Source organism: Anolis sagrei, chromosome 1 (assembly GCF_037176765.1).
Source record: "Anolis sagrei isolate rAnoSag1 chromosome 1, rAnoSag1.mat, whole genome shotgun sequence".
Taxonomy (NCBI): domain Eukaryota; kingdom Metazoa; phylum Chordata; class Lepidosauria; order Squamata; family Dactyloidae; genus Anolis; species Anolis sagrei.
This window is the reverse complement of record NC_090021.1, coordinates 183,599,631-183,671,719: the sequence shown is the minus strand read 5'-3', so window position 1 is coordinate 183,671,719 and position 72,089 is coordinate 183,599,631. Positions and strand designations below refer to the sequence as shown.

Genomic DNA, 72,089 nt, shown 5'->3' with positions numbered 1-72,089 from the left:
ACCAAAAATTGAGGACTGGAAAAGAAAAATAATGGATGTCAGAAACATGGACAGTTTAAACTATTTAATACAAAGAAGTAGAGGAATAATGGAGACAGGAACGGACTGGACAAAATTTAAGGAATATTTAAAGATAAAAAACTAAGGGTAAAGAAACGAAGAATACATAGATAGACTGGAACAGAACTCAATATAAACAACAAATACTAGTCAAAATCAAGTTTAAAATCAATGAGACGAAGAGAGGAGGAACGAAAGAAAAGGAAGAAGCCAACCTTGAAGAGCCCTGGAAGTCACGCAGATGGAAAAAAGAATTTTCTTGAATCTTTTCTTTTTAATCTATACTATAGCTTCAACTTTGAACCTATCTCTTTGTATCTCACCCCATACCTTACCCATCCTCCTTCACCTGTAACCCTGGCCCAACTGCCCCTCGTCCCCCCCTCCTTCGCTATCCCTTTCTATTCTTTCCCCCTTTTTCTGTTTTTATCTTTCCCTTTTTATTGATTGTGTAATATGAAAATGCTAATAAAGATATTTATATGAAAAAAAATTTTACTTATCCTGTGGGATGAAGTCCTCAATGTCTTTTTCCATATAAAAGAAAGATTCTATCCTTCTCAGCCATGGCGTGCCTCCTTAAACTTATTCATTCACAAGTAAACTCAGAGTTGAAGAGCCTGAGAGGATATGGTACATGCTCAGTGTGACTGTAAACATTTCATATAGTTAAATTTTATTCGTTTGTTATATTCCCTACAGTAACATGAACCACGCAAATATCCCTGTGTATATTAGGGTCTGGAATGGTTCAGGAACACTCTGAAAACCAAAAGCAACTGAACAAGTGACCTGCGCCTACAAAACCTTATAATTATTCTTTAACATGCCATAAATTGTTTTATTAAAAGAAAAGTAGCTTTATTAGCCATTAGAAAAATTCTAAAATAATGTATAATATATTCATGTATAAGTCTAGACATTTTAGTCATGAAACCAGCCCCCCAAAACTGAGTTTACTTATCCATTAGGCCTGGGTAACAACGCAAAAATTTGTTTCTAAAATCGATTTGTATTTGGGGGGTTTTTTTGTTTCGATATTTAAAATAATTACAAAATTTTCCTTTTAAAAAGTTCGATATTTACGAAATTTCGTAAATGGTAAAAAAATTAACGAATCGATTTCCGAAACAATAACGAATCGATTCGTTAATGGTGGACGCGACCGCGAAATACGCTAAAAAACCTCCAAAACCTTCTGAAGCTTCCCTCTCCCTCTGTTCTTGACTGTTGGTGTGATATTATAATTTTTTTTCACTAATTAAACCATAAAACTGGCCCAGACATGCGGAAATAATAACAAAACGACCTCAGAACAATAACGAAACGAATACAATAACGAAATACGAAGCATTTACAAAACGTGTTTAAAAATTCGTTTTTTTTAATGATTGCTCCAGAATGGTTCGTTATCATTTTGTAATTGGAAAAATTAACGAATTATTAACGAATTACGAATTAACGAAACGAAACCGCCCAGGCCTATTATCCATAGGTCAATGTGTCTTAATGCTTTTCACAAAAAAGGGAAATATCCTTTTCTCTGATTAAAGTGGCAAAAGGCAAGATCTTTCTCCATTCCAGGAAAATGAAAAAAGAGTGCCGACTCCCTCTACTCTCTGCCACAACACCATTCTAGCCAGGCCCGTAGCCAGGATCATGATTTGGGGGGGGGGGCTGAGTCTGACTGAAAGAGGGTCTACCCTACCAAACCTTTTGTATCGTTACCCCAATACCCCCATGCATATGGGATATATGGAGCATGGTGATCAGATCATGATATGAATAAACATAACAGTTTATTACATAACATAATGTACCAGTAAGGCCTACTCACGGACCACCATGAGAATTGGGGGGGGGGCTGAAGCCCCTCAAGCCCTCCCCCCCCCCCCAGCTACATGCCTGATTCTAGCCTATTTGAAGGCTTGGATAGGAAAATAGCATTTGACCCATTGGAGTGGCACTGTTTCTTTCCAAAGAATGGCCTTTGATATATCCAGGAGTCATATCAAAATCCATAATTATGACCCCAAGACCTGTTCTCAACTTATACATTAGATGGACTTTTATACAAATATACAGTACCTATTTAAGCAGCACCTTAAAATATGGGATATTCCGGTGCTGCTTAAATAGGTACTATATATTTGTGTAAAAGTCCATCTAATGTATAAGTTGAGAGCAGGTCTTAGGGTCAAAATTATGGATTTTGATATTTAGACCCCTTTAACACCAAAGAGATAATATGTTAATAGTCAAGACATGCAAAGGCAGCAACCCAACAACAACAAAAACTAGAGTATTTATAAAGAATTCCAGTGGGATTTCCTCTCAATTAAATCTTCAGCTTTTCTATAAAGAGGTTCTTTAGAGAAGCAGAAAAAAATTCTGATCTGACCACACTAGTTCACTCCCAAGGAAATAACATATGTTTGTTATACAAAGACTTTCTTACATTTTCTGGAGCAGTAGCAAAATTAGCAATTGCCAAGAACTGGAAGAGTGAACAGCAATTTTCTTTCCAAAAATGGCAAACAAGAATGTGGTCAATTGCATTACTGGAAAATTGACAAACCAGCTGGGGTAAAAATCCTCCAGGACAAGTCATATTTTATGATAAATGACTTAAATTTCCAACCAGAACAAAGACTCTTTGTCTCCTCCATAGTCCCACACAAACTCATTAGAAGGCACAGTTTCATTATTTAATTATGTCTATGTGTGTGTTTTCTCACACACACATGCACATATGTGTGTGTGTATGTACATATACATAGACTGAATATATGTCATTATGAAACCTTGGTATATACATACATGGTATCTTTTGTGGTTTAGCATCCCCCATGTGTTTTAATATTTTTCAAATATTTGATTTTGAATATTAACAAGAGCAATAAAAATATTTTTACGAGGAGAGGGAGAGAATTACCTTTTGTTGTGCTGGCCCAGTAAAGCTGTTTTATGAAAATCTTTTTTAGTTATGGGTGGTCTCTGATACTTGCTGTTTTGATAAACAGAAAATCAACTAAGAACATATGCTTTGAAATAATAATAGCTCTGATATGTAGTCTACATTTCTGGACAGATTGCTCACTGGTTCCATCCACAAAAGGTACTTTGCAAGTATCATCTTCTCCACATAAGCATTTGTTTCCCCAGAATATTTCCAAGTGTGGTCCAGATTAAACAACAAGCAAGTCAAAGATTTTTATTTTTAAAAAAATCACAGATGGAATTTAACTTAACTTTGCTGTTCCTCAGTTGCAACCTTACAGCTAAATGTCTTTTGTAATAGTACAAACTGGGAAACTGGGACACAAAATTGCTATGCCAGATGCTAAGCTGTTATAGAGGAATCCCGGAGATCTATTACTCTGCAATTTTAAACCACAATTCTAAACAGCTAGATAACCTAAAAAACATACATGTGTTATAGGTTTTATGGCACAAAATAAGACTTCTAGGCCATTTGTGTGCATCTGAAAATGTGAATGTTTCATATATTGCAGTGGTATTTAAAACAACAATTTAGTCACCAAGACAACTTCTTTTGTCAGAAGGAACCTGGGCTGAGAAGCAATGCTGGACAAAATCAGGATGAAGTTGATCAAATCTGGTGGTTGCAGTATGGAGGGAAGGGTGTATTGTTTTTGTGATATGTTCTGGGGAAAGTATTTAATTTTGTTGTATAATGTACAATGACAATAAAGTTATTCTATTCTATACTACACTATACTATATTATTCAGGTCAGTTCCATTAACAAAAACTTTCATGCTACTGATTAGCTTTCAATACTACCTGGTCATCTCTAGTAAGAACGATTGTGATGGGCAGGCCTGCAGCCGGGGGGGGGGGGGTTAGGGGTTCAAACCCCCCCCCACCCCCCCACCCGAAATTTTTCAGGTTAAAAAAAAACCTGGTTTACTCATGAATTTTAACTGGTTAACTAAATCCCCATGCTAAGTCTATGAGACGCAAAAAATTAAGAGTCCCTCCAGAACAGCAAGCACTATGTCAAGCAAATATTGACAATTTATTCACACTGTCATTACTTGCAGCAATAGCCAATGTAGCGAAGCAACCAAGTTGGGGGGGGGGGGGGGTGTTGAATGCTCTCATTAAGGAGGCCAGACTGGTGGAGGTGGTTGACAGGGACGGAGCTGCAGGCTATTGAAGGGTGCTCTGCCCCCTGCTGTGTTCTTTGCTTCAGCATGATCCTAACCCCCCCCCCCCCCAAAAAAAATTTCAAAAAGCCCCCTTTGAAATTTCCAACCCTCCCCGAAGTTTTCAACCCTCCCCGAAATTTTCAACTCTCCCCAAAAAATGTTTCTGGCTACGGCCCTGGTGATGGGACACTCATCTACACCCACACAAAAACACAGAAGCCAATCTGGGATAGAAATGCTCCAGCCTAGCCTCAGATGCTTCACTCTTGATCTGTGGCAGAAGATCCTGTTAGGTTGAAACCAATTCAGACCAGCTGGACAGTCATCCCTACCTGTCCTGGTACATGTGTCACTGTGGCAGCCAGTCAGAGACTTTGGGGGGTTGTATTTCTGGGAGCTTGGGTTAATGCAACTGTGGATATCAATACATACTGTAATTTAATAGAGTCACAATTTTACATTAATTTAATTTAATCTACTTTCAATCATTCCAAAATTATTTTAATTGCAGTAATTCTAAACATAAGTAAACCAAACTGAACATAACGAGTCAGCTGGGAGTTAGACCCCAAATTGAAGAATAACCACCTAATGCAGTGTCACTTTGACAGAAAATCAAAAACTACAATCTCATGTTTGTGGGGGTTTTTTTTAAAAAAAACTGTTTTCCTCTTTTTTCCTTTACAGGAATGCAGTTTAGGACGGGGAGTGACAGTCCACTGCAACATGGGATCACAGAAGCATTTCCATGAACATAACAACCTTATTAGATCTTAGTCATAATTTTAAGTAATCACTTTGTGACATTTGCCTGAAAAGCGATAAAACCCTTAAAAGAAGTCAATTTTAACCTGTAGCTTCCTAAGGATCACAATATCCTCAAAAGAAAATTGTGAAATCTTAAATAAATGTTGTGAGCTTTTACAGTTACTATAGGAAGGAAGGAAGGAAGGAAGGAAGGAAGGAAGGAAGGAAGGAAGGAAGGGGTACGTTGATCTCAAAGAGCAGAGTTTTTTGCCGATGACATACATCATTTATAAAAATGTGTGCATTTACCTATTTCAAAATTTGAAGATGAGTAACTTTAAATAAATATTTGATCTACTTTAGGGTTTCAGTTCTTAAATCTTGGTGGCACACAACAACAAAAATATTTAAAGGAGGTCCATGATATGTGTGCTGGTACGGCTGTACCAGGAGCTCCAACTTTATTTGCTTTCTATTAAATGTTTGTGTGCAGTTCAGGGTTTCAGGGTTTCTGCAGATAGGTGGCTTCCTTTGGTTGCAGTCGTAGGGCAAGTCACCTGTCCATCATCGTTACGTTTTGGTTCTGCCCCTTGTTCAGGGCTATTGGGAAGGGAAGGGAGCTATTTTTAGTTAGTCTCAGTAAGGAAAGCTAATGTAGAGGATGTGTACAAGCTTCTCCTATACAAAAGCTTCAACCCTTAAGACTTTCCGGGGGAGAACAGTCTTAAGAGCATACAAAGATCTCCAAAGATTTCCAGGGAAGCAGTCCTAAAGCTTTGAGGAATTTCGGAGGGTAAACAGTTTTGGAAGACCAAAGAACTCCAGCTGGAGAATCTACTGCCCTTACTGGTAGGTCCACTCAGCGCTCGAGACGCAGTTCAACCCGGTAGCGGAGCCCACATCAGTAAAACTTATAGTCAGCCTGGGAGAAGTTAAAAAGGGTTTTTCCTACAGAGAAAGTTTAATTAATCAAAGTCAGTTGCCAGTCCATTGAGGACTAGACTGAGAAAGCCTTGAAGTGTTGTTTGAACCATTGAAGATTTGTTGTTTGTTCCATAATAAAGACTTTGTTGAATTATCAAAGACTCTAAAGACCATCACTTCTGGAAAATCCCTGAGAACTTCTTTTCGGGGGGCCCTGGCTTCCCGCTGGGCTCAAGTTGCACGTCCTATTTGAAGGCAATTCTTTACAGGCCCAGCGCGTGACAGAACAATATGTCTATGTCTATGTCTATGTCTATATATCTATATCATTATATAGGTTAAGAGCTACTGCCTTAAACCAATAAATAACAGAAATCAATTCAGAAACATCAGATATGGCAACATTTAGAAGGGGAAGATTTCATGCTTCTCCTGAACCCAAACGTGTCATTCTCCAACAAGAAAATTTCAAAGAAAAATAAATACATTGCTGAATTTGAAAGATGTTGCTGCATTTATTATATCTGTTGAGCTTTAGAAGAGGCAATGGTTTCCTGTCCCACGACAGAAATTCATGCATACAGTAAAACTGAGATCATTGTGTTGTCTGCAACTACTGATACCGATCGTACTGTTTATTCTGGTTTTATGAAGAATTATCATTTATTAACTTTACAAAGAAATATCTCTAATCTGCTGAATGTACTGCATATCCCCATTTGGCCCCATTGCCTCCTCTATAGTGGACTCCATTAAAACCTATCCCACAATAAATCTTCTGGTCTTCAAGGTGTCAGGTTAACATCGCTAGCTCTTCTGGAAGTTAGCACTGTGTTAACATTCCACAGCATGACTAATGTCAAAACCAGGCCCAATGCATCTTTTCCAGTTTATTTTTCATCAGATGTTTTCCTGACTTTTTAATCCTGGAGCTAATAAATTAAACAGTGACAAGGAAAATGCATTTTCTTCTCTACTCTAGGAGCTGCAAACAGGCAGCCACAGCTGGATGTAAGTACTTGTTGAGCTTCTACAGGCTCCAGCTATGTTCCCTGGGTCAGCAAACATTTCCCTGTGTTTTTAATTATTTGTTTACCGATAAATTGTTGATCTACTTATTTCCATATAATTATAACTGAGTATAAACAGGAGGCTATCAAAAGTCCAACAGCATCATTCTATCAAGCTTTTCCAAATCCAGCTGTGCCATGTAACAGTTTTTCTCCACACTTCATTCACCATTATGAATGTTGTAGTTCAGCCTGTGATTGTGTCTGATGTCAATGGGGATTAAGGGCTTTCTGAGCCTGTTCTCGATGTCAATGGGGATGTCTGGGCCTAAGTCAAGTCAAGGCCTTGCTAAGAGGCCCGAGGTGTCTCATGAATGGAGTGCTTCTCCTACAGATTCACAAGGTCAAATTCCTGGGAGAAACCCACAGCAGTCTTTCTCTGAGAAACTGTCTTCTGAAGATGATTTGTCAATGCAAAATTCAATGAGGGTAAAAATAAAAAGCAAGACTTTTGTAAACTGAGACAGAGTTTTCATGATCAGCAAAGGTCAATCTGTCTGCTGGAAAAAAGATAAGAAATCCTTATCTGGTTGTACGGACAAGTAGAATGCTTTCCTTTCTGTTCTAGAGCCAGGAAAAGCTTTATATTGTTGCAAAGGAAAGGTTTTAGCTCCATCCCATCAATGTTGGAACTTCAGTCAACTTGTTTCCAAGTTGATTTCCAGTTTCATGTTTCAGGTTTTGCCAGGTTCCTGTTTCATGTATTGGATTTCCCATGTTGTCTTGTTCTCTGGATTTTGCATCCTTGGATCTTGTGTTTTTACCTTTGTACCTTGAAGTTCATGGACAATACTGTTTTGGACTCTAATGTTTTTGCCATTATACTGCTTTGTTTACATATATTCTTCAATAAACTGCTTGTTGATTTTACTATACTGGTATGTTGTTTAAGGACAGAGGTGTTCCTGCTATGGGATACAACAACGAAATAGTTCACATTTCTATTTGTCTGTGCTTTATTGAGTTGTTGTACAGGTTGTGTGTCCCTTATCCTGAATTCCGAAATCCTAAATAGTCTAAAATCCAAAATTGTCCACAGGGGTGGCTGAGATACTGACACCCTTGTTTTCTGATGGCTCAATGTACACAGACATTGTTTCAAGCAAAGATTGCAAATTATATACAACAAAACTACTTTCGTTTTCTGTGTATAAAGTACATATGAAATATAAATGCATTTTGAGTTTAGACGGGTTATTGTTATTTTCACTTATATTCTGCATTTTTCCTAATACTGGGATTCAAGGAGACACATAAATTATTACAAGAGATACAGACTGAAAATATGCAGAAATCATCAAAAATATATACAGTTGTTACAAAAAACAACTTATAGAGCTATTTAAATTTCAATAGGAGATCTTTAAAATTTGACATAGTCAATAGTTAATACCTCACAGTAATGATTTAGAGTTTGACCTTTTTTAAAAAAAAAAATGGAACAGCTTGGACATTCATAATATATCCCCTTGATCCATTTACAGTGATTAAATTCAACATCAAACACCTTCTGGAGAGCACACCAATCTGAAAATTCATTTTATGAAGACATGTGTGGAGATATTCTTCTTGACTGCTCCATATTTTTTTAATGTCTTACAGACCTGCAATGACCTGAAAAATCAGCAGACACCCTAGCTATTACTCTGGGGAGGAAGGGAAGCTCAGGCCCCTTCTACATTACCATATAAAATCCAAATTATCTATCATAAACTTAGTTATATGGCAGTGTAGATTCATATAATCCAGTTCAAAGGAGATAATGTTGATTATCAGTTTTGATAATCTGGATCATATGGCAGCATAGAAGGGGCCTCAGATAAAATCCTCCAACTCAGATTAAAATCCATGACAGAGAAGAATTTTGGAGCATTGTTCGCCTTCATATTGAAACAAGGAAGCCAACAAGATTTATGTGATCAAGACAAAACAAAGCAAACCATAGTTACATCACTGGGGAACATAAGATATTGTTTTATCACTTAGACAGAAAAATTCAGACCAAATATCTAGAACACGTTCTACAATCTGACAAAATAAAAGCTGAAAACAATGTTATGCTTTTGCTTCAGTGACAGGGCTAAGAGGGAAACACTGGACCACTCACATTTTCTTTTAATTTCAATTACAATGTTCTTCAATTTTACTTAAACTTTGAATATAAGCTTTAAAATTATTACCACATTCAGATCTTAGTTTCCCCTATTTATGACTTCATTTGGGCATGAGAAATCAATATACATTTCCAATGGATGCACTAGGCTTTTTGGGGTGGAGGGGGAGAGAAGCAATGTAGGTGTTGAGCAGTTCTCGTTTTTTGCCTTTATTTGCTAGCATTTCATCATCCTTATCAACGATCCCTCTATTTCATTCCCATGCATCAAACATATTGTAAAATTACTCTTCTGTTGCTCCCTGCTTTCCAAGCCAGTTTCAGCATTTTTGGATATTTGGGGCTTTATCAGAAAGGCCTGGCAAAATGTTCCATCACATGAGAAAAGTGTCACCCTCACAGAGAGGCCTCCCGTATTCTGGGGGAAGCGTCCAATGGTGTTTCTACCCCTGTTGGGGGTGAAGCCTCTCCCAGAAATCACACAACATTGTGTGTTGTTCAGCCTGAGGCTCCATTCTGAAGATGGCGTGGAAGCATCCTAGAATGCCGATTTAGATAAGTAAATCAGGTCATTTGTTTTCCTTACACTATTCCTCCAAGCTTGGGATAGACATCTGTACTCTTCCTTAGTGGTTCACCTCCATACATGCTTTTTCTTTTCTTTTCAACTCTTCCATGGTTTTACTATGCGGCCACTTTAACCTTTTCATTTGTTCTCCACTTTTTAATGGGATTATTCCTGACTATGACAGTCAACATTACCATAATCCTTTGGTGTTTCCTTGTCTGGTTCTAACTATTACGCCAGAAAGCAAAGTTGGAAGACACATGTTAACATTTTATGTTCCACTTTCCCAAACCAAAGCAGCCTCTGGTTTCATCAAGTGTTTTCTTACAGTCGGGTTTTAAATGACTCAAATAACAAAGAATGTTCCATTTCCCTGAAGGAATTGTCCCACAGTCTGAATGATCTCACAATGAGGATTTTTATCCCACAGTCTTCAGACTTATATTTTCTTTCATTCCGTTTACAACTAAGGGCTCTTCCAGACAGGCCCTATATCCCAGGATCTGATCCCAGGTTTTCTGTTTATCCCAGATTATCTGGCAGTGGGGACTCATATAATCCAGTTTAAAGTAGAAAACCTGGGATCATATCCTGGGATATGGGGCCTGCCTGGAAGGGCCTTAAGATGTTGTAAACTTATGTTACACTGTCTGTGCTCCTTAAAATAATTTTTCTCATGTATAACCATTCAGAGATATGTCAGTGAAGGTCAATGTAATTGTACACCATTTCATAAAAAACTTACGTAAATATCATTTAAGCATACAATCCGCATTTACATATCTTTGCAAGTCTGTTCATTGGGGATCAAGAATCACAGAGAGCAAAAACAGCAACATGAGACAGAAGGGAATCATTAATATCACAATGACTATTTAATCAGATGTCTGAGTCACTTCAAAGAAAATTCCAGACAAATCTCAAATGCACAGTCAATTTATTTTTCAGCAGCCTAAACATATTCAGAGGACTAAGTGTACACACTTATCATCCAGGCTCGTCTATTTGGGATAACATAACTTGAGAAGCCTTTCCAATTCTGTTTATCCCATTTTGAAAATAGTTCAAAAGAGAAGCTAATCTAATCTAAATTAGATTTCTCCACCTGAAATGTTTGTGAGAGAAGGGCTCACCTTATAGAAATGCTCAAACTCTCTTCCCTCTAGCCATCACACTATGTTGTGTGACTTCTGGTGGAGACCCCGCCACCAACCACAGTGAAAGAGTAACCAAATTCTTTCTCCACAGCACAGGAGGCTTCCCATGTTGTCCTCTCCTGGAGGGCATCACATCCCCCATGAGATGAGGAAAGCATCACTGAGAGGGAGCTGTGCACAGGGCAACAGATTCCTCCCACTGCCCCTCTCCTTACTCCCTGATGCCTTTGTGATGAGGCCCCTACTCTGCAGTTTAATGGGAAACAGAAAAAAGGAAAGCAAGCAGGCAACACTTAACAGTTTTCCAGCTTTATAAACCTTCACCAAATAATGACGGTGTTGAAGATTTGGATGGTTTATTCAAAAAAAATTTAAAAATTGTTTCGGTTTTGCTGCAGACTCTTAGCAAGCAAAAGTTGGAACATTCTACTTTGTAAAGGCCTGTAAGACCTGGGGGAGATTAAACCCTAAACCCTGAGCATGAGATATCTCTGAACCACATTTCTCAATGGGATTGACACTCCCAAAACTATTGATAAAATCCATCAAATAGAAATAGAAAAAGGTTTTTTTTAAAAAAAAATTGAGATATTTTACAACCTTTAGGAGATGTAATTATGTTTTTTGACCAAACAGAGCCTTTATATAAAGCGGTCATGTCATCAGCCCACAAAGGACATTTCTGAGGTAGTAGAATTACTCTGAAATAATGACTCAATTTTGAAGGAACATTTTGTAACATTTAAACAGAATATTTCTTCTGAAGGGAGATTGGTTTCATACTTAATTCCAAATGGGTTCATTCATCCTCTGGGAAATTACATGAAATAAAGAAACAGTGGCAGACTATTTTAAAATACTTGTAGATTCTTTCAGATAGTATTCCTGATGTTTCACACCTTGATCAAATGTGTGGTGTCAAATGTGTGGTGGTTTTGTCGGATGGTAAAGTTGACATAAAGAAACCATTCTTGTGGTTGTTGCCCATTTTTGAGAAGACTGCTATAGAACTCACAAATGACAGCTTGAATAAAGGGTTGGTGTAACCTATGATTTGTCAATGAAACTGAATTCTAGTATTGTGAAATGATGCATGTTTAAAAAGTGTATGATAGAATCGGTCCCTAAGAAAAAGAGATATACACAACATAATGATATTTCTGAAATGTATTGTGAAGGGGCATATTTTTTACAAACCTATATTTTAGAGACATTTCCTAACTAATGATATATCTGTTGCTTGAATTGAAAATAAAGGACTTCAAAATGAAAATCAAGAAAAAGGATTATTTGACCAACTACAGATTGAGGCAGTATAACTTCCTTTTTTCAAAACTTAATAAAAACCATTGTATGAATCAGAATTTTTTTTATAATGTATGTGCATACCTAAAGTTTTGTTTTACATAGTTTTAAAGATCAAATTAGGTAGGTGATGTCCCCCATTCTCCATTCCCCATACACTGAGTAAACCGATTTCTGGCGTTTGTCCTGACTCTTGCCAGCATAGCAGGCGTTATGTTGGCAATTTCTTCCTCAATGTTGGTCTTCAAATCTTGTAGGGTCCTTGGATGGTTCACATAAACACGGGATTTCATAAAACCTCATAGAAAAAAATCACAAGGGGCCAAATCTGGAGAGCGGGCCGGCCACTCCAAATCCGCTCAAAAAGTAGGCCTCAACGGCAAAAGCATGCTCCTCACTGTTCCAATGCATGATGGCGACTGAACTGTGTCAGGACAAAAATTTATACTCCCGCCTCTCGAACGAGACCACTAGTGCTCCGCTACGCCTTCAACCGACTGAATGGCGCCCATTTTAAAAAAAAGGAAGTTATGCTGCCTCACCCTGTATAAGCAATGATAGACGGATAAATTTGGTATACTGTGTACTGAACAAATGTGTAGAAAATATTTATTTTATTGATTTATTATTTTTGGTATTTCTACCCCATTCCTTCTCAACCCCCGAAGGGGAACTCAGGATGGCTTACATTTGGCAACAATTCGATGCCGCTACATATAACAAAGCAATATAATAATAATTAAAACAATAAATAGAACATTAATTAAAAACAATAAAATAGTAAAAACAGTAAATATGGTATTACTGGAACAGACCAAAATGTATATGTATATGTTAGGGATGTGTGATGCATTAAAAAATGTCAAAACTCATTACAAAATGTCAAAAGTCATTACAAAACTGGGGGGCACTGACATTTCATTTCTAAAGTATAGTTAGTGGAAAATGTGTTACTCTAATGAGAGTAACAAAATTTCATTACTATTTCCTTATAGTAATTGAGCATAATTAAACCTACTTTAAACCTACTTTAGCAGTTTTCAGAAGGAACCTAAAAACCTGGCTGTTCCGATGTGCCTTCGCAGATTAGGAATCCCCATCCCAAGTCCTAGAAGCACTTTAGCACAACCGATGTTACTGCACACAGCACCTTTACTCCTACGTTCCTCCTGCCATTTCAGCGGTGCTTGGCCGCTGTGACGGTCTGGATGGGGGCGAACAAATTGAAATTGAATCCAGACAAGACAGAGGTACTCCTGGTCAGTCGCAGGGCCGAACAGGGTATAGGGTTACAGCCTGTGTTAGACGGGGTCGCACTCCCCCTGAAGACACAGGTTCGCAGTTTGGGTGTGATCCTGGACTCATCGCTGAGCCTGGATCCCCAGGTTTCGGCGGTGACCAGGGGAGCATTCGCACAGTTAAGACTCGTGCGCCAACTGCGACCGTACCTTGGGAAGTCTGACTTGGCCACGGTAGTCCATGCTCTGGTTACATCCCGCCTTGACTACTGCAACGCTCTCTACGTGGGGTTGCCTTTGAAGACGGCCCGGAAGCTCCAACTAGTCCAACGGGCGGCAGCCATGGTATTAACAGGAGCAGGGCGCAGGGAGCATACAACTCCTCTGCTGTACCAGCTCCACTGGCTACCGATTAGCTACCGGGCCCAATTCAAAGTGCTGGCTTTGGCCTTTAAAGCCCTAAACGGTTCTGGCCCTACATATCTATCCGAACGTATCTTGGCCTATCAGCCCACCAGGACCCTAAGATCTTCGGGAGAGGCCCTTCTCTCCATCCCGCCTGCTTCACAGGTGCGGCTCGCGGGAACGAGAGACAGGGCCTTTTCTGTGGTGGCCCCACGGCTTTGGAATGCCCTCCCTATAGAGATAAGATCAGCCACCTTGCTGATGGCATTTCGGAAAAAACTGAAAACATGGATGTTTGAGCAAGCATTCGGCTAATCCGATGCGATGAAGTTTTTGATCAAGGACTGGTAATTATAGACAACGAAATTGGATTATGATTTTAATTAAGAGATGCATTGGTCTGTATTGGTGGCCCAATACTGTGTATTGTATATGTATGTGTTTTGTATTTTTAATCGGAATTATTGTTGTTTTTAAATGTTGTAAACCGCAATGAGTCGCCGTTTTAGGCTGAGATATTAGCGGTATACAAGTGTACTAAATAAATAAATAAATAAATAAATAATTTTAACCTCTGTACCCCATCGTGCCGGCCGAACCAGTTTTAATAGTGTCTCGATGTAGTTATTGTTGTTATTTTGCTTAATTGTTTTGATTTGCTTGTTTATTATTGTGTTATGTTTTATTGTATTGTGTTTGAGGCTTCGGCCTGTGTAAGCCGCATCGAGTCCTGCGGGAGATGCTAGCGGGGTACAAATAAAGTTAATAATAATAATTATTATTATTATTATTTGAAATATGCTAGATATACCTCTGCTGCAAAAGAAGAAACGCATAATAGCTGCTTAGCAGAATCGGTTACACACATTTGCAAAATATGTCAGCAGACCCTCGAAACACAACTTCCTCACAATGCTACCCTCCTCCTTCCTTAGATTTCCTGCTGCAGCAATGACGACGGCCTCTTGGCAACACAATTGTTTTTCCAATATTAAACACTGCCAATGCAGCTGCTCAGATTTCATCCTCTTTCACTGTTGCTGGAAAAACCATTCTGCCAAATCTTGAAGTCTCATCTTCTACAATTCAGGGTCAGAAATCAATTGCCTATTTTTTAAAAAACAAATAGGAAGGCCATCCCTAAATGTTAATATACACACTCAAAGTTCAAGTGATGCATTTCATTCAAAAGAAGAACACTGAACATTGAGTTCAGCCAACAAGATAGAAGAATGAAAATATAGTATCTGTTCCTTTTTTCTTTTCTTTTTTTCTTTTTTTTGGAAGGACCATCTCTGAATACCAGGTTCTGTAGGAATATTTGTGGAAAGAGCTAGCAAAACCATTTCTGAGTATTTCTTACCGAAGAAAGTCCCATGAAATTCCTGAGGTTGCCATAAGTCAAGAAGTGAATGAAGGGTGAAGGGGGTTGCACCAGATTAATGGCATTTAGCACTTGATTATGGGAATTTAGTGCTTAATTAATGATGTTTAGACTCTTTGGGGGTTTTTATTCCACATTAAGGGTATTTAGTGCCTGATTAAGGATGTTTAAAGTCTGTTTAGGGATTCCTGTCAAGAGGAGCAGTGGTAACTGAAGAAGAAGCATGAGGAGGAGCCCAGTCAGCTCGGATGCGCCTGCTCTTCCCCTTCTTCTTTCTGTATCTTTCCTTCCTCAGCTTTCTTTCTCCTCTTCAGCACCTCCTCCCACCTCTCCCCCCCCCCCCCCACCACCACCACCACCACCACTCATTCCATCTGTGATGCCCTCAAGCATCTTCACAGTGTGGACCTCAACCTCGAGTCCCTCAAGTCTTCTGAACAGGAGTACTGACAGCAAAACAAACACCACCCTTCCTATGCTATCAAAAATTGGCTGGAGTTATACTTTAAAAATGTACCTGTTCTGACTTACATACAAATTCAGGTTAAGAACAATCCTACAAAACTTATCTTGCTCACAATCCAAGTGCTACATGCTTACTGAATCAAGTATAGTGCCAAGTTGGCAACAGTCACCACGAGGTTGGACGATTGCAACGCCTTATATGCCAGCCTTCCGAAGTCAACAACCCAGAAGATTCGGATGGTCCAAAATGCAGCGGCCAGGCTGCTAGCGGGATCATCTTTAAGATCCCATATTACACCGATTCTGCAACAACTGCATTGGCTACCAATAGAACATCGGATCTCTTACAAGATACTGATCCTGACATTTAGAGCTCAAAATGGCCAAGGACCTTTATATCTTAGGGACCGCCTCATTCCTTTTCTCCATCAGTGGCCACCTCGATACTCCCAGGAAAATCTCCTATACATACCGGGCCCTAGGGAGGTACATCTGGAAGCTACAAGGCATAGAGCTTTTTTGACCTATGCTCCAATTCTGTGGAACTCATTGCCTCCATACATTAGAGCAATGTCAGAGTTGCGACCTTTTGTAAAGGCACTCAAGACTTGGCTGTTTGGTTGTGCATTTAAGTAATCAGATCTAATTTGCCAAACAGTCACTGTTGAATGTTTTATGTTGAATGTTTTTATATTGTGTAAATGCTATTTTAGACTGTAAGACGCTCAGAGCACCTTGGTGGAGAGCAACTAATTAAGAAATAAAGTGAAGTGAAGTGAAGAAGTTAAATGTAGATGTTGCTTGCCCTTTTATCTTCCAAGTGAACTGTTAGCTGGCAAAATATCAACTGCATAACACAGTTGGCTGTAAGGGTCCTAGTGCACATGAACATACAAACAGAATTTAGAATTCATTTGGGATAGCATTGCTTAGTAATGAGCATTTTCAGTAGAAAAGCTGATGAACAAACCTGAACTTCCCTGAGAACGTTTTAGTACCACTCCTAATGGGAAAAGTCCCATATTGTCAATGGGAGTCCTTGGAAATAGTCCCACAGCCCTTCCCTCCTCACATTCCTTTTCCATTTTTATCAGCAAATAATTCTCATGTCAACTTCAGATTACCAGATTCTGAGGCAACACAAGAATCCACGAAGAGTGGCTTGTTGCCAACAGAAATAGCAGCAGCATCAGGTCTCTCCAATCCTTAACTGTCACACACAGATAGGGCATTCTTCATTATAAACTTGGCATCTGTCAATAAGAATGAAAAGATCAGCAGAATCAGCAAAAAAGGAAACCAGAGAGCTTCCAACTTCACTTAGCAGCAAACAAGAACTGTCAAAGTGTTGTGATTGCTCAGCTCTAGGGAAGATAGCACTCAGAAAAAGAAAGGAAAAGTACAGAGACTGTAAAGTGAAATAAAATGAAGTTCGGCATCTCAAAAAAGGGTCTAGAAGATACTTAGTAGAAGTGTAGCTGTGGTGCAATTTATGATTTCACGTAGTACAAGAATGAGAAAATAACAATCAAGTCATTACCTTGTTAACTGGATGGAATCAAGGAGATGCCCCAAGACTTCATTTAATTGATAATTGATAGTAAGGGTGCATCTACACTGTAGAATGAATGCAGTTTGATACCACTTTCACTGCCATGGTTCAATGTGCAGAATTCTGGGAGATGTATTTTTCCAAGGCTTTAGCCTTCTCTGCCCAAGAGTCCTGGTGCATCACCAAACTACAAATCCCATGACTCGACAGCATTGGGACATGGTAGTTGAACGACTTCATGAGCATCTACACTTTGTAATTAATGCGGTTTGAGAGCAGTTTAACTGCCATGGCTCAATGCTATTAAATCATGGCCATTGTACCCGAAGGCCTGGTCTCACATCAACATTTTAAATTTCTTTCTAAAGGAAAGGAGGGACGTCGATAATCTAATTTCACCAGGGAGTGAATTCTACAGGTGGGGGGCCACCACCGAGAACAGGTATGCTGGGCCAGAACCGTATAGGGTTTTATAGGTCCAGAGCAGCATTTTGAGAAGACAATGATGCCGGGGAAAATGGAAGGGGAAAGTAAGAGAGGCCAACCAAGGGCAAGAGGGATGGATGGTATCCTTGAAGGGACTGGCTTGACCTTGAAGGAGCTGGGGGTGGCGCTCTGGCATGGGCTGGTCCTTGAGATCACGAAGAGTCGGAAGCGACTAAATGAAAGAACAACAAAGCATTCATAAACCAGAATCTCATTAAGCTTGAAGTGCAGAGACGGCAATGTTCCAATTCAAACTCAAAAGACTGCGCAGAAGTCAGGGAAGCAAAAGGGACAATACTGTTTACAAAAAGTCTGATTTTGGGTCTGCAGCATGGAAGCATTCAAGATTTATCAAAGGAAAGGGAGAGATCTATCTCATTATGTTAGCAGACTCACAATAGGTCTTATAAACCAAATGTTCCTTGAAGCATTTAGTAGAGAAAGAGCACTAGTGACATCATGTGGCCTTTTGGCCTAAGCGTTTAAAGAGCAGCTCATCCAAACACCTATTAATGGATTGAAAGCTTTAAAAAGAATACTGGGGGGGGGGGGGATCTTTGGAGGGCGGGCAAGTGGGACATCACTACCTCTGAGGATGCTTGCCATAGATGCAGGCGAAACGTCAGGAAAAAAATGCCTCTAGACCATGGCCATATAGCCCGGAAAAACCTACAACAACCCATGGATAATGTCGTTCTGCTAAACTGTTTTTTTTCTTTAATTTTGCTTTTGTCGCTCCAGCTTTTGCAAAAGAGTGGATTTCAAGATTATAGAGCTTTCAAAGGGGAACCAGAAACCAACCAATAACACTATATAACACGATTTTTGTTCCTGGGTTATCAATGTCATTTCATAATTTGTCCTATCATAAAAATATGAGAAAAGTTTATAAAACAGAAAAAAAATTATTTTTGCAGGACACCCTGTAGTTCGTTTTGCTATAATGTTTCAGTGAATATCTCATCAACCAATTCAACATAGTTTTGTGACAGCCAAAAAAATGAAAATTCTGGAGTATACAACGACTTTCAAAGTACCACACAATTAAACAGGAAATAACACTTTCAAACCAGGAACAGAAAATGTTTCAAATTTTGCTACATAGTGTAATTTATAACAGAGCTGTCAAATCCATTTTCATTGAGGGCCACATCACCCTTATAGTTGCCTTCAAAGGGGCTGTTTAATTTATGAGCAGAGAATCCGTGGATACAGAGAGCTAACTATAGTGTGTAGTTTTTATACAGTGGTTGGTGCTATTTAGTTTTTACACACTTTGTGTCCCCAGATGTTATGGAATGACAACTCCCAGCACATTTGATTATCTGCCTTGGGGATGATGGAAATTGCAGCTCAACAGCACTTGTGCCTCTGATATTAGGGAAGGGTTAAAGGACATTTTAACGTCAGGCATCATATTCACAAACCTTGGATCAAAATTCAAATCCCATTCTTCCAACTAAGCAGAACAAACTGTAGCCTTCCAGGTGTTTCTGGATCCCAACTCCCATCTGCTCTAGTCATGATGTCTAATCCTGAGGAAGCCAGGAGTTGCAGTCCAGCATCAGAAGGACCACATAAAATGGCATGGAGGGCTGGAGTTGGCCCACGGGCCTTGGGTCTGAGTCATGTGATTGATAGGATGCCTAGCTAGAAGGGGTTTGCATTTTGTAGCATGGGGTTTGCATTTTTGTAATGCCATGGCAGGATGATGGCGTCTCAGGCTGGATCTACACTGCAGTATAATCCAGATTATCAAAGTATATAATTCACATTATATGCTTGAGTTTTAAACTCGAGTTGTATTTAATCTCTGTTCTGTGCCTTTTAATATGTGTTTTATAGAAATACGTTTTAATGTGTATATTTCAGAGAAATACATTCTAATCTGTATAGTTATGGAATTTTTACAATTGTCGAAGGCTTTCTTGGCTGGAATCACTGGGTTGTTGTGAGTTTTTCAGGCTATATAGCCATTTTCTAGAAGCATTCTCTCACTTCTGAAGAACATGGCCATATAGCCCAAATAACCTACAACAACCCAATTTTTACATTGTTTATGTATGGCCACGAGGACTGACGGGTAAGAAAATTATTATTATTATTATTATTATTATTATTATTATTATTAACACAAGATGAGTCCACAGCAGACACTCTGCTGGCTGTTGAATTGGATCACACGTCAGACACTTCCCAAGTGTCTAAGACTGTGTGATGTATTGGTGAATAATGTGTGCAGATCCCAGAAAGGTGGCCTTTTGCAGCTGGCAGATGGTAATTTTGTCAGTGCCGATTGTGTTTAAGTGCAGGCCAAGGTCTTGAGGCACTGCACCCAGTGTGCTAATCACCACTGGGACCACCTTGACTGACTTGTGTCAGAGTCTTTGCAGTTCGATCTTTAAATCCTCATATTGTGTCAGTTTTTCCAGCTGTTTCTCTGCAATTCTGTTGTCACCCGGGATTGCATCGACAATCCATACTTTGTTTTTTAACCCGATCGTGAGGTCAAGAGCAGGCCCGTAGCCAGGATTTCATTTCGGGGGGGCTAAAAAAATTTTCAGGGGGGGTTTCGGGGGGGCTGAGTTTCGGGGGGGGGGCTGAGTCTGAGTGAAAGAGGGTCTAGCCTAGCAAACCTTTTGTATCATTACCCCAATACCCCCATGCATATGGGATATATTGAGTATGGTGATCAGATCATGATATGAATAAACATAACAGTTTAAATAATGCACCAATAAGGCCTTTTCGCGAACCACCATGAGAATTTCGGGGGGGGGGGGGGGCTGAAGCCCCCCGAGCGCCCCCCCCCCCCCCCCCCGGCTACATGCCTGGTCAAGAGTATTGTGCTCCAAAACTCTATCTGTCTGAATTCAAAAGTCCCAGAGTAGCTTGACATGTTCATTCTTTTCCGGCTTGTGATCCCACCAGTTCTTTGCCGCAGGCAGATGGTATTTGTGGCACAAGATCCAATGAATCATCTAAGCAACTGTGTTGTTGTTGTTGTTGTTGTTTGCTTTGAAGTGGATTGTGTGAGCCTCCTTCTACACTGCCATAAAAATCCAGATTATTTAATTGAACATGACAGTGTAGACTCATATAATCCAGTTCAAAGCAGATAATCTGGATTATATGTCAGTGTAGAAGGGATCTGTGGCCCCTTCTACACTGCCTTATCAAATCCAGATTGTCTTCTTTGAACTGGATCACCTGGCAGTGTAGACTCTTATAATCCAGTTCAAAGCAGATAATCTGGATTTTATATGGTAGTGTAGATAAGTCTGAGTACCCTTCTACACTGCCATATAAAATCCAGACAATCAGCTTTGAACTACGTCACCTGGCAGTGTAGACGCAAATAATCCAGTTCAAAGCAAATAATGTGCATTTTCTGCTTCTGGAATCTGGATTATATGGCAGTGTAGATCCAACCTGAGTCCACACTGCCAGGTGACGTAGTTTATCAGAACAGATAATCTGGATTTTATAGGGGGCTTGGTTAATTATAGTGCGCCCTCTACAGTGTAGACTCAATGCAATTGAGTCTACACTGTTGTAAAGCGCTTTCTCTGCCTAAATGTGATGGTGTGTGACACCAAACTACAACTCCCAGGATGCCATAGAACTGAGCGACACCAGTTACTTGCGTCAAACTGTATAGCGTGCAAATGTAGGGGAATTAATAGGCTAAGGCAGCTGAAGCTTCTGGGAGTTGAAGTCTACGTGAGAAATCCTCCACTTCCTGCTGGGCTGGCTCTCTAGCCGGGGCAGGGCTGTCCCTCTATGGCATGTGAGGGCTCTCTCGGCTCAGGCAACGTCAGCGGGGGCGGGCTGCGTGCCGTAGAGTTCGCGGAAGTGTTTGGCTAGAGCGGGCGCGGAGGCTTGGAGCGGGAGGAAGATGGTGGCGTGCGAGCAGCTCCGCGTGGTGCGCTGCGGAGGGAGCTGGCTGAGCGGCAGCCGCGCCGCCTTCTCGGCGGACTCCAAGTGAGTGGGAGAGAGAGAGAGAGGGGGGCCGCTTTCTAGTCTTCCTTTGAAACCATGGCTGCCCCTGCACTCTGGAATGGCTGCAACCCTACACTACTTTGATTCAAGTGCTATTTAGCCCTGGGACTTGTAGTTTTCACAAGCTTTCCCTGGCCAAGAGGGCTGGGGCCTCACCGAACTGCATCTCCCATGATTCCATAGCTTTGAGTTCACCAGAGTTGCCAAACTGTATTAATTCTACAGTGTAGATGCACCCTATTATTGTTATTATTATTATTATTATTATTATTCAAGGTTATCATAGAATCCTAGAGTTGGAAGAGACCTCATGGGCCTTCCAGTCCAACCCCATTCTGCCAAGAAGCAGGAAAATTGCATTCAAAGCACCCCTGACAGATGGCCATCCAGCCTCTGTTTAAAAGCTTCCAAAGAAGGAGCCTCCACCACACTCCAGGGCAGAGAGTTCCACCTCTGAACAGCTCTCACATTAGAAAGTTCTTCCTAATGTTCAGATGGAATCTCCTTTCCTGTAGTTCGAAGAAATTGTTCCACATCCTGGTCTCCAGAGCAGCAAAAACAAGCCTCCTCCCTATGACTTCCTCTCACATACTTATACATGGCTATCATGTTTCCTCTCGGCCTTCTCTTCTTCAGGCTAAACTTTCCCAGCTCTTTAAGCCGCTCTTCATAGGGCTTGTTCTCCAGACCCTTGATCATTTTGGTCACCCTTCTCTGGATACATTCCAGCTTGTCAACATATCCCTTCAGTTGTGATGCCCAGAATGGGACACAGTATTCCAAGTGTAGTCTAACCAAGGCAGAATAGGGTAGCAGGACTTCCCTGGATCTAGACCTAGACTCCTATTGATGCAGGCCAAAACCCCATTGGCTTTTTTATCCTATCATATTTTCTTAAGGTGCATCTACATTGTAGAGTTACAATAGTTTGACACGACTAACTCACTGGTATGGGATCCTGAGAGTCGCAGTATGGGGAGGCACCCGTGTTATTTTGACAGAGAAGGCTAAAGACCTTGTAAAAACTACAACTCCCATGATCTCATAGCAGTGAGCCATTGGAGTTAAAGCGGTGTCGAACTGTGTTAATTCCACAGTGCAGATGCACTCTTAGACACGCATTCCTCAGGGTTCTCTAGATTTACTCCCAGTTTGAGGATTATAGTATAGGATTACAAACTGAGATGGACTTTCTCTTAGTTAGTTGTACTTTGGGCCCCTTCTACACTACCATATAGTCCAGGTTTTTCATGTCAGGAGCGACTTGAGAAACTGCAAGTTGCTTCTGGTGTGAGAAAATTGGCTGTCTGCAAGGACGTTGCCCAGGGGACACCTGGATTTTTCCCCCCGATATTTTTACCATCCTTTTGGGAGGCTTCATGGAGTTGGAGTTGATAGAGGGAGCTCATCCTCATTCTCCTCGGGTTGGATTCGAACTGGCAACCTTCAGGTCAGCAACCCAACCTTCAAGTCATCAGTTTAACCCATTGCGCCACCAGGGGCTCCCATCAAAGCAGATAATCTGCATTTTATATGGCAGTGTAGAAGGAGCCTTAGTGCCTTTTTAAGAACCAAAGATGACCCATAATCAAGAGATGCTGTTTTCTGTAGGAAAAGAGTAGGTTCACTCATCAGATGTCGAATAGGACAGGCTTATCCGCCTTTAACAGCAAAGTAGAAGAAGAGATTTCTGAACTATTCACATCTGCTTAATATCTTCACAGTTGTTAATGGTGCAGGAATCGGGTTGTCTTATGATATTTGACATAATCCTAATAATGCATTAAGATTTTAATGACAATAGACATAAGTACAGGCAGTCCCAAAGTCACAGACACCCAACTCCTAGTTAAGAATGGGGGTGAGACAACAGGAAGTGAGAGAAATCTACCCCTCAAAAGGAAAATGCACTCCTGAAAGAGTTGTGTTGGGGAAAAGGTGTCTCCACTGATGCTTTGTCACCAATCCTTGTTTCCACAACAAGTCAAATTTTTCAAAATCCAATAATCACAGGGACAGAAAGTGGGGTTACATCTTCTGAACAGGGACACAGACAGCCAAACAAACATCATAGATGGCGTTAACCCTTCCCTGTGCTATCCAAGCACATACACATGGTTGAAGTTATATTTTAAAAAGTATACCTGTTCCAACTTAAACAAATTCAGGTAAAGAACAAACCTACAGAGTCTATGTTGCCCATAATTCGATCGCTGCAAGTATACTGAATCAAGAATGCTGCCCAGTGTTGCGCAAAGCATGTTTTAGCCAAAGCCCATGCAAAAGATACACAAACAAGAGGAAAAAGGAATAGAAAACTTTACTCTTATCAGCAAAGGCATAAACTTGCAATGTTGCATACAAAATCAAACAGTGCAACAAACTTACATAATCTTTGTAAGTAACACAGAATAAGACTTCTTCATCTTCATTCAAATGAGAGAGCAAAACATAAAGCTTGAGTAAATAGCTATTCCACCATAGTAAAGAGCATCACTGTTAGAGCATAGCAGCATTATAGCGTATTGCTTCTCCAAACTGTATTCTAAAATCCATACAGTTATACCCCACCGGGTGTGGCCCAAACATGCTGGCTGACCTACATTACCAGCTGTACATAATAATTAACATCATAAGGTTTTTCTTTAACACACACTTGATCCTGCTACAACTTACTGTAATACCCAGGTATACATGTAGATATTGCTGGCCCTTTTATCTTCCAAGTGAACTGGTAGCTAGCAAAATACCAACTGTCTAATACGCTTGACCATAAGCGCCCCAGTGAACATGAACATACAAACCTAGCTGTTGATTGGATGAGTTAAGTAAGAAAAGGTACATTTTTAAGTGTCATGACAGCCAAAAAAACACATTGACCATATGAGAGTATCCCCATTAGGGGTGATACTAAAACGTTCTCAGGGGAATTCAGGTTTATACACCAGCTTTTCTACCAAAAAGACTCATTAGTGAGCAATGGTACCCCACTTGAATTCTGTTTGATGCCTTACAGGATTGCCTATACTGTTTTAATTTTTTAAAAACATCACCATCGTAAGATCTTAGATTTATTCAATAAGCTTCTGGCAATTGTAAACATTCCATAAATATACAGACTAGAATGTATCTTAGTTAACTTGTTTCTATTGTTTCTTATGTCCTTGTTTTACAGGTACCTGTTGTGTTCTTCAGGCGACTATATAAAAGTCTACAGCACAGCTACAGAGGAATGCCTCCATGTTCTCCAGGGTCACAAAAACCTAGTCACAGGAATACAGTTGAATCCCACGAACCACCTGCAGGTTATTACTTTATACAGATTAAGGAAATCTTGAATCTAATCCAATGCACATGGGAACACTATGACACATTATTATTATTATTATTATTATTATTATTATTATTATTGGCTACAAGGAGACTCAAGTGACTGGTGGTTTACTTTTTACAAAATTTGACTTGGGTAGAAATACAAAATAACGGTTGAATAAACTGAGACAACATCTGTTCTAAAAGTAGTAGAGAGCTACAAATGTTTTTCTGTTAACATTGAAAGAATGCTAGTTATCTGTCTGCAAGAACTGTGTTTCCTGCTAAGTTAAATGGCTGTTTGTATCCAAGTCTGATCATAGCAAAAGAGATTACACTATTTGAAAAAAAATCTGTTCCTGGTTTGAAAGTGTTATTTCCTGTTTAATTGTTTCCCCTTGACATTAAGTCTAGTTGTGTATAACCTTGGGGGGTAATACTCATCTCCATGTCTAAGCCGAAGAGCCGGCGTTGTCTTTGGACACTTCCAAGGTCATGTGGCCAGCATGACTGCATCAAGCACCGTTACCTTTCCATCGAAGCGTTACCTATTGATATACTCGCATTTACATGCTGGGTTGGCAGAAGCTGGGGCTAGCAATGGGAACTCACCCCGCCTCCCAGATTTGAAGTGCTGACCTTCTGGTCAGCAAGTTCTGCAGCTTAGTAGTTTAATCCGCTGCACCACTGAAAGTAGTTGTTTTACTCCATAAACTTAGTTTTTGTGGCTGCCACAAACTCTGTTGGATTGGTTGATACTTGATGAGATATTTGTTGAAAAACTGTAGCAAAATCTGCTGCAAGATGTTCCGCAAAAACAAGTTTTTGCAGTTTAATAAACATTTTCCCATGTTTTTATGACAGAACCAATTAGGAAATGACATTTATAACCCAGGAAAAATGTGTTACATGGTGTTATTATTCTGCATTGGAATCGTGTGCTCTTTGTTTTAAATATTTGCGTGAGTTCAGCAATTATTTCTTGTTACAATATAAACCAGCTATTTTATAAAACCTTGTGTGTCTTCCTGTTGTAAATAGTAAACAAGTGCACTTCTGCTTTTGTCAGAAAAGTAGCCACACCTGGAGAAAGGTTCAATATGCATTTAATTAAAATTCTTTTGAACTTGCTTAAGTATGGCCATATTACAGATTTATGCAGTATTGGGTTATCTAGGGTACTTTCATTGCAACCAGAGCATAGATTTCTGCGGGAAGTCTGATTCCCACATTATGTCTAGTATTAAAGGATAACATAATGCTGCTTGATCTTGCAGCTTTTATAAAAGACTTCTAGGCCACTGATAATTCTACAAAATCGCTAATATTCCAATAAAAGTTATCTATATCAGCAAGAATGGAGATTGTGGAGCTCTCCAGATGTTGTCAGACTGCAAATTCCAGCAGCCCTTGCCAGCATAGCTAATGAAGAGGAATGGTATGACATACTGTAAAGAAACACAGGGATCAAAAACTTTGAATAGCTGACTTTTTCTTCTTCTCAACAGCTCTATTCCTGGTCTCTAGATGGCACTATTAAGCTATGGGATTTTATGGATGGCATTCTCATTAAGGTTTGTTCTGCTTTCTTTGACCTTCTCTCTTTTCCCTGCAAAACAAACATTTTTATTAGCTGACAACCCTGTCACCCAAGTGTCTGATGGCTGACATGCCTGAATGGGTTCTGAAACTCCCAAACTGGCCAGTGCAACTTATTCTCTTTGCACCTCTCTTACTGACGAAAATCTCATGTAGTTTGCCGAGGCCCCTTCTACACTGCCCTATATCCCAGGATCTGATCCCAGATTATCTGCCTTAAACTGGAATATATGAGTCTACACTGCCAGATAATCGGGGTTAAACAGATAATCTGGGATCAGATCCTGGAATATAGGTGCAGTGTGAAAGGGTCCTGAGGCTTATTGCCTGTAAGAGACGTGGGGGTTGTTGAATGAACCCCTTTCAAACTATATTTGTTTGTTTGTTGATAGTTGCACTCATCCTGATATCTAAAGGATGTCACAAATACTGTTTTCAATTTAGATTAAAGTTTTATATCCTGTCTTTATTTATTTATTTTTTTGAAGAAATGAGCCCAAGAATATGCATAAAACAGAGCCGTATAAACGGACCGCTCGGGTTATAAACAATGTTAAATAATGAAGAAGAGCCTTGTCTTAACATAATTGATCCTGGAAAGATTTTGCCATGTTGTCTTTGAAGCACCATGTACGGCCAGATACAGGCTTCCAAGGTCATTAACTTGGCCCTTGCTCAGGGTCAACCTAAATCTGAAACGACTTGAAAGCACACAACAACAACACCAATCCCATCTCATCAGCCAAAAGCAGGCCCACACTTCCTATTGAAATGCTAATAAGTTTATATTTATTAAAATTGTTCTTCATTTTAATTATTGTATTGTTTAAAAGTGTTTTTTGCACTACAAAGATATGTGCAGTGTGCATAGAAATTCATTCATATTTTTTTCAAATTATAATCTGGCCCTCCAACAGTTTGAAGGACTGTGACCTGGCCCTTGGTTTAAAATGTTTGTGGACCCCTGATATACGGCATGCCTCAAAATAATGGACCCAGATTCAAAGCAATATATTTCATGATGACAACATGTTATAATTACACAAAAAGTTCCAAACAGTTTAAGGCAGGGGTCCTCAAACATGGCTGTCTGGCCATGTTCCAGAAGCATTCTCTCCTAATGTTTGCCCACATCTATGGCAGGCATTCTCAAGAGTTCTTTCTCTCACCCTGGACATTCCACAGATAGAGAAACTTCACTTGCCTAGTTTCCATCAGACCTCACAACCTCTGAGGATGCCTGTCATAGATGTGGGTGAAACATCAGGATAGATTGCTTCTGGAACATGGCCAGACAGCTTGGAAAACTCACAGCAACCTAGTAGGGCTGGGCGGTTTCGTTTCGTTAATTCGTAATTCGTTAATAATTCGTTAATTTTTTAAATTACAAAACGATAATGAACCATTCTGGAGCAATTTTTTAAAAAAACGAATTTTTAAACACGTTTTGTAAATGCTTCGTATTTTGTTATTGTATTCGTTTCGTTATTGTTCTGAGGTCGTTTCGTTATTATTTCCGCATGTCTGGGGCAAGTTTTTTGTTTAATTAGTGAAAAAAAATTATAATATCACACCAACAGTCAACAACAGAGGGAGAGGGAAGCTTCAGAAGTTTTTGGAGGTTTTTTAGCGTATTTCGCGGTCGCGTCCGCCATTAACGAATCGATTCGTTATTGTTCCGGAAATCGATTCGTTAATGTTTTGTAATTTTTTTCACATTTACGAAATTTCGTAAATATCGAACTTTTTAAAAGGAAAATTTTGTAATTATTTTAAATAACGAAACGCAAAAACCCCCAAAAAACGAATCGATTTTAGAAACAAATTTTTTTGTTGTTACCCAGGCCTACAACCTAGTGATTCTAGCCATGAAGGCCCTCGACAACACATACATACACAAAACACTTTCCCATAATCTTGGGATTAGCTATGTGAGTTGAACCCATTTTTCAGCAGTCTCCATTTTCAGGGAAGTTATTAACTTGAGCTGTAACATGTTGCTTTGTTTCTTGGTTCTCTTGCAGACATTTGTTATTGGGTTTAATCTGTATGCATTTTATGCACTTGCAAATTTTGAAAATTCGGGATTTCTTATCATTCCAAAGGATGGCGATAAAAAAACAGGTATAGCATGCTTGTCTATATTATAGCATCTCTTTTTTTAAAATTGCAAAGCTCTTTAGGGTTTTGGTTAAAGAATGGAAAAGTGGGGTGAATAAATTAAACGTTAAAAATGGAAACATTGTAACTTTGTTAAAATGCAGGGAGTAGTTATCTCAGTTTATATATTTGAGGCATTTCTATCCTAGCCTTCCCTCATGTTCCCCAGATTGTGCCACAATTTCCACTACCCATCCTGTGAAACCTTAACACATGTCCAATGTATGTATGTACTTCGAATGTCACAAGGTAGTGGTTGTTCTTCTTTCTGCAGAAAAACACACAATGCAATAATAGGAATAGGTTTCTTAATTTCTGTAAAACTTACCAGAAGAAGCCCGAAAGACCTTTTGTGAAAGAACACATTAAAATGGTTCTTGATGATCTGGTTGACAATTGTTTGTAAATTATAGCTACTAGTCATGGGCCTGGTTGCAATTTAATCAATTTGTTTCATGTTTTTGTACATTTTGTACGTTTTGTTTCATTTGGATGGCACAAAACAGTACAGCCCCTCCGGTATGGAAATATCAGTGAAACAGTAACCATTTGGTCGGCTGATTTTCAGCGCTCAGCTGCAGGCGTGTGTGGCGCTGGCACTTTGGGCCTGCACGCCACACACACTCTTCTTAGAAATAGAGTGTGTGTGTAGCGTGCAGGCCCACAGTGCCCGCACCTGTCAGGGTCTGCAGCCAAGGAACAAAAATCCAGGAACAAAAATAGTGTTACAAGGAAAAATACTCAGCAATATGCCCTCAAAATGCACTTTATCACTTATCTAGGACTGACTGTGTTCCCTCGTCTATCTTTAAAAACCCTGTTATGCCCAGCGTTATTTTTAAATTTTAATCTATTACATTTGACCCGGCCATAGGTTTTTAAATGCTTTTGTGTAACTGTTTATGGTTTATTGTTATGTGATTTATTTTAATTGCATTGATTGTTTTGTTATTGCTTTTGTTTATTGATGTGCTGTGGGCTTGGCCTCATGTAAGCCGCACAGGGTCCCTTTTCTCTGGTAGCCCCCCCGACTTTGGAACACCCTCCCCAAAGACATCAGACAGGCCCCTACGTTGGCAGTATTTAGGAAGAGCTTGAAGACCTGGCTGTTTCCAGAATAGGAAAACTCCAGCAATATGTCCCAGAAGCACTTTATCAGAGTTTTAAGATTGCCTGCACACTGCACTTACCCTAAAATCCGACATACCACCTGTCACACCCAGCACTTTTTAATCTGTACCCATTACATTTGGCCCGGCCCTAGTTTTATTGTATTATGGTGTATTGTTTTTGTTGTTCTGTTATTGCTTTAATGTTTTGATTTGCTTTAAGTTGTGCATTTGTTATGCTATTGTTTTATTGAGGTCTTGGCCTTTGTAAGCTGCATCCAGTCCTTCGGGAGATGTTAGCAGGGCACAAATAATGTTAATAATAATAATAATAATAATAATAATAATAATAATAATAATTGAGAGATGGTAGCGGGGTATAAATAAAGTATTATTATTATTATTATTATTATTATTAATCCGATCTCACTTTAGTAAACTGCATGGTAGAGATCCGTGTTTGCACCCACACAAGCCGGGAAACAAGCTAGAGAACTGTGATTATCCACAGCTTCCAACACATCTCAGCCAGAAAACTATGGTTAATAGCTTCCGAAGAAACTGGAGTGTGAAAGTCACCTTTTGCCTTCATAAAAGACTTTTGCAAGAATTGGGATGAATATCAGTTAGATGAGAAAGCGTTGAGTTTGCATAGCTTAGATCAAAGCCTTAGAGTGATGTTCCACTTATGGTTAGTTGTTGTTACTTGTGACCTGAGATCTCTAGCCAGTTTCTCCCCAAACAAGCCAAATTTGTCTGATGAAGTCAGACATGATAATAGAAAAGAGAATCCGTATGGCAGGGTGGTTTCAGTGTTGGATTGGACTCAAGGCAACAAAGTGGCTTTGGGCAGATCCTATTCTCAGCCTCAGATTAAGGCAATGACAGAACTCCCTACCCCTAAGCAGATCTTGTTGGAAAAGAACTTCGCAGAAGAGTTTCCATAATTTGGAAATTTGAAAGCACATGACAGTAAATAAATCATGACCAAAAGAGTCATGATTTGTTTGCCGGGGGAGGGGGGGTGGATTGCAGAAACGAACCAGTTGTCTGCACCAGCAGTGTTACTTGGGCACAAAAAAAGGAGAAGTTCCTCAGTTTCAATTTTAAAGGTGTTACCATTATGGCTAGACTTTTACACTAACTGTGTACATGTATCAATGACTTACCTTAATGACGTTCCTGTTTCACCAGGTGTATTTCAGCTCGTAACAGTGGCACTTCCAAAAGTACCAGGACAGGAAGTAGAAGCCAAAGAAATGGAACTGGTCTTGGAGGGGATAAACTCATCACCCAAATGTACTGCGTTTGGAAGAGATGTATGTGTGCTTTTATGCTCATGGCTTATATGATAGTACATGATTTCTGGTGTTTCAAGTCAGCATGACTGACTTTTTGAATTTCTGATCAATGAACTCTTTTCTCACCCAGTTTCCAGGGTTTCCTCTTCTCACCTCCTTTTTTGCCACTATAAGTTCAGCCAGTCACACTCAAACTTTTACCTTCCTTAGTTTTAATGTTAAAGATGTTACATGATATGCCCTTCTACACCGCTCTATAACCCAGAATATCAGGGGAGAAAATCCCACAGTATCTGCTTGGAACTGGGTTATCTGAGTCCATACTGTCATATATTCCAGTTCAAAGCAGAAAATATGGGGTTTTATTCAGCTATATGGAAGAGGCCTTAGCACTTTACAGAACTCCTTTCAAGTTTGGGCTAAAGGTGGGGTGAATTCATAGGGGACTTGAGTGGGGCTCCCCAGCACTGAGGTCCAGCTAAGGTTATGGACAGGACCAAATGCAGTTCTTATCACTTGAGCCGTTTTCCTACTACATCTATAGTACACAGTGCGGTTCTGTGCAACATTTTCAGGTTCACAAAGGGCAACGCAGTTGTGATTCCAGTAATTATTCAGAAATAACAGAAGTGCTTACATGGCTGGATGGTGAGCCTATTTTAAAGGTTTGCAATCCTTACTGTGAAATACATTTCTATGAAACTGTCACTCCTGGAATCTATGTGATTTGGCCAACTTGTGTAGCAGTTAACCCTATTTTTCTTCATTCATTACTCACATTTCTGTAGCTGAGCACTTTTAAAAACAGCTTGGGCCCTGGCAAAGGCTATATTTCAATCTCTGCTTTGATTCCAACAGGGTGAATATGTGGTGTCGGTCTTGGAACTTCATCTTGTGGTTTGTTTTTTCAAGAAGAAGAAAATGTACAGGTGAGGAGAAAAGAGGGAAAAGACAAGGCTGGATTGAATATGCTGGTGGTAGTTCCAAATAGATTGGGATATTGGCTGTTTCGTAGGGAAATGTGCATAAAAGCCATCAAGTAGTAGAGCACAACCCCCATATCCACAGGGGTATATTCTCAGAAGTCACATGAATACCCCAGTGGCGCAATAGGTTAAAACCATGTGCCAGCAGGATTGCTAACCAAATGGTCGGCGGTCCAATTCTAGGGAGTGGGGTGAGCTCCCATCTGTCAGCTCCAGCTTCCCATGTGGGGCATGAGAGAAGCCTCCCACAGGATGGTGAAACATCTGAGTGTCCCCTGGGCAGCATCCTTGCCAATTCTCTCACACCAGAAGCGACCTGTAGTTTTTCAAATCGCTCCTGACACAAAAAAAGAGAAACTGGATCATTATGAACTCTTTGTGTATTATGAAAAACAATAATCACATTCCAGATAGATTTTCTATTGGACGTTGACCCTAGAGTTGCACTAGAGGACCTAGGGATTCCTAATGGCAACATTTTATTCAAATCCCTGCATCTGCAAAAGTCAAATCCGCAAACGTGGGAGGCTAACTATATCATGTTTGCTGTTGCAGCTTGGCTTGGTTCATAAATATGAATTGATTAACCTTTCTTTATTTAATTTATTAAAGTATTTCTATCCTAGCCTATATCGCAAGATCTCAGGTTGGCATTTTGACACTTGTAATAGCCATTGTGTGTATTATCTCCCATTGAGGTGAGACTGCTCTCCCAACCTGTAACTATGCCCAGTATAGGATCTCCTGGGCAGTTTTTCCCAACATCAGAACTGAACTAATTAAAGCTGTACCTCTTGTTTTTGAAGGTTTTCTTTAGGTTCAAAATTCAAAAGTGGCACAACCAGCCTTTTTACCTGTGTCGCCTGCCATCCAAAGGAAGACTGCATAGCAACCGGACACAAAGATGGCAAAATACGTTTGTGGTGAGGCCAATATTTAACAGTATTAGTGTTGCTGGTTTTGTCTGCTGAACACGTATATTCTGGTGCCCATTGACACTGCAAAAATACAGTTCTTCCATGAATGGCTTCCTCTAAATAAAACACATTAGTCTTGGAGGTTCTTTGTCATCATTGTTCTCCCTATCTCAAAAATGATTGAATTTGGGAGTAGTAGACAGAGCTTATGCCCATTTTCCCTTTTGCTTGAAGAGCTTAGGAGAAGAATTGCCAAATCAGTTCCTTGGTTATGGTTGTGTATGTACCATTTTAGAACAAGGCTTCTGCCCCATGAGTTAGCAATATTCAGTATTTGCTGAAGTAACTTGTAAATCCATTGATCTCACCCACCTTGAGCCGCCTTCGGGCTGAAATGGGCAGGATAAAAATGATGTAAATAAATAAATAATAAATCTTGGCGACTTGGTCCGAGATCAGCTTTGTTTCAATCTTGGGAAACTAGTCCTATATTAAATGTTGTTCCTTTTTCTTCCCATAGGAGAAATTTTGATCACAGGAGAGAATACACATTCTCCACCATGCACTGGCACCATGATGAAGTTATGAATCTTGCTTTTTCTGTAGAAGGTAAAGCCAGGATTTCCTTCAGCCAAACTTTAACCATAAGTCCCTTGGAGTGTGGGGGTTTAAATAAACTGTTCTTGCAGTCTCCTCAGTTTCTCGTATTGGGATAATATTAGGGCTTTAGTGCACGCAGATGGCACACCAACATAGTAGCAGGACCATTGCCTTTGATGAAGGTCTGCATTGCATACCATTGTGCAACACCTGTTGTCGTCTACCACCTAACCATAATGAAGCCATCCAGAGCTATTGATGAGCTTTGTCAGTAGACAAAGTCAGTAGACCAGCAAGAGCTCTTGGTTGCACCACAATCATGCGGCTTACCTTGTGCAGTGAGTCTACTGTAGCATCATCCTCCATGCTGGAAAAACAGCTTTTTAATTTAAAAAAAAAATTGAAACAGTACAGGGTAGAGTTAGATTGCCCACATAGAAGTGCGGCTTTGCACACATGAGGCATCACAATCGCACAACGCTGCCCATGGTGGTGGCAAGTTACCAGTATCCCATATAATCCGAATAGCACAGGATGACGGCAAATGTGCAGTAATGTCCTTATTCACCTTCTCACCCAACAGTGTGCTTATGGCGCTTAAAATCTGCTCTGTAAATCCTAAATATTATTATGCAATGAAAGATGTGGATATGCTTGTTATACTGGATGGGCCAAAAGTCACAAAGACATCTGATGTTTTGATAACTGTTTGATTTTCTTTCCCGAAAAAACTTCACACATAATGTGTGTTAGGGAAAACTACCCTATAGCACAGCATCCAAAATACAAATGGGATTTTTTATTTTGCATCAGGAGCGACTTGAGAAACTGCAAGTCGCTTCTGATGTGAGGATCAGGATACTAATAGTTGAGCATTCCGCTCATAGCAAGCAGAGTGTTAAATGCCATGTGATGGGGCTGTAAAGAATTTAGAGCTTGGGCAGGCAAAGATGCAGAGTCCAATCTTAAAAATCACAAAGGTTTATTTACAATATCAAATAATAACTACATTTCTTAATAGTAAATAACTGGGTCTGAGTGACTCTAACACTCATCTCTTCTAAGATTTAAAAGAGAGGGGAAAAACACCAATCATTACATCTCTCCTGACACACACGCAGAGAGAGGTCTCAAAACACACAGCACATACAAAGATGGAAAATTAGAAGTCAGAAGTAAAGTCTTGCAATAGAAAAGTGTCTGTTCTACATAATCAATCCGAATGATAGTAGAAACAGAGAGAAGAGAATAGATACATTCCAACTGTCATACAGGAGATGGGGGAAGGGAAACCTTCAGCCTATTCTAAATTAATTAACTTGTTCCTCATTCAGGACTGGAGACTTGGGCAGTGTGGGGTTGAATTCCAACAATGTGATGTCAAACAATGTAATTTTATTGCCTACATATACAGTACTATATATGATGTTATGGTGTTGTAAATTAAAAACAAAATATAAAGGTGGACTGTCCCAGAGTTACAAACATTGAACTTACATAAACTCCTAGTTACAAACAGGGGTGAGACAATAAGAAGTGAGGAAATTGATCCCTGGGAAGGAAAAGTCACCCTGAAAGAGGTATCATAGGAAAAAGGTGCCTTCACTGAATCTTTTTCACCAAATCATGTTTCCACAACAATCCAAACAATTTCAAAATCAATTATCATAGGAACAGAAAGTAAGGGGAACATCTTCTGAATGGGTTCAGGCAGAAAAAGAAACACAACAAGGGTGTTAAACATTTCCTATGCTATCCATAGCTAGGTTTATTTTCTTAAGTTGATTTTCTAGGTAAGTCAGAACAGGTACATTTTTAAGTGTAACTCCAGTGAAATATATACATCTTGTCAGCAACTTGGGGATCGTGCCTGCATTGAAATCCTTTTGTGACTAACTTATAGCCTGCCCTGTATATAACAACTGCCTAGGATCCCATTTTGAGAGAAAGAGGGGCAATAAATTTTAAGAAATAAATAAATATTTAAATAAATAGATCCACAGTAAAATTGTTGAGTTTCTCTTTTTTCCCCCCTCTGAATCATCTTTTTCTGTCTTCCATGGCATTAAAAGATAATAAAACACGTAAGCCCATTTTATGCCACCGTTTTGGTTGACAGACTCTTATAAACAGCTTGGGTCCATAAGTGAACTGAAGAAGAAAGCTGAGTCACTGCCTTAGTGGAATCAGGAAAAAAAGCATCTCTGTTCCTGCTAGAAGCAGCTGAGATAAAATCTTGTTAACCTCAGTGGGATCTCACAAGTGGCCTCCACGCTGTGTTTATTTTAATCCTGGCTTCTCTTCTGAAACAGGAAATAGTTCAACAAGGCAAACAGGAGGATTTTGCTGCGTTGCCACATTTTCAAATGTATTTTGCTTCCATCAGCACAATTTAATCACTGCTAGAATTGGTTTGGCTTTAACCCTGTTCCTTGTCGAGTCAAATATGTAATCTTGTAATTGCTGTGTAGTTCAGGTTTCCTAATTTATATATATATATATAAATCTTAATTAGATTTAACAGAATGCCTTTATTTAGCCAATTTATTTTATATTTGTATTTTATGTCATTTGAAATTTAACTACATATATAGTTAAATATAAAAATTATATTAATCATTCAAAAACTTAGAAATTTTGTGCATTGATCCCCATAAGACTACTGCATACCATACAGCAGGTCTAATCTATATAAATAAAAATGTAATGTTCATTTGTGGGATTAACATAACTCAAAAACCACTGGACAAATTGACATGAAATTTGGACACAATACACCTATCAGGCCAACAAGTGAACATCTCTCATAAAAACACTGTAAAGCACAGCAGAAGAGACTTAAAAGCCAAAAAACAAAAATTACATTACAACGCATGCGCAAAACCACATATGTACACAAACATACATATATACACAAATATATACACACACACAACATACAAAACACATACACAGAACGGGGGAAGGAAGGAAGCAAGGAAGGAGAGAAGAAGGGAGAGAAAGGGAAAGAAGGAGAGAACGAAAGAAAGGTAGAGAATGAAGGAAGGAGAGAAGGAAATAAAAAAGTAAAAGAGTGAAGGAAGGAGAGAAGGAACGAAAGAGATAAAGAGGGAAGGAAGAAAGGAAAGAGACAAGAAAGGATGGAACCAAAGAGCAAAGGAAGCGAGAAAAGAAACAGGTAGAGAAGGAAGGAAGAAGGGAAAGAAAAAGAGGGAAGGAAGGAAAGAGGGAAAGAAGGAGAGAAAGGGTGAGGGAAGGTTGGCCACAGCAACGCGTGGCGGGTACAGCTAGTACTCAATAAATATGCATTGGATTCTTTTTTCTTTTCTTTTTTTTTGCTCTCATCAGTTGAATTCAGAGTACTAGAGCACATTTACACAAACTACGGTACACAGTAGCAGAAGATGGGCGATTGTAAGATTCGAAACACTGCTTCCTGACATTTCAAAAACCAGAGAGATGAATGAATAAATGGGATGAATGGATGAATAAGATGAATGGATAAGATTGCCAGAGGTCATTGCTTCCTTCCGAGCAGAGTAAACCAAATTAATGCCACAGATAAAAGAAAACTGCATCAATATAGGTGGCTCGAAAATGTCACAATATGACATTGGGATAACTGTGATTGACATTGGCCAACTTGCAAAAATATACATTTGGATTGTGGTGTTACCATTTTAAAAACTGGAAAATGTGTATTTCATTTGGATTGGTAGGAACAAGCCTGCTGAGCGGAGGGGTCGAGTCAGTCCTAGTTCAGTGGCGGGATGCAAAGAAGGAATTCCTGCCTCGTTTGGGATCCACAATACAACATATCTCTGTCTCACCGGATGGGACTTATCTTTGTACCTCACATTCCGACAACAGTAAGTACAAACGGTGGAGAAACATACGTAGCATTAAAACCTTCTATTGCTTAGGCTTTGAAACAGTGATACAAACCATTGGTTTGAATCCTCCCTCAGAACCAGGATTTACCAACATCCAGTCGTTTCATTCTCCTTTCTTTTCCTTACTTTTTTGGCTGAGGAAGCAGGTGTCTCTTGGCTTATATCACAGTGGTTGCAGGGAGAAGAAGGGAAATACAAAACAGAAAGTTGTTCACCTGCATACTTAACCTTCTCTCCTGTATTCACTGTGGATTCTCCTGCTTCCATTTGATTGAGAAAAGCTAATGACTGGCTGACCTACCCAATGTGCCAATTCGATGTCCTCCTTCTGTGTTATATCTAGTGCCCATTTTGCTGGAGTTATGTCTGCAGGAATCCTCCTTTTCTTGGAATTTGACAGCTGTGTGCGCTCTTTTGTTGCACACAGTCTTTTGAGAGAAGTTTCTCTCTTGAGTTTTTTTTTTAATTCTTTGCTCAAACTACAGAAAGTTTTAAAGGTAAGCTCTACCACTTGGATGGAGCAATTCCTAGGATTCAGGGAAAGTTTTCTATTCTCAGGATATCTTAAAGCCTAGGCTCCATGTCTGAAATTCAAAAGAAAAAAATGAAAACAGGAAGTGGCCACTTAATTTTTGCGAAGATGGAGGAAGGGATTTAGGGAATTTCCAACAAAACTGTCACATGGAGAGTGTTCTAGGAATTAGTATGAGAACATTCATTTCGTTCAGTTGCAGTTTCGTTTTTTTGCTTTGTGGTATAGAGCCAAGCTTCTTAAACTTTTTCCACTCGTGATTGGATATGGGACGTTGTGGGGGAAAAAACAGAAACATTGAGGAAAAAACAGTTGTTGATTTTTTTTTTGTTTTTTTTCTGGAAAAATTGAAAAGAAAAATGGGTAGAAACAAAAGTCTCAGAAATCTTTCATTAAGGTCTTCATGTTATATAGTTTAAATATTTAAAATGTTTGTGTCAGGAGCAACTTGAGAAACTGCAAGTCGCTTCTGGTGTGAGAGAATTGAGAATTGGCCATTTGCAAGGACATTCACCAGGGGACCCCAGATGTTTTACCATCCTGTGGGAGGCCTCTCTCATGTCCTCGCATGAGAAGCTGGAGCTGACAGACAGGAATTCACCCCGCTCTCCAGATTCGAACCACAGACCTTTTGGTCAGCAGTTTAACCAATTGTGCCACCAAGGACTCCGTTTAAATACTATGACATAGATATATTCTTTATCATCAGAAAATAACATTGTACACTTTTCCATTTTTGACCCCTTTCCACCGAAGAAATTTTGACATGATCTCAGGTATATAGGTATATAAAATAAGTATGAAAATCAAACATTATAACAAATCAGCATTTGCAAGGCTTGCTAAACAGGCTGGTTTCCCATTTTATGAAGTACAGCTGAAGCATTGTCTGCATAGTCTACTGTAAACCCTGCACGTTGTTGCTAAGTTATTGATGTTAATGTCTAGGTGGTGTGCATAAACTTTTTACTGTTGCCAAATTTTTGGGAACCCAACATTGAGCTTAAAGGACCCCCATTTGGGGCTGGGACCCACAGTTAAAGAGTTAGTGCTATAGAGGAAGCCTTAAAAACTGTGAGATTGCTTGCATCTCACCATCATCGTATTTATTTCAACTTATCTGACAAAAAAAACCCTTAAAAGCTTAGAAAACATGAGTAGTGGAACCCTAGTCCTTGCACAATGTATTGGACCACAGCTCTTTCTGTCTTGAATCAAAGATTAATCTAACTGCCCCATTCAAAACTAATTGCTGTTTACGTGCAACTTTGTGTTGCGGCAATGTGGTGTTAGGTACTGGAACATTCCCATTGGTGTTCCAAATCCCGCATTTCCAAGTAGAGGTACAGCTGGCAAATAAGTTGAAGCTGATCAAATGCGCCATTTGTTCCTTCCTCTATTTGGCCATCTGAAGAAGAGATGTTTCCAGGAACATATTTTGAAATTGTCATTTAACTATTTTAAATTAGACTTGTTTTTCCTGGCAAAATTATTTTGGAATGAGTGCAAATTTATCAAACATATCTTTTTTTGATATTTATCAAGCTCTCATTTCTAACTTGTTTTTTCTCTTTCTCAATACATATAGAAATAGTAATAATACACAGCAACTTGAAAGTGGCTGGAATGATTCAAGGATTAAGCAAAGGTATGGTGTTTTTTAAAAATTATTATTTTCCTTTCTATATCAGAAGAAATGGGATTCCAGCAAGTTAGACCTACTTCTTTCATTTCAGGCAATCAAATCAAGACTGGCTTGATGGTTGACCCAAGAACGAAAGCGTTGGTTATGAATGGAAAGCCTGGCCATCTGCAGTTCTATTCATTGCAAAATGACAAGCAGCTGTACAATGTAAGTTGTTTATATTTGTTTAAAACAATCCCAAAAAACACAGTGGTTCCATCTTAGTGGAGGAGAAAGTGTATTAGTCTCTTAGCAAACCACCTTGCCTTCTGCCAAACATTGTGGCAGAAGATAGATATACCTGAGGTGTGGGTATTCCTTGTTTTCTGAAGCAACCTAGAAATCAAGTGTATAGATGGCAAAAAGAATGCTACCATCATCTCACCACCTCTGCCCACTTTCAAGGAACTTGTGCATTTATCATAATGGAATTCTTACTCTTCTATCTGAACTAGATGGGTTGTTAAATACAAGACTTACCTAAAGCTGCCAGCCACGTACTTTTCGTGCCTCCATAAGAGTAGAGAATTGGGGTGTTGTGTGGCTTCCAGGCCATATGGCCATGTTCTAGCAGCATTTTCTCCTGATGTTTCACCTGCATCTGTGGCTGGCATCTTCAGAGGATTGTCAATCTGTGTGCAAGTGACACAGTTGAACAACAGGCATGTGCTAAGGGAATATAGGCCTTGTCCAGAGGAAGGACAAGGATGGACACTTGCAGTGACAAGCTGGAAACATGTATGAGGCATCATTGGGTGCCAGTGAATAAATTGGGTAAGAAAAAGCAAATGTTGCCAGTGAGATTGAGTGATGGTGACAAGGAAGGCTGTATGGCATGGGGACATAATGTCAGAAGCTGCCTTTCAGGTGATAATTCAAACGAACAGGGAGAAAGCACAAAATGTATATGGGTGCTTAAGAGAGTGGAGCGTGAAGTGTTGGTGTTATTGTCTTTTACAAAATGGACCTGAAGGATGAGTTGTAAGCGTAGGTGCTGTTCCATTTGTTAGTAAAGGTAAACGTTTCCCCTAACATGAAGTCTAGTCATGTCCATCTCTGGGGGGTGGTGCTCATCTCCATTTTGAAGGCGAAGAGCCTTCATGGAGTGCCGTTACTTCATGGAGTGCCGTTACCTTCCCACAGAAGAGGTACCTATTGATCTACTCACATTTGCATGTTTTTTGAACTGCTAGACTGCTAGGTTGGCAGAAGGTGGGCCTAACAGTGGGAGCTCACCCCGCTCCCCAAATTTGAACCACCAATATTTCAGTCAGCAAGTTCAGCAGCTCAGCAGTTTAACCCAATGTGCCACTAGGGGCCCCCACATTTGTTGCCTCCATAAAAAAGTGTGGAAGCTGCTGGAAGAATGATTGATAAACTGCATTCTTGAAATCCACAACACAAAGGATTTTCTTTAATGTGTAAAATCATAACAGATTGTGCAGTTTCCAAGTTGGCCGTGTGTTGTTGTTTTTTTTAAAAAAAATGCATTTTATTTCTAGTTCAGGAGAGGTTTTATATAGGTAGGCAATAGCGTGTTTTGCATGTGGAAGCTTTGATTTTAGGGATTTATAAGAATATTGAAAAGGTGATAAGGACCAAGTGCGTGGAAGCATTCATTTTGGGATCACAATTTCGACATTTCCTCAGTGCTAAGGTCTTCTGCAGCCCCTTCTACACTGCCACTGGTAATGTAGATTCATATAATCCAGTTCAAAGCAGATAGTATAGATTATCCCCTTTGATAATCTGGATTATATGGAAGTGTAAAAGGGGCCTGAGAGTTCAACTCCTAAGGTGGACCGAAAATTACTTTTTAAAGAAAAAAAATGTGAGAGATTATACTTTAATTAATACATTAAGAAGCATTTTGACAATTTGATATTATATCTTCCCTTCCCACTAAAAACTAGGGATCTATGCTTATTATATTTCTCCCTTGGATTTTTGTAGTTCATTGACACTGAGGCTCCTTCCATACTGCTATATAGAATCCAGATTATCTGCTTTGAGTTGGATTATATGACACTGTAAACTCATATAATCCATTTCAAATCAGAAAATGTGGATTATCTGCTTTGATAATCTGGATTATATGGCAATGTAGAAGGGATCAAAGTCTTCTTCCACTATAGGCTTGTTTTCAGGAATGATCACAAGGTGGATAATGGTTTACAGAGCTACTTTGCCTCTCTTCCAACCTTTGCAGCTGGATATTGTGCACCAGGAGTATATTCATCAGCAGGGTCTGAACCAGGTTGAGGTGGTGAAGGCTGCGTTTGATTCCAAAGGCAACTGGCTGGCCACAGTGGAGCAGCGACAAGAAGGGGACGCTGAACTGGAATTGCAAATGAAGCTCTGGGCATATGATGAGCAAACACAAAGGTAATCGTGCTTTGCTGTTTTGAACCAGTCAGCAAAAAGCTTTATTTTCTTACAATGACCGGATGGGCAACTTCCTCAATTTGGAGCATATTGGCCTCCATTGGATCAAGGAAGATATATCCTCCCGAGAAAAGTTCCACATCATGTAGGAGCCGAAGGGAGAGAAATTTTGCTAAGATTTTGGCTGCTCCAACTTGTTCTAGGGCAGGCATGGGCAAACTTCAGCCCTCCAGGTGTATTTGACTTCAACTCCCACAATTCCTAACAGCTGGCAAGATGGCTGGGATTTCTGGGAGTTGAAGTCCAAAACACTTAGAGCACCAAAGTTTGCCCATACCTGTTCTAGAGAGAGGCTGTTTTCCAATTGGAATGGCTTCCAGATTTGCAAAATCCCACACAGATGACTTTTGCCTTGAGGAGTTTGAGAGCTTTTCCTCCAGAGAAGATGCCCTTGGATACTGGATGCAGCTTATAGGTTCCCCTTCATTTCTCTCTTATTATATAATGACTACCTAGCAGAACAGCAGTGTTTCCTGAGATTGTCTGAATGACTACCATAGAGGTTTGTTATGTAAAAGGTGCATGATCTCCATCACTAGAAACTTCCCTGACCTTGTCGACCATCATCTGGTGTTATTGCCAAACATTATTTATCAGTGGGTCTTCAGACATGGACTGGCATCCTGTTGGTTAGTCCCAAATGGAGTAAATAAATCCACAATCCAGTACAGAATGGGCAGCTTGATTCTCACTTGCTTCGTAGACGTGACCTCTCTTTATTCTCTTGTAGCTTTACTCTGAACACAAGAATAAATATGCCACATGAAAATCACATCACAGCTATGTGTTTCCGTTGCACTGATGAGACTGAAAACACAACCCCCACTTTGGTAACGGCCAGCAATGATGGCCGTTTCAAGGTCTGGATGCTGGTAGTTGAAAGTGATGGTGAAGGTAAGTTGGCTGGTGAAGGGGCTTTTTTCCCCACTTATTAGGTAAAGAGGGAGCTGAAACATGGGAAAGTCCAAATCTATCCTTCCATACTGTACATCAGGGGTCCTCAAACTAAGACCCGGGGGCCGGATGCGGCCCTCCAAGGTCATTTACCCGGCCCTCGCTCAGGGTCAGCCTAAGTCTGTAACGACTCAAAAGCACACAACAACAACAACAATCCTATCTCATCTGCCAAAAGCAGGCCCACATTTCCCATTGAAATACTAATAAATTTATATTTGTTTAAATTGTTCTTCATTTAAATTATTGTATTTTTAAAGGTTTTTTTGCACTACAAATAAGATATGTGCAGTGTGCATAGGAATTCATGCATGTTTTTTCAAATTATAATTCGGCCATCCAACGGTTTGAGGGACTGTGACCTGGCCCTCTGTTTTAAAAGTTTGAGGACCCCTGCTGTACATCATAGTTCAATTCAATGCGGTATGAGCACTGTTTGCCAAAAGCTACGGAACCAGCTGGGATGTTTGCAGGGCTCCCAGAATTTCAGAAAAGTCCTTGTGGCAGTGGATCGTTCTCCCTACAACAGAGTTAGCCATTGTGTGGGTACAAAGTTGGCCCCAGAATCGCTACACTTCCTGTACTTTAGATATTACCTCCTACAGATCTCTATGGTAGAAATTAAACAGCCATAGAAAAGATTAGGAAAATCCTATGTATGTGTAATTCATATGTATGTGTGAAGACAGACGTTTTGGAACTGTGGTGCTGGAAGAAAATTCTAAGAGTGCCTTGAACCGCAGGAAAATCAAACCAGCCTATACTCCAGGAAATAATGCCTGATTGCTCACTGAAGGGAAAGATATTAGAGGCAAAGATGAAGTACTTTGGCAACATAATGAGAAGGAAGGAAAGCTTGGAGAAGACAATTATGCTGGGGAAACTGGAAGGAAAAAGAAGAGGGGCCGACCAAGGGCAAGATGGATGGATGGTATCCTTGAAGTGACTGGCTTGACCTTGAAGGAGCCGGGAGTGGCAACGGCCAACAGGGAGCTCTGGCGTGGTTCATGAGGTCATGAAGAGTTGGAAGCCACTGAAACACCAACAAATGTGTGATTCAGCAATAGAAAAAGACCGCAACAGAAACACGTTTCCTTTTCCGCATTAAGTGAGAATCCAGAAATTCCACCTCTCAGACAATAAGATACATTACTTGTAGTATGTTCTTACATATTACTGTTTCTTGCCCCTCACTTAATGCTGATAGCTTGTGGATCTTTTGTCAAGCGATCATGAGGATACAATTTTCTTCTTCTTGCCTTAATTTAAAAATGCGCATATACATAGCGTTCCCAAGATATGCAGAAGTATTCCCCTCTATTTGACATGGCCACTTACCATCTAAACAGGATTTGATTACTTGAGTTTGCTACTAAAAATAATGATACCTCCATTTTGGTAATTCAGCAATTTTGGATAATACATGCTTGTCTTATGTACTTGAATTGGAAAGCAGGAACACACCTACTATTGAGTAAGCGCCCAGCGTTCTGTTTCAATTCCTTGGTTTCCTTTTATTTCCTGAGCGGGGGAGTTCAGACTTTTCTGCCTCTTTAATGTGGTACTGACTTCTTTGAAACACATTCTGGAAATGACTGTAGCTTTAATCAAGGCTTTGGGCTCATCCCAAGGTAAAAAAATGCTGGTGTGGGCATGTTCTAATTCAGGGGAAACATTTAAATACTACTTTATACTAAAAAAAAAAAAGGGGGGGGGGTCAAATTTAAACTAGGAAACCTTATACATTTGTGGTTAGTGTTCCAGAAGTGATGTTGAACAAGGTGGCAGGAAAAATACATAACTTAAGGTAACTGGTTTTTAAGAGTTTCCACTATCTTTGCTCCATTCTTAAGGAATACATATACTCAAATATAAGAGTAGAAGTTTTAGCACCGACTTCCAGAATTTTAGGGTATACATTGAGTGGTGATCAATACATACAATTGTCTGGTAGCTCTTCACCCATTTCCTAGCCTTGAGCTTGAGGGAAGTTTAGGAGAAATTTGACTGCTGTTTTGGAAAGGCAGTTGTAGCTCTGTGGTGGTAGAGCTTGAGACCAGCATGTTCTATGCCACTATTTCCTGCTTTAAAACAGGAAAAGGAAGTAAGGGACTTCTTTGGCGAGTGTTCCACTCAGATGGCCATATGAATGAACCCCAATCCGGCACAGAAGTACTCTTATTTTTCCATAGAGCATGGTGGCACAGTACCTTCTTAATTCCTTGGCTGATGTTCACAGGTGCATGAAGTCAGTACAATGGAACCTCAACTTAAGAGCATCCCAAATTAAGAGCATTTGAGTTCAGAGCCATCTTTCAGCCTGGCTTTCACTCTGACATGCGAGCAGCATTTTGAATTAAGAGCTATTTATTTATACTTATATTCTGCCCTTCTCACCCCGAAGGGGACTCAGGGTGGATCACAGAACACATATATGGCAAACATTCAATGCCAGTTATACAATGACAAAACAAACAACAGATAGGTATTATATAGGCTTTTCCCCATCTTTCGGCATCTTTGGAGGCTGTGCTTGATTCTGGCCACAGGGGGTTCTGTCGCTCCATCACCTTGCTGAAGAGCTTCCTTTGTTCATCAGCCTTTTCTTCCTTTTTCTGATCGAAACGCCGTGTCTAAAATACCTGCTTAATGTGGTTCCTAATTTATCTACTCAAATTATGGTTTACAACCTTCTAGGTGGGTGGGAAGCTACACTGAAGGTCAGGAGCTCATCCTGACCCAGCTTAAAACTGTCAACCTTTTGGTTGGTAGATTTACTGCAGCTTTAGCTGGTGATTAATCTGCTGTGCTAAAGCTAGTGCAAAAGGGAGCTCTAGCTCAAGTGTGCTTTAGGGTTTCAGGGGAGCAGCCTCCAGGCCCTGTGCTTCGTACTCCTCTCCACTTTAGTAGATTGCTGTCTGCTTTGCTCTTGCCTGCTTTGAGGAACTTTGGGTTAGTTGATTTTGTGTGGATTTTATTCCTAGTTTGTTTGGCTTCATGAAGAGAAGGAGGGAGGGAGATCAAGAGAGGGAGGGAGGCTGGAATGAGTCCAGGATGAAGAAAATGATGCTTCTGCCTCTTCACTTTGTGCTCCCTTGTCACAAATTTGTGGTTCTACCATTTGATCTTTCTTTTTTATTGTTCTGTGTGAATGTGCATTTATACATTATCTGTTATTTATAAATTACATTTTTATTTAAAAACACATAACAAATAGTGGTGGTTTGTGGCCCGGAACAGATTTCAATGCATTTCAGTTGGGAAAATTACTTTAAGATAAGAGCATTTTGAATTAAGAGCTCAGTAATGGAATGAATTAAACTCTTAAGTCAAGGTATCACTGTTCTTAGAAAAAGGAAGGTAGGGGATTTTCCTTTGCACCAGTTAAGAAACAGAGCACTTTACTCTAAGAGGAGCAAACAGCTGATTCATGTTCCTGTATCAAGGTTATAGGCTCCTGCCTCTATATATATTTTATGTGCTATTTTTCATCCTGTTTGCATCAGTTCTATATTGTACATCTCTTCCTTCAACAGATCAGAACAAAACCTGGACATGTGATTTTGTGGGAAGTTACCACAACTACCGAGCAACAAATTGCTGTTTCTGCGAAGATGGTTCCTTGCTTGCAGTCAGTTTTGACAAGATTGTCACTGTGTGGGACTCCGAGACGTGGGACCTCAAATGCACGTTCTGCCATCCCCCTGGAACTATACTGTAGGTTGCTCTCTTTGGTCTTTCATCTTCTGCTGCCATGCTTAAATGTGTTTTTTGTTTTCAAAAGGCAGACGGGTTTGAAAAACATGGTAACTCTAAATATAAAGCCATAATTTTTTCTGTACATAAACAACTATTTGGGTATGCACCCAATTTCTCTCATGCTTCTTTTTCTGTTAATCTATTTCCAAGGCAGCATTTTTAATAGAAACAAAGCACTCTCAATTTATTTTTGTGTCCAAAATACCTTTCATAAAACTCAGAATTGCATAATTTTGATATACATTAATTTGAATCTTTTAACATTCAGATTTTAAGAATAAGGGTTGTTTTTCATGTCAGGAGCAATTTGAGAAACAGCAAGTCGCTTCTGGTGTGAGAGAATTGACTATCTTTGTGGGAGGCTTCTCTCATGTCCCTGCATGGGGAGCTGGAGCTGACAGAGGGAGCTCATCTGTGCTCCCCCCCCCCCCAGATTCGAACCTCCGACCTGTTGGTCTTCAGTCCTGCTGGCACAAAGTTTTAACCCATTGCTCCACCAGGGGCTCCAAGAATAAGGGTGGGAGGTCATAATTAGAAAGGCAACAAAAATGATGTTGGGATAAGAAAGCATTTGCAGGGCATCTCCTTGACAGGTAAGAGCCATTTTTAAATGTGCAGAGTTGGTCCTCCACATACATAGTTTAGGTTTTGCTTCTTTTTAGGAATCACCAGGTCCTCCAGTGCAACTCTTACATTCAAATGCTGTCAGAGAATCTCTCAGGTTAAAAAAAACAACAGGTTTTATTTGTGGTTTCTCCATTTTTATTGGGTTAACCTCAGAGAATATGGAGGGCTGGTTGTATTAACAAAAATAGGGAAGGACATGTTTTCAGTTCTGCAACCCCCACAAAGCTTGAGACAAGTTGCTTTCTGATCAGCCAGTGCTGCCCCACATTGTCTATATAAACTACAGTAGTGAATACTCCAGAGGAAGAACCGTGGGAACCAGTGACTGGTCAGATGTAAATCTCTAGTTTCCATTAACTTAGCCCTACCTGGTAGTGAACTATTTTTAGAAATAGTAAGTCGTTCATATGAGTTGAACCAGAGATTTCCCACGTCTGCAAAATTCTAGATTCAAAGATAAGGCAGTGAGAAGCTTGCCCTTGAATTGTTCCCCTGCTTCCTCATATTGCACACTTGTCGGCCCTCCACATGGGCAGATTTCACTTTTGCAGTTTTGAATATTTGTTATTTTGACCAGTATATTCTTTCTAGACATCTCTAGCTCTTCCACTGCTATTTTATGGCCAAGTGGAAGTTGATCAGAGTTGCACTGTAGGTCTAAGAACATTTCCAAACAGCCATATAATCCAGATTATCCAATCAGATAATCTAGTTCAAAGCAGATGATCTGGATTTTATATGGTAGTGTAAAAGGGGCGCGGTACAGTGGGTTAAACAGCTGAGCTACTGAACTTGCTGAATGAAAGGTTGACGGTTCGAATCTGGGGAGAGGGGTGAACTCCTTCTGTTAGCCCCAGCTTCTGCCAACCTAGCAGTTTGAAAACATGCAAATGTGAGTAAATCAATAGGGAAGGTAACAACACTCCATGCAGTCTTGCCAGCCACATGACCTTGGAGGTGTCTACGGACAATGCTGGCTCTTCGTCTTAGAAATAGAGAAGAGCACCACCTCCCAGAGTCGGACTTGACTAGACTTAATGTCAGGGGAAACCTTTACCTTTACTATAAGGTGCCTTAGAGATTCCTAAAGAGTTGATCTCTCAGGTTTAAAAAATGATGCTTTTCTATTGGTTTTCCCCCACGTTTGATGTGCACCCTGTGACCCTAACTAACCCCAGTGAATTTGGATGGCTGTGTTTTAATAGCATTCATTTTTAAATGTGTCTTCAGCCCCCTCGAGTCACAATGTATATGTCTGTCTCCTGTCTCATTGAATGCATTGCAGTGTTTTTCTCCTGAAAGCCATCGCTCTGTGTGCAATAAAATTCACACAGGAAAATTCAGCAATAAATAAACTTCCTTAGTTTTCTAACACTTGCATGTACCACTGTTATCTTAATGGTTTTTACAGGGAAGCTGCTGTTCTTCAGTTTGTCTGTAAAATGTCTCTCCTGGGCCAGTTTGCATGGAGTGTAAATATTTACCCAGTTGCCGAAGGAGAGGAGGAATCACACCAGTTGTAATTACAAGGTCATGAGACAAAATCTGTCCCAAAGTCTATACACGCAATGGCTCAGGAGAGTTAGGTGACAATTAGACAAATGCTGCTGGGTGGTAGACTAGAATAACAGTGGTCACTCCTAACTGCAGTTGTCCTTCCCTGTTAAAGATGTATATCTAAGAAATTTTGGTCCTCTGGTGTGGCTCTATGGCTCAATTTCCTCCAGTCATTTCTGGAGAAAGCACCTGTCTAGGAATCTAGGTTCTCCAATGCAATTTTGTGTTCACCTTCCACCAGAAATTCCCCATAGATTTGTCTGGAAGATCTAGATATTCTGAATCAGATATTCCCTCTGGTACAAAACAGAGGTGTTTTTATTTTCATTTCTCTGGGATCCTTTACCCCAATCCCAGCACATGTAGAGGGCTGGCTGTACTGTGTTTCATAGGATCATAGAGTTGGATGAGACCTTGTGGACCATCCAGTCTAACTTCCTGCCAAGAAGCAGGAAAATCACATTCAAAGCACCCCCGACAGATGGCCATCCAGCCTCTGTTTAAAAACCTCCAAAGAAGGAGCCTCCACCACACTCCGGGGCAGGGAGTTCCACTGCTGAACAGCTCTCACAGTCAGGAAGTTCTTCCTCGTGTCCAGGTGGAATCTCCTTTCCTGTCGTTTGAATCCATTGTTCCACATCCTAGTCTCCAGGGCAGCAGAAAACAAGCTTGCTTCCTTCTCCCTATGACTTTCCCTCGCTTATTTGTACATGGTCATCATGTCTTCTCTTAGCCTTCTCTTCTGCAAGCTAAACATTGCCAGCTCTTTCAGCCGCTCTTCATTGGGCTTGTTCTGCAGACCTTTGTGTATTCTTGTGTACCTTTTAATGTTTATGTATTTATAGATTTTAACTTGTACTGAAATGCTTTTATTGTAAGCCGCTTTGAGTCTCCTTGTGGAGAGAAAAAGTGAAGTACAAATAAACATAATGATCATAATCATCTCTAAATGTCATCAGTGTGCTTTCCATTGCACTGATGAATTTAACGTGTGGCTGGTTTCATGACTAATAAAACACTTGCTTATGAACTCACCTAGTTTTTCATTGTAAAACGAAATGAGCTCTTTAAACTTGTATAGAGGAATTGTATGTGGAGAAAGTATGAGGCCATAAAACATTTAGGCATTGGCTTCATGGCAGGAGCATGTGAGAAGTTCTTGTAAAGACTTGTCAGCTGCCACATGACCAGTCCAGGATAATTAAGTAACAGAAATGGCTCCTTGAGATGACCTGAATTTTTGAGTCAGGAGACAACAACTTTGCTAATCAGTTTTGTCTTGGTCATTTATTTTTCCAGAAGCCTGTGTTTCGGGAGGCTGAGTTGTTCGAAGTACCTCCTTGGCAGCACCAATACTGGCTCCTTGTGCTGCTGGAATTTGCTGAGCTGCACATGTAAGACGGTTTGTCCTTCTTTTGTTTAGGTTCTTGTTCTGGATTTTCAAATACTGGTTGTATTGACAATACTTGAGAAAGTGATTTCTGTGTGTTTGAGATATCTGCCTTTTGTGTCCGATGCATCTCATTGCATTTTCAGTCACAGGAAGCCACTTCTTCAGTGATCCTATAAAATTTATATGGGCTTATATATCCACAATGCCTTTGCTTGTAAAGCCAAAATGGTGTTCAGAGCTATAATAGCCTTTGATAGCCTCAGCTTCCATTATTATGTTCTTTGTTGGGTAATGTCTACAATACACGAGGTCATCTTCTGCAGGCTAAAGGTTGGTTAGAAATCAACAATTCAATCAGATTTGGCAGTTTATTCTTTTCCATTGAAATGTTGATGCACAGTACTCCAATATTTCTAGTCCCTTTATTTCCCAATCAAAGACTAGAAATAAGGAGGTAGAAAATAAAATAGTTTAATTCTGCAGAAGACCTAAGGTTGCCAAATTAGCAAAAGCTGAGTTCCACTCTTGACTATAATGCATCATGAATTTTACAGTCTCAGATTGACGTGAACACGCACACACAAAATCAACCTTCTCGTTTTCCATCTTTCTTGCCTGTAATTTTCTCCTTTCAGCTTTTCCTTCAGCTCAGCGCCTCTGTCTCTTTCTGTTCTGTTCCTAAATATCCTGTGTTCCTCTTTGTTCCAAAGCAAAACAGTATTACCCCCCCCCCCCCCCCATCACTGTTGGGTCAACCTAATCTCCTTCTATCTCTTACCCAAATGTCTTCTCTTGGAAACACTTTGCAACGCTATCTTTTCCCAAATTCCTTCATTACAAGCCTTGGAAGGATTTCCAGCATGCTCTGTGCACCAAAAAATAAAAGATAATACTAACTCTAGGAAAAATTTGGAAGCAAAAATATAAGAGAGAGACTCTGGATGGGGTTGAGGGCTACAGAAATGAACTTAGGAAAGCTCTGAAGGTCACAGAAATACTGAGAATATTGTGGTACTAATCTAATGTACGAAGTCTTGTTTGTAAATGAGACTGTTAGCTCCAATTTTAATCAATATTCCATCAAACCGCAATCATTGCTTCCCCTAACATGTAAGTAGCTTAGGCCGAAAGTCCTTTCTTGTAAACTATGATATGATTGCATTGGGTATATCCTTCAGTACTTTGGAAAATAAATTCTGTGATAGTCTTGAGGTTCTCTTCCATATCTTTTTGTTTTGCCTTTCAGTGGAATGGAGCGCCCAGTTAAATGTCACTGTTTTACAACCCGACTGTCTGTCCGAGAACATCGCTGCCATTTCATGCAATTCTGAATTTTCAGATGGTGAGCATAAATGCTTCTTTCTTTTTGGTTGAAGGTGATTGGCCAAAGTTGTGGGGCTGGGCAGCCTAGGAAAATATTTGATTTCCTTAGATTTCAAAGCCACTTAAAACAACCCTTCTTAAAAGAGGCTCTCTGCCAACATGGAAACTACAATGGTTTGCATTTGAAAAGTCATTAATTTGAAATTCTTGGAAATAAAGTTTTCCATCCTTTCCTTCTCTCCGCCCAACATTGGAGATCTCTCTGAGAGGGAGCTTCTGAAGGAGAGGAAAAATGGCCACAATTTGAGCTTGAATTGCCACAATTTGAGTGTGAATTGTCTTAAACTCCAGCTCACGTCCTAGTGGGAATAAAGTTCTGCTGCCAAAATGATCATCGGGCATCTCCACTAAGCCTTTCTGATATTTTTTTTTTCATGTCCGGAGCAATTTGAGAAACTGCAAGTAACTTCTGGTGTGAGAGAATTGGCCGTCTGCAAGGATATTGCCCAGGGGATGCCGAAATGTTTTGATGTTTTACCATCCTTGTGGGAGGCTTCTCTCATGTCCCCACCTGGGGCTAACAGAGGGAGCTCAACCCTTTCTCCCCGGATTCAAACCGCTGACCTATCGGTCAGCAACCCTGCCAGCACAAGGGTTTAACCCATTTCACCACTGGGGGTTCCTACTTTTCTGATGACTTTTCACTTTGCAAGGCACTTTTAAGTCCCAGCTCTGGAAGGAAAGCCAATGCATATATAAAAAATAAATTCTGCCTGGGCTCTTGTGGAAACAGTGTTTGGCTTGTAAGCCTTCATTAGAGGAAAAACACCAGAATGCTTCTATGAAAAGAGCACCTGGCAATCTTGGCGCAGCCCAAAGCATTTTATTAACTGAAAACAGCTTTTGGCTTGTTTTCCATCTTCATCATTGGAAAAGCAAAGATACTTCCGTAGAAGAGAGCCTCTGCAATTGTGGCATTCCAATACAGCATTCCCTTCCAATAGAGATACATCTGGTTGGTGATAATACGCTATTTGCATTCCTTGCTAGATGTCGTTGTTTATATAGGCAAAAAAACTGCTTAGCAGAGTTGGTCAACAGTTGGGCGGCCACATCAAATTATACAGCAGTGTATCTCAACCTGTGGGTCCCGAGATATTTTGGCCTTCAACTCCCAGAAATCTTAACAGCTGGTGAACTGGCTGGGATTTCTGGGAGTTGTAGGCCAAAACACCTGGGGACCCACAGGTTGGGAACCACTGCTATAGAAGGGCCCCAGATGGCTCACATACAAACACTGTGTCCTCCCAAAACAAAAGCAATCAGTGCCAAGTATATTTTTTTTCACTCCAAAATAACCAGTCCCAAAACCCTCTCACGCTTCTGGGAACCATTTTACTGACTTTTCAGCATTTTATCACTTGCCTCTTTCAAGGCTATGTAAGACTTATTTTTGAAGATAAGAAGCCTAGCAATCACATATCCTTTAGAAAAAAAATACCCATACAGGCCCCAGATGTAAGATATGGGAGGGAGACCAGAAAGGCAGCCAATGACAGTGGTATAAAACCAAAAGCTTGGATCCTATTTTGACTATTTGTAAATGGGAATACATTTAGACACCTGACCATTGGAGGCCACGTGGAGACTTTTGGAGAATCACATACATAATTTAGGAGTCTTTGAATAGTAAAAGTACTACTCAAAGTTTCTGACTGGCCTTGAAGAAAGTGATTTCACTGTGCAGATAATTGCATAGGAAATCCTGAAACTCGTTTTGAGTCCTAGATGACGATTTCACAAATGCATTAATGGATGCGTTAAGGGATTTCTTCGGTCGGAATTTGTTGTCTGGCTGCCACGATTTGAAACAAGCTTCAAACTGCATTAAATGGTCAGGGTAGACGGGGCCTTACTAAACCTCTTCTCCTGTTTTCAGTGTTTGTATTTAAACCAAGTGAGCCGCGGCCCTTCTGCATGCAGCGAAGGATCTGCAGAGGCAGAGTCCTGTGGGCTATCTTCGTTCCAAGGGAGGTGCCTGAATCCATCAGCTCTGAAAAATATCAGTGGTTGAACCAGTCTCAGTTTTACTTCCTCACTGAAACACATGTAAGTTCCATGTTTTGTTTTATTCTGTTTGAATCAGCATTTATGGACATACTGGAAACATGTATTGTCTAAGGATGCTTGCCATAGATGCAAGCGAAACATCAGGAGAGAATGCCTCTAGAACATGGCCATATAGCCTGAAAAAACCTACAACAACCCATACTGGAAACACATAAAAGCGGTATTACAGTATATAGACTGCTGTTCATTTCTATTGAACGTTGCGGTATGCAGTTTTACACCACTAACTGCCATGGTCTAATGCTGTGGAGTCTTGGGATTTGTAGTTTAGTGAGGTACCTGCACTCTTTGGCAAAAAAGACTGAATGCCATGTGAAACTACAGATCCTGCAAATCCATATCTTTAAACCATGGACATTCCAAGTGATGTAAAACCGCATTTATTGTACATTGTAGATACACTGATCACAAATCTCAAGGGAGCAAACTTTAATAAATAAGATATTAAGCTTGCTTCTGAACTCATCTCTATCTACTGCACAGTCTCTGTTTCCAGGACTTTTTAATTGTATCCTTACTACAAATCTGTCTGCCAAAATCCAGTAAGACTGAAACATCCCTTTCCTCACTTTCCTACTCACATCCTTTCAGATTAGAGGTACTCGGCCTGTAATGTATATTTTACATACATCATTGTATCTCTCCTCTTCAGCTTATTTGCAATGTTATATGTAATTTTATATATATTTACAGTTGTCTCTGAATTTTGCGTTGTGCTTCAATTTTAAAAAATAACACATTGAATTTCTGAAAAAGTTTTTTCCACGTTGTAATCTTGTTTGTTCATTCTGAACATTTAGGAGTTGATGACGTTTAGCACAAAAACCCCAGAAGAGAGGCTTACACCTTCCAGCAGACAGGTATGGGTTTTCCAAAGAGATCACAAGGGGATATCTGCCAGAAAACTAGAGATTTGTTCTGTGAGATCTGTCTGAGGTACTCAGTATTATTCATATAAATTGATTTATTTCATTTATTTGCTTTCCTGCATTAAATTGGACTTTTTGGGGTTGTATGGGGAAAGATGGGAGCAAAAGTAATGGTCATCACTGAATGGATCTGTCTATCCAGCTGGATCAGTCAGCGATCCATTTTCAAAGATTGTCATGAGTAACTTTTTCAATAAAATAGCTCTCTTTCATATAGATCCAGCTTCTTAACTTTTCAGGGTTTGGATTTCATTACAGCTTCTTTGGTAATGTGGCAATTACTTTTAAAACTAAAAAAAGTGATACTACTAAGTTTTGTATCATCTTTGTATGAGAACTTAGAACCTTTCAGCATCACTTAATATCTTAAAGACTCTAAAGCAGTGTTTCTCACCTTCCTAATGCCGCGACCCCTTAATACAGTCCCTCATGTTGTGGTGACCCCAATCATAAATTATTTCCGTTGCTACTTCATAATTGTAGTTTTGCTACTGTTATGAACCATAATGTAAATATCGAATATGCAGAATGGGTTTTCATTCACTGTACCAAATTTGGCACAAATACCCGATGCACCCAAATTTGAATACTGGTGTGTTTCAGGGGGAATTGATTTTGCCATTTGGGAGTTGTAGTTGCTGGGATTGATAGTTAACCTGCAATCAAAGAGCATTCTGAATTCCACCAATGATGGAATTGAACCAAACTTGGCACACAAAACTCCCATGACCAAAAGAAAATACTGGAAGGATTTGGTGGGCAATGACTTTGAGTTTTGAAGTTGTAGTTCACTTACATCCAGAAAGCACTGTGGATTCAAACAGTAATGAATCTGGACCAAACTTGGCACGAATACCCAATATACTCAAATGTGAACACTCGTGGCATTTGGGGAAAATAGACCTTGACATTTGGGAGTTGTGGTTGCTGGGATTAATAGTTCATCTAAAATCAAATAGCATTCTGAACCCCAACAACAATAGAATGAGGCCAGACTTCCCACACAGAACCCCCATGACTTGAAGGCACTTGCTGGTGCAAGCTTCCCTCCAGCCTCACACATTCTTCCTTGCCCACACATGCACATCACGCTGCGATGCACTGAGCATGCCTGCTTTCCCCTCCTCACTTGGAGTCTCAGAAACAGCCCTCCCCTTGGCTGAGAGGCCAGCTTGAAAGGCCAGCCAGTCACAGCAGAGAAGGGCATTTGGTAGGAGGATTTGCTGTCTATTCCAAAAAAGGAAGATAAGAACAGGTGGAGAAATCTTCAGCCTTCTCTGTCAAAGAGGTTCCTAAAACTATCAGAAATATATGTTTTCTGATGGTTTTTGGTAACCCCTCTGAAACCCCTCACGACCCCCCTCCCCAGGTCCTGACCCTCAGGTTGAGAAATGCTGCTCTAAAGGTACCAAATTCAGTTTTATTTTGGAGGCTAAGTAAGATCAGCTCTGATTAGTGCTTTAGTGGGAGACAACTAACAAATTTCAGATGTTGTAGGGCTTATTTCAGAGGAAGGAGCTGAAAAATGCTTCTGATGATTCTTTGCCTAAGAAAGCACTGTGAAATTCATAAAGTTGCCATAAATCAACTGATGACTGCAAGGCATATACACAGACATATAGATTAAAGGGAACTGCAAGACTTTTCGGATTAACAGTACAGAGCATGATTATTATTTGTAAGCTGTGTTTTCCAACAAATACGAGGTACTGTAGGCTGTATTTCAGAGGAACTGGCCAAGCCACCTCTGAAGTGTAAGAAAACCCTATGGTCACCATACATTGACAGATGACTTGAAGACATACACAAACACCACACTTAAGTTTTATGGGCATCTACAGTGGACCATCTATTTAAGAATGTTTAAGTTAAAAGCTATTACTCTGCCCAGGTTTTGCTTTGTCTTATGAGTAGCATTTTGAGTTAAGAGCTAGCACCAGACTACAGGGCTTTGGGGCTTCAAGGAGCAGCCTCTGTGCCTTGTGCTCATATCGGCTTTGAGGAACTTTGGGTTAATTGATTTATGTGGTTTTTATTCCATGTATGTTTAGCTTCATGAAGAGAGGGAGGGAGATCAAGAGAGGGAGGGAGGCTGGAATGAGCACAGTATGAAGAAAATTATGATTCTGCCTCTTCACTTTGTGCTTTGTGCTTCCTTGTCACAACTTTGTACTTCTACCATTTGAAAGTTGATCTTTCTTTTTTATTGTTCCATGTGAATGTGCATTTATATATTATTGGTTATTTATAAAGTACTTTTTTAAAGAAACACGTAACAAAAAGGAGGGTCAGTGGGCCAGAACGGATTAATAGCATTGCTTTGAGATAAGAGTGCTTTGAATTAAGAGCTCGGTAATGGAATTAATTGAGCTTTTAAGTCAAGATAACACTGTATTTGCCTAAGTATTCTCCTTCCTATTTGATCAATCAATCCGTCTTTTTTGCATCTACCTTCTCGTTGAAATACTATGGAAAAATCATAAAGTAATTTGCCTTTTTTGTTCTTTTGGTCATGGTGTGTCCTTTTTATGTCAACCCTCCTTAGCTGGCCGTAGAGGAGAACTTCCCCGTGACACCCTTTTATCTGCTCCTGGGAAAACACCAGCAACAGGCAAAGGAGACTAGAGAAACTAGCAACACACCTGTACAGAGCAACATGGCACCGGAGTCACCTGCAATCAAAGAAGTAAGAGGGAATCGTCTTGATTAAAAGCTATATCAATACTGAGTTGACGCTGTCTACCAGATTTTAATTTTGTTGTTCCTTTTTTCTCTCCTAGCTGCTTCATACTCCTGCACATGTCTTACCATCTGCTGCTTATTTGTGTCCTATTTTTATTAATTCACTTCTGGTGCCCAAAACAAGTAAAAGGTGAGAAATCTACTGCATGATCTCTGAAATATAATGCTTTTGGTGGGAGGTTTTTGGAGATGGAAGCCTGCCTTAAGATGTTGAGTAACGGGCAAGCAAAGGCATTCCATAGTGGTGACAGCCAGGTGGCTGGCCAGGCCCAAAGAGCAAAAGCAGTGGTCAGCAACTTTGGCGGACTACTGTATGCCAAACCAAATTTTGCTGAAGGTCACAGCTCTACCCATATTTGGTATTTGTTACTTTTTTCCTAATCAGAAGTTCCCAAATTTTTATTTCTTGTTTTATTAAGAATATGGTTTTTCAAAGCTCTTCTTTTCATTAAAGCAAACTTCCGGGAGGGGGAGAGTTGAGTGCCTCAAAAAATAAACGCAGCTGCATGGTATAGAATTGTGTGTAGATGTTGATCTCAAGTATAAATAGAGGACAGGCATTTAAAAATGTGAGAAGTGGCCTCATGATTTGTTTTGTTTTGTTTTGTTTTCATGTCAGGAGCGACTTGAGAAACAGCAAGTCGCTTCTGGTGTGAGAGAATTGGCTGTCTTCAAGGACATTGCTCAGGGGACACCCAATGTTTTGATGTTTTACCATCCTTGTGGGAGGCTTCTCCCATGTCCCTGCATGGGGAGCTGGAACTGACAGAGGGAGCTCAACCTGCTCTCCTTGGATTCGAACCGTTGACCTATCGGTCAGCAATCCTACTGGCACAATGTTTAACTCATTGTGCCATGGGGGCTCATAGTGGGGAGAGCAGAGAAGATCAGTGCTTCTTTTAGGAGAAAGCTATTGCCTTTTACCACTTGGAGATGTGAATTGTTCCTTCTAAAAAATAAGTTACAATACAGTACTCATATTGACCCTGGGTTGGTTTTGCCTAGAATTTCTAGAACGATATATGCTCAGGAAAAAATGAGAAAAATAATATTATTCATGATGCAGCCTAGAAGAACCTTCACCACACACACAGCTCCTTCTAAAGATCATGAAGTCGCACAATTAGGCCTCTGTCTTAACAATGGGACTTTGTCACTCTCTCCTCCCGCATTCCAGAACTAACAGGTTCCTCAACTTTTCCAAGAAACTTTGATGGCATGTAAGAGGAAAGGGAATGCCCACCCTGCTTCTTTTTCGTTGGTTTTACTGAATACATGACACATAACGGAGAATAAATTGTTGGGAGATCCCTATTTTTGGTCTAAGCTGCACTATTGATGCTTTCATTTTTTACAACAGAATTGACGAAATTCCGAACGAAGTTGAAATGGAAAGTGACGGTGGAGAAGAGGACTCAGAGGAAGAAACAGACATTGCTGAAGAAGTTCACCCAGACGCTTCAGGTCTGGCAGAGAGTTTGGAGGAAGTTATACCTAAATTATCAAAAGCCCAGGAAAGAGAACTGCGTAAATTAAGAAAACTGGACTACAGCTGGGTGTCAGCTCTCTAGATGCATAACGCCATGGACTTACATTTCTTACTCATAATTTAAGATGGTGATCATGTTTTCAAATAAAAAGTTGTATTTTCCAGGACACGTCTTTGATAATCTTTCATGTAAGTTCTGTATTGCATTTGTTGAAGCAATAATTTGCATGATTGTTGTACTGAGCATGAAAGTTGGTTTTGTACTGATGCAGGGTGTCACTTAAAAGCACCACATGCCACTATGGCTAGATTTTGGGCAAGGTATAACTGATGAACAAAATACAAAGTGAGCATACCTTAAGCTGAGAATTGCTTTAGAAATAGGAAAGATTTGAATATTAATGTACACTCACAGTTCGCAGTTTCTCTGATAAGATACCTTTCTGTGATAGGAAAGACAGGAAACATGCTGAGTTAAATGACATATACATTAAACTGCATTCCTGAGCTGTCCAGAGAGGCCTGAGGCAGAATTTTGAAATGTGAGACACCAAACAAATATATTCATGGCAAACACAGCAAATAGGTAACTTAGTTTAAGACGTTACTTCTAAGTTCCAGTTGGAGTAGCCAACATACTGCCTTTTCAGTGGAAAACATTGTTTCAAGTGTAAATAAGTCTAAGGGGGTAGATATCTACTTAGGTAGGTATATCCTAAAGAACATAAAAAGAGCCATTCTGTACCAGATCAAAGCCAGCATTTACTCCACTGTCCATAGAGGAGCTAAGTGTATGCTTATGAGAAGTCTTCTCACAGGACATGGGAACAACTGGACCCTTTCTCTCATGGTTTCCAGAAACAGATATACAAAGATAAACACATCCCTTGTGACCATGGATTTAACTGTCCGTGGCTTTGAAATATTCCCCCAATCTCACCCCCCCCACCCCCCAAAAAAGGAATCCTTGACTTATATAAGGACCAACGTTTGACTGTGCCATTGTATATACTTGGACTTAATCATAAACAGACTCAGAAGTGGAGAGGGCAGATCAAAAGACAACTTGGTAAAATGGCACTACTTAGAATAGTGGTTCCCAACCTTTTATTGACCAGGTACCACTTCACCAGGGTCCACTCTCCAAAATTAGTACCAAAAGGGGTAGGAATCAGTCTATGGTCAACTTTAGATTCGGTCTGGTTGTCTGGGGTGCTGATTCAGAAAATTGCATTTGATCACATCGGCTCTAGTTTCTGATACAGAACATATGCCATTCAATAGTCGTCATCTGCTCATCCACAGAAAACCATATTTAATAAGCCATGGCACTGTAAGATGATTTTGCAAGACCTGTCACTCTCGTTGCAATAATGTAGTAACGGTGAGGCTGCGGACCATATTTTAGTTCATGTGGATCACTGGTGGTCCACGGACCACAGGTTGGGAACCACTGACATCAAACTGTGCTACTCCAGGTGTTTTGGACTCCAGCTTCCAGAAATCACAGCTAGCTTACCAGCTGTTAGCAATAGTGGGAGCTGAAATCCAAAACATCTGGAGGAGCACAGTTTGGGGGACTGGTGTAAGTAATAGACATATACTGATTTTAATGCAGTGACCATAGCCCCTGGTGGCGCAATGGGTTAAACCTTGTGCCAGCAGGACTGTTGACCGACAGATCAGTGGTTCGAATCTGGGGAGAGCGGGTTGAGTGTCAGTTCCAGCTCCCCATGCGGGGACATGAGAGAAGCCTCCCACAAGTATGGTAAAACATCAAGTATGGTAAAACATTGTCCCCTGGGCAATGTCCTTGCAGACTGCCAATTCTCTCAGACTTGCAGAAGCAACTTGCAGTTTCTCAAGTCACTCCTGACACGAAAAAAAGGTTACCTCAACATTAGTGCAAATGCACTGCTTTGGAAATGCATGGTCCTTTGATCCCCACTTTCCTGTCCTACATCCTGCCTAGCGTTCCTTGCAGTTTTTGTATTGGATGTAATTATATGCACAAACATTCAAGAGTAAGGCCCAATAAACTGAGTAGGGTTGAAATGCCTAGATCAACACCATGGTTCCAATTTTAGCTACAGGTAATTGTGATAAAAGCTCATCTCCAACTGCTCTGCTCAAATATAATTTAGATGAAATTAAAAAAAAAGTTTTCAACTACAATTTTGATGTGTTCTCGGGGGGGGGGAGCAGAGTGGGGGGAAACAGCTTTTCAGACTTATCTGTCTCCACGTGCATATTCAGTAATATAACCAATCAGTTCTCTCCCGCTGGAAGGAATGAACAGCTCGAGCTTCCCCATGTTGTATTACAGATCAATTAAACATGTTGAACACATGAGGTTACTTCATCTGTTGTTCAGTGTTCAAGAAATCCTGTAGTCTAGTCAATTCTCATTGGGTTTAGAGGAACCATTACAATTATAGGACAATGCTATGATGTGAACAGATTTGCAATGTCTATCATGTTTTGCAAATGAAATAATAGTGGGTGGTGACTGCTGTGTTTTGGGATGCCAGTAATTACATGATGAGTATCATTATCCACTTGTTTTTCTAGTCACGGCTCCCTTTATTAACTCATAATACATAAGAGGATTTTTCCTCCTTTCACTGAATATTACCGAGGCTGTAATCCTATACGTATTTAACTGGGGGTAAGACCTATTGAACTTTCTGAGCAGATACATATAGGACCAAACAGAAATATACTAAACTATGCATTGACCTTAGAGAGGAGATCTTTTCCTCATATTAAGCATTAAATTATTTGGTTAACAACCCTATCTCCCAACTAAAACCCATGTCACTGTCAATTGTTTTCTCCATTATAAATCCTTTTTTCTGAATCACGGCAGCCTCACAACATACCCTAAAACAAGGATCAATTTTTAAATTCATGACCACATAGAATTATTTCAGAAGTTGTAATGTAGCTCTGTGTATCTTCAGAACAACAAGAAGGGAGTTTTCCTGTGATTAGTTCATCATACAGTTTTAGGAAATACTCAGATACAGTTTACTTAAGGTTAAAGGTAAGTGTCCCAAGAAACTAGCAAATGAAGAACCTGTTGTTTCTAAAAGTCAGAGAGAGGATTTTCAATCTCTTTCTCAATTCTCCCCACGCCATGTTTATCTTTAGGGTGTGAACGCTGCATTTTGCTGACAGCAAATGCTATGAACATTATTTCCCTATCTATCACATGATAATGGCGTTGGGGTTACAAGAGGTAATCACCCAGGTCCATGGCAGGCAGTTCTGTTTTCGTTTCAGCAGCTACCCTAAACATACTTTTCAATCAGTTGAATGAGCGGAGAAAGGAGCGCCTTGCTAGAGAAACTGAGCCTCCCTTATCTGGAATTCCAAAATCCATCATCGTCCAGATATGTGGCATTGTCTGGATCACAGACTAAATAGGTTCTGTAGGTTTGTTCTTAAACTGAATTTGTATGTAAGTCGGAACAGGTACATTTTTAAGTGCAATTCCAACTAACAAAGTTTTCTTTTTAAAGTTTTGGATAATATAGGAAAAGGTTAACACCACAATAGTGTTTATTTTGTTATTGGTGCCCCTGTTCAGAAGATTTCGCATCATTTCCTCTCCCTGTGATAATTGAATTTTGAAAAATATGGGAAACAAGGATTGGTGACAATTCTTCAGCAGAGAGAACTTTTCCCCATAATAATAGGGGTAGATTTCTCCCAACTCCTGATGTCTCACCCCTTTTGTAACTATACAAGTCAGATGTTTGTAACTCGGGGACCACCTAGATATGACGCATACATTAATTTTGCATTTAGACTTAGGCCCCCTCTTCAAGATATCTCCTTATGTACATATATGCAAACACAGGTATTCCAAAATATGTTAAAAAAATCTGAAACAATTCTGGTCAACTCTCCACCTTCTCTAAAGTTAGGGGCCCAGGACTCCTGCAAAAGTGGAAAAGCCACAACTAAAAAAATCATCATAAAAGAACACATCTCTAACAATATCTAGGTCCTCCAGCATGATTTTATGGCCGATTTCTTCTCATATAATGACCTAAAGATTCCTAGAGAGAACATTTCAATGAAATCCATGGAGAATAAAATACTCAAAGTCCAACCCCCAAATATGGAAGGCTGATTGTAATAAGTATGGTAATTCAACATTGTTAGTTGCATTCTTAGTGAGGAAACAACTTTCACTGCTTCAGCCCTGAACCCACTTCAAAAAACGACTTCCTGAAGGTGGCTTTTATGTGTGATGAAGCAAATCCAGAAAGAAAAGATCCGTTGTCCATGGTAACTAGTCAGGATGTCTCCACAGTAATCCCAGGATCAGGGATAGCAGGACCTTGAATATAAAACCACTCCTGGAAGAAAAATAATGGATGGGAATTATAGTTCTCATATCTTGTTTATAGGTTTCTCTCAGGCATTGTCTAAAACCAGACTCAGGATGGAGAATTAGATGGGCCTTTGGTCTTATCCTACAATACTACCCATGCTCTTAAGCAGAATAACTTTCCAAAAAAGCTATAGCAAAGTCTTGTCTCTCACTTTAATTTGTTCCTTCTGTCATTGTTTTACCTTTGAAACTTTGCTTGCAAGTGTTCCTAATTTTAGCTTTTTTATGCTAAGAAAGTTGTCAAAACTAAAATACATATGTGTATATAGCCACTGCAGTCAGTTTTGGGAATGCAGAGCCCAACAACATATGGTGAGCTGCATGCTAGGCAAATGAGAACTCCCAAGTCCCATCTCTTATAAGCGTGTATTGTCAATAGTTTGAGTTATGTTGCCCTTCCACTATTCCTTTGTGAGTGTTAGAAAAGGGCCCTTTCACATTGCACAATTATAGTCCTATGATTCCACTTTAACTATCATGGCACCATCCTATGCAATCCTAGAAGTTGTAGTTTGACCAGAGGCACCAGATAAAATGTCTCTAGCTGAGGATTTGAAAAGCTCTTCCATCAGCTGCTGATCTCAAGTTTTTTCTGTGGGCCCTTCTACACAGCCCTATATCCCAAAATATCAAGGCAGAAAATCCCACAATATATGCTTTGAACTGAGTTATCTGAGTCCACATTCAGATAATGTGGGATTTTCTGCCTTGATATTCTGCGATATATGGCTGTGTGGAAGGGCCCAGAGTTAATGAAAGTGAAGTACTAAATACAGGTTTTTGTGTAGGCACAGTACTACAATTATTTGTAGAGAAGTTAAAAAAGTAACCTGAAATGACACGAGTGACTGTGCTCAAATGAGAATGGGCTCACATCCAATTTCAATAGCCAAGGGGATTTAGACAGACAAATGTACAATATTCCATCTAGGATTTGTCCAAACCTAATTCCCTTTAATACCTAAGAAAGCCACAAGTAATGTTTTAGTATGTGTCTTTAACAATGTATAATTTTGTATGAAGAAAGAATACGTTAAAACTTGGGCAAATCACCATGTTGGCACACTGTTAATCTATGAATGCATCTAAACAAGGATGTTTGTTATACTGTTGTTCATTCGTTCAGTCGTCTCCGACTCTTCATGACCTCATGGACCAGCCCACGCCAGAGCTCCTTGTCGGCCGTAACCACCCCCAGCTTATTCAATGTCAGTCCAGTCACTTCAAGGATGCCATCCATCCATCTTGCCCTTGGTCGGCCCCTCTTCCTTTTACCTTCCACTTTCCCCAGCATCATTGTCTTCTCTAGGCTTTGCTGTCTCCTCATGATGTGGCCAAAGTACTTCAACTTTGTCTCTAGTTTGTTATACTAAGAAGAGACTATCACTGGAGCTTCCATGAACTTAAACCCACAAGCTATTTACTCTGTGTTCGTTTCGACAATGATATATGACTTTCACTGGGAATAGCAGGACTCCAGTAGAACATGTTGGTTTGAGAGAGAAACATGAGAATTATTTTTTTGCTTGCCACTTGTTTATGCATTAAAGCTGGAATGAGAAATGCTTTCCCTATCAATGTTGTTGGACTGTAACAAATCATCCTTCAGCAGGACTAAAGGGAGTTGTGTAACAGTTTCCAGGCATCCTCTGGGCAACATCCTTGCAGACAGCCAATTCTCTCACACCAGAAGCAACTTGCAGTTTCTCAAGTCGCTCCTGACACACAAAAAGTCCAACATCAAAGATCTACATGTTTTCTATATGTAATTTGTAATTATTTTTTCTGCAGAGTTCAACATCACTAAATATACTAGAATAACAAAGATCCCTTCCCTCCAGTGTTAATCCTCAATGCAAATGCAAAGTCGCTGATAAATACATATAAAATCAGATGTGTTGTTTATTTATTTAATTGTTTTTTTGCAATATTCCCTTGTTTTGTTATGATCTTCACTCATTACATTAAGAATGAGAAACATTTCAGGAGCTCAACTCCAGTTCCTATCAACTCTAGTTAGCATGATCAATTGGTAACTGGAGGCTGAACGTTCATACAGAAAAAAAATAATTAGATCAGTCCTTCTCCAGATGACTCCAGGGTTTTTCTTCTACTGTGCCAGGGACTGGTACCAATTTGTATCGTTAACAATTGTTTCTTTCCAAGAAACTTTCTGCTGTTGATTCCTGCCCGTTGAGCAACATTAAATGACACCATTATAATGGTTTGTTGTTGTTTATTCGTTCAGTCGCTTCCGACTCTTCATGACCTCATGGACCAGCCCATGGTGTTAGTTCAATAAGGAATAAGCCCCATTGCGTGCAATTGGATTTACTTTTGAATAGCTTGTGCCATCATCCTCACTATGCAGAAAAATAAATTGCGGCTGTGAACTATGTCTCCCTCTGCCCCACCAGACAATATAGAAAATATATTTCTCACAATTTCAATTGGAAGATGAGCTCAAAACATTAATAGATGTCTTATATTTCCGCCCAATCCCATTCTTAAGAGCAGTAGGCTTTGAAGTGGTATTTTTGAGAGAGAGAAATAAATGGCTTCTACCTACTTGTAAACTCATTAAATAATAATGTAATAAGTCCATAGACTTTGGTTATGCTTTTTAAAGCTTTTCATGAAATTCCAACAGCTTTATTTTTCCTCACAGCAGCAACAATGACCCGTACAGTTCAAAACAGGTCTTACACTGGCATTTGTCTCATCCCCGTTGTATACTTTCATTCATGGAGGAGTTGGTGACACAATCAAGAATTCCTACCTGGCAAAACCAATTTTCACAGATTTTTCGCCTCCTAGGTTTGCGGCAACTTTGGAAAAATCATTTCCATAATCTCAGATCTTTCCAGTGTAGTTATATATTTTGTTTGCATGTTTAAGAAAGATTCCTTTAGTGATATACCACCTTGTGCACATGTTGTTATTTAACTCCAGTTATTTCTTCTATTTCATGCGTTTCTTGGCCACCTTTTAAAACTGCAGGGTTGTCTAATCTGATGTTTTAATCCTTATAAATGTAATAGTTCCATTTTCTTTCTTGTACTTCTACAGTTCTTCTTTGGTTCACATGATGCTCTATATTTAGATCAAGTTTGTTTTTCAAATCATAATTCTAACACAAATGCTTTTTTTTCTGCAGATAATACAAAACCAATGACTGGTCATTTTTGTTGTTTTATGCCTTAGAGCTGACTCTGATTTATGACAACAACAACAACAACAACAACAACAACAACAACAACAACAATTTTTTATTGATTAGCCCTTATCACAATACTGAACCAAACAACAAGGCTTGATAAGACTTGATTGCATTCTATGTAGTAAGTTAAAATAAGACACTTATAACAATAAGTAAATAAACCATACAGATAAAACTGATTATATATATCATATAACTCCAAGTATTTTACAGCTGTTCTTTTATGCTTCTTTCCCTGTGGCTTTCTTGTTGTCACCTTTGCGGTATATAATTACTAGGGGCTGTGCAAAAGTAATGTTTTTGGATCATATGTTGGATCTATTTTGTAAGATTCATATATACAACTCGATATTAAGAAAGGGCAAAAACTTAAGGATCAAAACTCTCACCCAATACTTTTTCATAAGTTGTGTAACTCTCTCTGCAGCAGTTTTCATTTCCAGAGCAAGCACACTGTACCAGGAGGCCAAGCCAAACTTGGTATACCTCTCAGCCTATCAAGGCTGGGGGTGGGAGAGCCGTAGCTGTGGCCAATCTCCTTTAAATTAAGGAGTGCCACGAGGCTCCCTCCATTGTGAGCTGGGAGAGAAGAGGGAGCCTAGATCAGAGCAGTAGGCTAAGCGAAGGCTAGGCAAGCAGTAAGCTAGGCTATATTGAGAGAGTCTAGGAGGACTGAGCAACTGACTGCTATTAGGAGGAATCTAGACTGCTGGGAGTCTTCTATATTTATTTTATTTTACTTCTATAATGTAATTTGTTATAGATTCTGCTAATGAGTGACTGCTGGGAGCATAATTTAGTTTTTTATATTTTTCCAAAACCATTCTGTAGTTGGGAAACTCTTCTCAGGGTGCTTCCAGGCATAACTTAAAGCCATGCCAAAGCGTGGATTTAAGTTCACACATTCCTCCAAAAAAAACCAGGCTTTCCTGGGCGAGGAGTCTAGATGTCATCTCAGTAACCACCAGGATGGCGCCCAGCTATCCTGAAGCCACCCAAAAATACCCTTAAAACTTACGGTGGTCCTTGAGTCCTGCTGGTGAGTAGAAATGATGCACCAGGAGATGGGGGAGAGGAAGGAGTGATTTACCTTCTCAGCCACCCACATCTCCTGGCACATCATTTCTATATGCTAGGTGGACTCAAGGACCACCATAATGGTGGCCTGGTAAGTTTCTTAAAATTTTAAGGATAGTTTTGGGCGTGAGGGAGGAGGAGGTTGATGCCACCTTGCACCTTTGGGCTCCAGGAGCCCAAAAGGTGCAAGATGACAATAGGGACTCACTCCAGGACAATGGGGACTCGCCCCCAGGTAGTCCCAGGCCCAATACCTCATTAGACCCAGGCCCTTCAGGAAGGCCCAAATCTAATCGGATATCTAATAAGGCAGGGGAAACCCTGCTTTGTTCCAAATTAATTCGCTTTTATCATTGTTTTATCACAACAGACCATGCATTTTTCATCCTGACTGGAAGGGCCCACAGTTATTGCATCAAGTAGGGCAAATGTGTTGGTACTATCTGTGCTGGAGTTCTGGGACAACAGTCTCAAAGCTTTAGCTTTCCAAAACCATTCTGTGTTTGGGAAATCTTGTTCATTTAAAGTACAGCAGTTTAAAGAAAATAATATTTTAAACAACTTTTTAAAATTCCCAAAAAATCGGTGGATGAATGAAACATTCTGAAACCCAGGGGGAGGGGGAGTAACAATAGTAAACATGTTCTACAAATGCAGCAAGTTTCATCCATATAGCTCTAAAAATGAGGGAGAAAGGAGCTCCGGAAGCTTCCCTACTTATGCAATTACATAATGAAAAAGTAAGAAAAAAATTGTTACATCTTATAAGTTATGATAAAAAACCCCTTATGATATTTTAGAAATACTTTAAAACTATTCAACACCACCCCCACCCCCCACCTCCGTTTAGTAATTAATATTGAAACATTTTACACCCCTAATTACTGCAGATAAAATATTTTTTATTATATCAAGTGAGCAAATGTGTTGGGATCTTGCAGTAAGGTTTGCTGTCATCCACTCATTGCTCTTCACAATACTTTGTTCAGTAATACTGTGTCATCAGCATAACTAGGCCCATAATATTTACCGTATTTTCCTATGCATTTGATTTTACATAGGATGCAATTCTTCTTTGCTTCCTAATCTTCACTTTAAAGTCTCACCCAATTTCATTTTTTCAGAAGGAAAGAACGATCCATCACTAGAGCACACCTTTTGCATGAAAAAGATAATAAAATTCAATTTGTGACAGCTCTAGCTAAAAGACTCATTTCTCTGGCAAAGGCAAAGACTCCTATCTAAAACTACAGATGTTTACAAAACTATTTCAGATGTAAAATTTCTTACAGGGACCTCTCTGAAAGGTTTGTGGAGAAAAAAATGCAACAGAAGATAAGGGTTTTGCATCTCCAATATGAGAAAGGCTGCAGTTTTTGTTAGCTACATTGGATTGGCTGAACCTGCCAAAATTGCTTCCAGCTCTTATGAAAAGTGCAGGAGCCCTGGCTTTCTTTGCATCTGGATAATGTAGCCTCATCTCAAAGATGAATAACATGTTAGTGGCATTTTAAGTACATTTCAACAATGCTCTTCTTGTTGTAATTCAGAGAAAGCCATTTTCACCCTTGGATTTTGTCCGTTTACTTGTGCCCACAGGAATTTTAACATAAACTCAAGAGGGATTAAGAAATTCTGAGCACATAGAACAAGTTGTGAGGTTTCCCCTTTAGATGTTGTGCCAGGCTGGCAACCACAACAGCATGAATTGGTGTGCCAATGGACTGGATTCAATGCCAGCATCTCCCATCTGTCTGTTCATATTGGCCACTATGGTTCCGGAGTCTACTTCAATCCTCAATAGATGAGTTGGTTTCCAATACTGAAAGAAAACAAAAAGTGCACAGGGTTTGTTTTTTTTTTTCATATAATTTGTATTGCAAATATATAAGGAATCAGGAAGGGTACAAGAGTGGGTATAGAACAGAGGCATTTTAAACATCTTACATCTTTTGTCTTCTTCCATTGTTTTCTAATACAAAAAAAGTTGCTATGATGTTAAAAAAGAAAAGGGAAAAAAATGTCATTTTTTTTCTAATCCAAAACAGAAGGATAGAAAGGGGTTGTATAGTGTTTTGACAGAAAGGAGATAGAAAAGTTGAGAAATGGAAAATAGAAAGCCCTAACTTACATTCTCTACCCTGTCTCCGCTGTCTTCTTCATAATCAAGAAATCGATTCTTTTTATCATAAAATTCTCAGCTCTGGTAGATTAACTTTCTAGGGTCCCTTGGATGTTACTGGAGTTATTCTTGTCACTAACTTCTCTATTTTTTTCTTTTTTATTATTATTGTTACATTCCTGTACTACTAATTTTCCTGTAGTAAAGGTAAAGGTTTCCCCTTCACACTAAATCTAGTCGAGTCCAACTCGGGGGCGGGGGGTGGTGGTGATCATCTCCATTTCTAAGCCGAAGAGCTGGCGTTGTCTATAGATGCTTCCTAGGCCATCTGGCCAGCATGACTGCATGGAGCACCGTTACCTTCCCGTTGGAGCGGTACCTATTGAACTACTCACATTTGCATGTTTTGAAACTAGGTTGGCAGAAGCTGGGGCTAGCAATGAGTACTCACCTCATCCCATGGATTCGAACCACCAGCCTTCCAGTCAGCAGTTCAGCAACTCAACTGTTTAACCCTCTTTTTCCTTAATGGTATGGAAAACCCAATATTTGCATTTTCTTTTCTTATTTTAGATAGTCAACAAGCAGCAGCCATTCTTCTTCAAATCTGGAAGGATCTGGTGACTGTATAAGCCTAGTTAGTTTGTGCATCTCTGCCATGTCCAACATTTTTGTAATCCATAAATCTCGGGTGGTAATTTCTTGTAGATACTAATAGTAACCATAAACAATTCTTGCTGCAGTTACCATGTATAAAAAGAGTACCAGAAATCCTGATATTTCCTGTCACAATCAGATCTTTGGCATGTGTATGTTTGCAACACTAGGTCACTTTCTTTCTTGCGATCACATATCTTGGGAGTTTATTCCTTATTGTGTATTGAGAGTGGAGTTTTATTTTTTTTATTTTCTGTTCTTGCTGCTCCTGTTGCTTCAAAATACCACTCACTGCACCTGTCAACTGCTGAATATCTGTTTTCATCTCCTGCTGACTCTTTCCTAGGTGTTTTTCTGCTTGTGTGATTTTTTCCTCCAGTCTAGTCTCTATGATTTTCATTCCATCTGTAATGACTCTTAATTGAGTCAGGATGTTCCTCATTGGACCTTCATCCACTAAAGATCCATGCCTATGGGCTTCTTTTAGATCTTTCTGACCCTTAGTTCTTGATCTTGTTGTCATTGTTGTCATTTCTGTCTCAATTACCATGTTTGCAAGTTGTCTTTTAAATGAAGCTCCCATTTTCAAAGTTTTTTTTAAGTGTTATTGTAGTTTTAACACCCCCCCCCCCAAAAAAAAACAAACCAAAAAGTGCACAGGGATTTGATGCAGCTAGACTTGTTAAATTATAAAATAGCAAAAAGATACAAAATATATGCCACTTTCAGTAGTAATTTACTCAATGATACTTATAGCCAGTGCATTATAATGATTTTAGTGTTGGATAAGGACTATAAACAGCCTTATCCAAATTTCAAATGCTTAACCAGAGAAAGAAACTCATGCTGGATCTACACTGTCATATAATCCAGTTTGTGAATCCAGATTATCTTCTTTGAACTGGATTATATGAGTCTACATTGCCATATAATTCAGTTCAAAGCAAATAATCTAGATTCAGAAATTGGATTATATTACAGTATAGAGGGGGTGCCACTGGGGAACTGTAGCTAAGCAAGTCACACTCATCTACACTGCCATATAAACCAGTTTGAACTGCATTATAATGATCAGTGTAGCCTCATATAATGCAAATTGAACTACATTTAACTAGATGATATAAATCTATATTCCATATAATCCAGTTCAATGCAATTAATCTGCATTCTGACACTGAATTATATGGCAGTGCAGATAGTCTCAGAGTATGGCAATGGTAAATCTCTTTCCAAGAAAACCCAATGATGGTGGTCACCATAAATTGGAGTCAACAACAACAGCTACAAATGTTTTCCAATATACATATACTTAATCTCTGCAGCCATGTTTTGGTCCTTAGGATTTTCAGTTATTGTGAAAGAATCCGTGTTTCTTGCTTTTCCTTACCAGCCACTTGAAGAGAATTGAATCCAGATGTTTCCTTCACAAACAGAAGAAGGAAAACATTTGTATCCAATTCTTCCATTTACAGATGGGATTCTAATCCAAAAGAAGTTACTATTGAAAGTATAGCATC

General features: G+C 39.7%; 1 protein-coding gene across 1 annotated transcript; it reads left to right on the top strand.

The window, feature by feature from the left end:
• Window positions 1-21,442: 21,442 nt before the first annotated feature.
• WDR75 (WD repeat domain 75) lies at window positions 21,443-59,258 on the top strand. The gene is made up of 21 exons (XM_060780405.2): window positions 21,443-21,632; window positions 24,826-24,955; window positions 26,471-26,536; window positions 28,586-28,685; window positions 31,025-31,149; window positions 31,990-32,060; window positions 32,924-33,040; window positions 33,555-33,643; window positions 37,354-37,503; window positions 39,648-39,707; window positions 39,796-39,911; window positions 41,953-42,128; window positions 42,919-43,082; window positions 46,679-46,859; window positions 50,385-50,479; window positions 51,725-51,820; window positions 53,741-53,910; window positions 54,732-54,791; window positions 57,406-57,546; window positions 57,641-57,732; window positions 58,963-59,258. The coding sequence occupies exons 1-21, from the start codon at window positions 21,547-21,549 to the stop codon at window positions 59,171-59,173; spliced, it is 2,496 nt and encodes an 831-aa protein (XP_060636388.2). The 5' UTR covers window positions 21,443-21,546; the 3' UTR covers window positions 59,174-59,258.
• The last annotated feature ends 12,831 nt before the right edge of the window (window positions 59,259-72,089 follow it).

Coding starts and splice junctions, on each gene's coding strand:
- WDR75 (XM_060780405.2), top strand. CDS start 21,547: ATGGTGGCGTGCGAGCAGCTCCGCGTGGTGCGCTGCGGAGGGAGCTGG. Junction 24,956..26,470: donor ATCCCACGAACCACCTGCAG/GTTATTACTTTA, acceptor TCTTCTCAACAG/CTCTATTCCTGGTCTCTAGA. Junction 26,537..28,585: donor TGGATGGCATTCTCATTAAG/GTTTGTTCTGCT, acceptor GTTCTCTTGCAG/ACATTTGTTATTGGGTTTAA.